Source organism: Rhinolophus hipposideros, assembly GCF_964194185.1.
Source record: "Rhinolophus hipposideros genome assembly, chromosome: 8".
Lineage (NCBI taxonomy): Eukaryota > Metazoa > Chordata > Mammalia > Chiroptera > Rhinolophidae > Rhinolophus > Rhinolophus hipposideros.
The window spans coordinates 8,497,774-8,550,886 of NC_138054.1; the positions used below are offsets into that span (position 1 = coordinate 8,497,774).

At 39.6% G+C, this 53,113-nt stretch overlaps 1 protein-coding gene across 6 annotated transcripts; it reads left to right on the plus strand.

The window, feature by feature from the left end:
- The first annotated feature begins 2,511 nt into the window (after window positions 1-2,511).
- RIOK1 (RIO kinase 1) lies at window positions 2,512-29,990 on the plus strand. 6 transcript variants are annotated; one of them, XM_081056840.1, is made up of 17 exons: window positions 2,512-2,825; window positions 6,184-6,400; window positions 8,180-8,270; window positions 9,166-9,235; window positions 10,433-10,475; window positions 15,960-16,052; window positions 17,535-17,647; window positions 17,754-17,834; window positions 19,074-19,160; window positions 19,562-19,699; window positions 20,077-20,180; window positions 20,401-20,507; window positions 23,561-23,626; window positions 24,477-24,596; window positions 26,264-26,317; window positions 27,899-28,051; window positions 29,413-29,990. In XM_081056840.1, exons 2-17 carry the CDS (start codon window positions 6,257-6,259, stop codon window positions 29,521-29,523), a joined length of 1,575 nt encoding a protein of 524 aa, XP_080912966.1. In that variant the 5' UTR covers window positions 2,512-2,825; window positions 6,184-6,256; the 3' UTR covers window positions 29,524-29,990. The 6 variants fall into 6 exon arrangements, with proteins under 6 accessions (XP_080912966.1, XP_080912963.1, XP_080912968.1 ...); XM_081056837.1 differs by having other exon boundaries at window positions 2,813-3,142; XM_081056838.1 differs by lacking the exon at window positions 2,512-2,825 and adding an exon at window positions 2,853-3,368.
- Window positions 29,991-53,113: the final 23,123 nt, after the last annotated feature.

Below are 53,113 nucleotides of genomic sequence, written 5' to 3' on the forward strand. Positions count from 1 at the left end.
TGTCAATGTCATTATGAACATGTGAATCATTTGCATGCTGACATAGTGGAAAATGCTCTAGACCAGATGTCAGGCTCCTTGGGTTCTTGTCCTGATTCTGTGACTGAGTTGTTGCGGCCATGTCCCCTGGCTGTACTCATGGGACTTCACGAAGAGACTAGGAAGGGTCAGTTTTAATACTTTCTGTAGGTAAAATTCTCACCCTTCGTTGTATACTAGTGGAACTGGGAAAACCAGACTCTGTGTTCCCCTCTTCTATGCTTCCATTGGAGATTCTTTCATTGTTCCTTGTAATTTTGAAGAAATTTCATATGGAAAACAATGTGAATGCTAAGTACGTCTGTACCTCCCAGAACTTTTCAGCACTGCACACCTGAGGCAAGTCTCAAGTAGCACTGCTGGTTTCCATTTAGAAGGGAGAATTTGAGTGAGTTGTCTTGAGAAAGACTTCTGAATTCATGGCATCTGCTTCTGCCATGCTTTCTAATTTTTATGAAAAGCATCTACTTCAAAAGGTACAGTATTGTATCTGAAGCGATGACCAAAGTTTCTGATAGTCCCTGCTCCTAACTGTTGAGTGATGGAAGGCCTCTTTAAAAAACATAATTTTAATGTCTATTTGTATATGCAAACAGAAAACTCCCCCCGCCCCCATCCTTCTTCACATTAAGAAAGTAGCAAAGTTCACTGTCCTAAATTTTAAAATGTCATTTGTCAAGTTATTGGAAAAATAAAAAATTTTAGTCTGAATATACCATGGTAACTTTGTATGGTAGTAATACTAATTTGGACAAAAGCAAATCAATATGTGTGGCTACTATCCAATAATTAACCTAAAAGATGTGGGTACTGAGGAGATGAAGGGATCTCTAAGTTACTTAATCAAAAAATATTCACAAAATATTACCAGATAACTACCATTAGGTTCCATCAACACTGTATTTCTATTTACTTGACAATCGCTATTTGAATATCTCATTATCAAGTTAAATCCAACAATGTAAATTAATTTTCCTTCACCTCCTTATGCCACATTCTCTCAGGCACTCGGGTTTCAAAACGTGGCGTCCTTCTATCTCATTATCCATGAGCTATTCAGTTACCAAGTCTTGTCCATTTCTCTTTTAAAAGTGTTTTTATAACTCATGCTTTCTGCCCATCCCTTATGTCAACACACTGGTCCATATTCTTGTGACCCCTCAAGTCTGTCAGGGGGATAGAGGTGGAAAGGATGTCCAATCACACTGACTTCAAATTCTTCTGCTTGACTTTCTAGGTCTTCCGTAGCCCGAACCCACATTACCTACCCAGTACTCCGGCTCTAGTAAGATGCGGCTCACTTCTTTGCAAATAGATCATGTTCCTTACCATTTCAGTAGTCTGCCCTGGCAAATGCTTCTCTCTCCTCAAACTTCCTTACCTACCCATTCATCTAGTTTTTTAAAAGTTCCTACAAGGTCTTTAGTCTAAATCTCTATCTCACAGTTCAGCACCTATTCATGTTACTGTTTTAATCTTAACCATTGTTTCAAGGGTATTAGTGTTTGTATTTACTGATTACACATAGTTTGAGAAGTCCACTTATGGTTTTTCCATACCCCCTACATCAAACAGACCAGTGTTGTCCAGACTAAATATTCACTAAATCCTGCACTCCAATGATTTATTTCTATTAAACCATCCCAATCGACAGTCACTACCCATTTGCCTGAATTACTTTACTGAATTATTAAATTAATAAATTACTGAGGATTTTTTTTCCAAACTTATGTCATCCTCAATAAAATGTTAAAAAGCCACTGAGCTAAGCAGGCTGGTCAGGATTGGAGATGGGCCCAACTTTATGCTTACCTTCTCTGTTTTCCAAACACATAAATGCTGTCTGTGTGGTGGTGATGGGGAGCTGAAAAATTCTTGTTTTGTTTTCCAAATGCAAAAAACGCAAGGGTCTTATTTCTTAAATTTGTCTGTGAACCCAGAACTTCCAATTACACTTTTACAACTTTGTTCACACTGCCCAATCTGCCAGTTATATATTTTTTTAAGTTAGGCTTACTGTTGCCCTCTTTCATTCTGCCCTTACCAGATGTATGTTAGATTTTTAAAATATTTTTTGAAATGTTTCGAGAGATATTCCAGAGACACTCAAAAGCCGGTTTTAAGATGGGTGTTAAAAGAGGTGTCCCTGGAGTTACTGGCCAAAACTCTTACGGTTTTGTTTTCAAATTCTTTTCAGTCGTATGACAAACTTCACTATTCTAAAAGCACTTAACTCCTTTTGACCTCAAAACAATGCACCAAACTCTTTAAGTCGCAAAAGCGTGCTCACTTCCAGGGTCCATGCAGTCTCGTGGATCCACAATAAGGGTTTCGGGCTTCCTCCCCGCGCAATGCGTTTTGTGGGAGGGAGAACACTTTCCAACCCTCGCCACGGATGGCATTTAAAAACTGGCAGCTGGGCCGCAGGCGCGCTGGCCCGACCCAGTGTGACGTCCGCCCGCCGCGCCGGCCAATCTCGGCGGGGAAGCCTGCCGGGCTCCCACGCTCCCCGCGGGCGCGGCCCAGGGGCTTCCAAGTCTGTCTTCCAGAGTTGGGAAATTATGTGGGTGTGAGCCCCCGGGCCGAACAATCTGTGGGCTGGCTGGCGCGTCCTTCTGCGGCAGGAAACAAAGCGAGGTGCACAAACCAAAACTCCACACGGCACGGCCGGCACCGGCTCAGCGAGCACAGCATCCCAGGGCCGCCTAACAGCCCGATGTACCGCTTTCGCGTACCCTTCCGCGCAAGCGCCAAGCTCTCGACCCGGCACCGGGGCGGGACTTCCGGTAGGCCGAGCTTTCCGGTAGGGGCGGGGCCTCCGGTCGGGCGCGGGCCGGAGCGCGGGGGCTGTGGGTCCTAATTCCTCAGAGCACGTGGCGCTCCCTTTTGGCGTGAGGGCGTCTGCGTGGTGTGCGGGGCGGCCGACTGCGGAGAGGCTGCCGGCCCGGCCGCACGTGGAGCCGTCTCTGTGCGGTTCCTGCCCGGTCGCGGGGCGGGCGGCCTTCGGCGGCGCTGAAACTGCGCGCTCGGTCATGGACTACCGGCGGCTGCTGATGAGTCGGGTAGTCCCCGGGCAGTTCGACGACGCGGACTCCTCCGACAGGTAGACGGCGGTCGAGCACCCCGACTTTGTTGGGAGTTTGCTCTCCCTTCCGCCACCGCTCCCTTGGGGAGTTAACACTTGTTTGTGGTTTGGGGGGAGACTGGTAATTCATCGCTCGGGGCCTCTTTTGACAGCGTGTCGCGTCTTTCCTCGGCGCAGCGGTGACTCCGTCCCCGTTTACGGCAGTCAGTGACAGCCACTGGTCCAGGGAGGCCAGGGCTCCCAGGTTGGTTGGTTCAGCATCGCTGAGAGGCAGAGATGGGATAGCGATCGGGAAACCGGTGTTTGAGCTTTGATTACATTCAGCGTTCAAGACCTAGGTGAGCACCTCCTGTGTGCCGGGGTCTGTCCTCGGCGCTGGCGATAGTGATGAACGAGACCAGCTGAGTCCCTACCGCCACTGAATTTTACTTTCTCCTTGGGACGGTGGGTAGACAATTAAGTCCATAGCGGCATTGAAAAAACAAGAGCCAGATAATAATAAATACCGTGCAGATAATTAACATCAGTTGGTAGGCCAAGTTATGACTTGGCCAGGAAGGGGTTAAGTCCAGCCCTGAACCAGAATGAGCTAACCCAGGGAAGCGCAGAGGGAAGAGCCATTCAGGAGGAGGGGACAGCGCTTGCAAAGTCCCAGCCGTGAGCTCCAGCTTGGCTGTAAAAGGAAGATTTAGAGGTAATTGTGCCTCGAGCACAGCAGCTGTACTTGAGAACATTGGTGGGTAAACAATACGTAAGTGAGAAGGGGCCAGATCGTAGGGAGCCTTACAAATGACGGTAAGGAACTGAGATACTATTCTAGGTCTTATAGAAAGCCATAGGAAGGGTTTTAGCAGGGGAATGACATCTGATTTATGATTTAAAGGAATTACTCTGCTATGGAGAGGATGGTTTTGGAGGGCAAGAGTGGAAGCCGTTCAAAAGTAATGAAGTACTTCAGTTCAAAGATGGTGAGAGTCAGAAATAGGACCATAGGCATATGTTTTGGAGGTAGAGGTGACAGTTTGGTGGTAGATTGCATGTGAGGTCTGAAACAAAAGGAATTAAGGATAACTTTTGCTTGAAAGCAGAATGAACCAGAATTATTTTGGAATCCCCCCCCCCCAAAAAAAATACGGTTTTTACTTTATGTTTACATTAAGGTTTCATTACATGGCCATTTTATTAATCAATTGGAGATTTTTAGTAAATATATATTGATGGCTTTCGATGTGTCAGATCTAGTGTTAGTTGGTAGGGATATGTTTGTAAACCACTCTGACACAGAGATTCACTCTAGCAGGGGAAACATATTAAATAATTAGACAAATGATTTGTATTAGAAAGTAGTACAAAGGAGAAATGGGTGAAGAATAGGGAAGACTTCCCTGAGCAAGTGATAGTAAGCTAATACTGGAAGGATAAGTAGGATTTAGCCAGAAAAATGAGAAGGGCATTCCAGATTTATGTTTACAGATGAGTATGCAAAAGACCTTAGGGAAGAAGTTAAGGGAAACAAGAAACACAGCCTATGTGACTGGTGCATAGTTGATGGTAATGAGTGTACACTGGTTTACCATCCATCACTGGATATTATAAAGGTAATCCAATAGATTTTGCCTTCACCCCCCCTCCCCGCCCCCACTCTTGGGACGGGGGGCAATTTCTGGAGACATTTTTGTTTGTCACAACTGGAGATGGTAATACACTAGTGGCATCTGGTAGGTAGAGGCTGGAGATGCTGCTAAAAATCCTATGAGGTACAAGGCAACCTCCCATAACAAAGAATTGTCCACCAAGGTTGAGAAGCCCTAGTGCAATTGAAGGCATAACTTTAACATGCCACTCTAGGTTATTGGCAAATGAATGATCAATTTATGGATTATGTTTATAAAATCCTAGTAAATAGCAGCTGCCTACTGATTGTTTTCTTCCCACCCATGTCCATGGAGATTTGGAGTCCTGTAAGCCATGGCTAAATAATAAGTCAGGATTGGGGCGGCCGGTTAGCTCAGTTGGTTAGAACGCGGTGCTCTTAACAATGAGGTTGCCGTTTCCATCCCCACATGGGCCATTGTAAGCTGCGCCCTCCACAACTAGATTGAAACAACTACTTGACTTGGAGCTGATGGGTCCTGGACAAACACACTTAAAAAAAACATTCAGGATCGATCATCTGAATTTACTTAAACTCACATCTGACTTTTTAAGCTGGTAGTGCATATTATCAACTGTTTCATATGGTTTCTGACTTTGTTCTCCACATGAGAGGTCAAAACTGTAGTACTTCTGTTGCATCTGACCTGCAGACATGTTTTGTTTGGTATGCACAGTGTTTTGTTAAAATTGAATATGCCAGTTAACGGGGAGATTTCACACAAAAATGCAGATTTCTGGCTTCTCTTGAAAAACTAAGAAGATATGGTAACACTCTGTCTGAATTCTCATGTGGCCAAAACAGACCCTATCGTGCTCTCTCTACTTGGGGCTTGTTCTCTAGGTTTGACAATCCCCACTTCTGTTTAATTATACCCAGCTTACTTCTCTCATTTGTGGTGCCTGTAGTCACCATTCCTTCCCTTCATGAATAAGGATGATCTGATTTCTTTGTGTAGCACAAATCTTGAATATAGCTCCTTTTGTTGTAAAGTGGTATTGAGTTCAAGGTAAGGCTGTTTTAGACTTATTCCCATGTTTTGTCAGAAAATTTTTTCCCCCTCTTAACACAGCTCTGAATGGTTTTCCTAGGGTCAGGTCTGGCGTACTGATCAGAGTCAGTTCATTCAGCAGAGACGGTAACAATATAAATTCTAACTTCATGAAGGCAGAGGTGGATTTAACCTGATATTCCTCTTTAATAGGACCTGTAGAATAAGCAAACAACTGGAACAGAACTCTGAAAAACAGGAGAACTTGGTGTTACGGTGGAGTTTATTGGGAGATATGTTGTAAGGGAAACGTTTAGATTTATTGGCATAGATTAAGCTATTATGTCATAAATAAATTCATATGTAAGTCCAATTACAGTATGTATAAACATGCTAAAACATTGTTATTTCTAGTGAAAACATTGACTTGAAGACAATCAAAGAGGAAGATGGTGTTCTGTTTGAAGATCTTCAAAATAATGAGAAGATGGGTGAAGGTGAGATAGAAGATGAGGAGGAGGATGAAGAAGAGGAGGAGGAAGATTATGATGATGATGATGATTGGGACTGGGATGATGGAGTTGGAAAACTCACCAAGGGTTGTATGTCGATTGGAAGGAGTAATCCACAGGTATTTTATAAATGATTCTGTACATCTTTATGTTGTTTGCTTATGTCTTCTTGTATAAAGGGACTTTTCGTAGTTCTGGAATTGAGTAACAAAGATTTTCTTCAGGTTATAATAAGTAAATTTTAAAAGTTATTTAAATTGTCATAAGATAATGAACTTAAAAATCTGCATACGAAAGGACACAAACAGGCAGTTTTCTACAAATGGTTAAGAAACATGGAGAAAAAGTTCAACTTTATTAGTAATTAAAGAAATGCAGATCAACTATGTAGAGATGCCATTTTTTCACCTCTGAAACTGACATAGACACAAAATATATAACTGATGGTTCACTAAATACATACAGTTATTTGGAGGATAAACTGGTATGTGATAAAAGCTTTAAAAGCTTACAAAATAAACACTTTGACTCAGCAGGTCTTTTAGGAGTGTACCAAAACTTAGTTACAAGAATGATCCTCCAGTATTGTTTCTAGTACAGAAATGTTGGAAACAACCTTGACTAAATTTACTATGGGGTTGATTTGTACAATGGGATATTATGCAGCCATAAAATGGGTTACAGTGGAAGACTATTCATGACATGGAGATACGTTCATGATCTGCCATCTTGGACCATGTGCTAAGCACAAGGTAACAAGCCATGTAGAGTCTGCTCACATTGAAGTACCAAGTGTTCCAGAGCCATAGGATTAATGTGGTGCATCTTACTGGAGCATAAATGTTCTTGAAAGGATGGGGGGAGGATCATAAATGATTCTTTGAAAATAAAACAGCTGTATCGTGGACTAGAATGCATGCCTTTTTAAAATAACCAAAGAAATTTCACACTTGTGATCTTGTTTTGGTAACTCCTCCATTGATTCATTGGTAAGACATTGAGCAATTTCAACGTAAGAGTATAATTTCTTTTTTTTTTTAAAATTTATTTATTGGAGTGACAATTGTTAATGAAATTACATAATTTCAGGTGTACAATTCTGTATTACATCATCTATAAAGAGTATAATTTCTTTTAAGAAAGCTAGGGAAAACTATATGTGCGTAAATGTTAACTATTATCTTTGGGTGCTAGGATTATAGGTGATTAAAATTTTACCTGTGTTTTCTACATGTATGATTTTAACTCTATTTTAAAAATTTAATAGAAAACTTTAACAGTTTTATGCAAACAAGAAACAACCTAGCCTATAGATTCCAGGCTTAGATAGCAGGATTGAATCAGTAATTGTTATAGGCCCTTTTTATCTGTACTCCATTCTATTTGTGGGTTCTGGATGTCTTCTCCCCTTTCTTCTCTTTTTGCTATTTAAGTTTCTGTATAGCACTAGTTTAAGTGCTAAGCCTCATTCTTAATCTTTCCTTTTCTTGAGATACTAGGCCCAAAATGAAATTCTTAGAACCTGTTTATTAATGGTCTTAGCTCTATATGATACACTTTGAGGGTATAGTAACATTTTAGATCTGTAAATCAGCCAAATGAGAAAAATGCATTAAATTTTAATTCATTTGTAATAATGAGGAATACATTGGAAAGAGGTTTAAAAAAAAACAAAACCCCAGATTATATAGACTTTTTGTTTTCACCAGTAACTTTAACCTTCTATTTCAAATGCCTTTAAAAAATTTTCTTAAGCAAATTTGATTGATTCTTAGGGTACTCCTCTTAAGTATTGATGTTTTAATGGTTAACTATGAACCAAGGGGAAAAAAAATGTGATGGTGAACCTTAGGTTTGTATTTATAACTAACTCCTTATACTCTGGAACTCACTTCTAGGCAAATCGACAGCCTTCCAACTGCAATTCAGCCAAAATGTCTACTCCAGCAGACAAAGTCTTAAGGAAATTTGAGAATAAAATTAATCTAGGTGAGTTTGTAAAATACATTTCTTGACTGGGCTATGAGGAAATTTTTCCAAAACCATGAAGTGTTGTGAAAGTTTTTTAGCTCAAGAAATTATTTTTTTCAGTGTTACTGACTGAATAATGCTTAGAGAAAATAAAAACAGTAATTTAAAGCATTGCTTCAAGGGAAGGATTTTAAATTATGCCTTTTTAGTCCTGTTTTCTAGGCTATTGTACAAATATGAAGTTGCAGATACCCATTCAAGTTACTGTCTATTTTGTATTAGATTTTGTAGTAGGTTTATCTCATAGGATATTGAAAATCTAGGATATTCGATATAATTACATTTTCTTTACCAGAGACTTTTTATGTAGGCATTAATCATTGAGTGAGCTGCTGAATGCAAAGAATTAGTATGTTAATTTGAGCTACCACCTCTTGAGAAATACAAGGTCATTTTTCTCTTGTAGACATTGACCTGTTATAAACCTTGCACAGCATCTCATACCCTACCATTGCCTATCATGGACCTATAATTTGGAATGACACTGACGTTTTTAGAATTAAACTTGGAATTTGGGCAGTTATATTATCTATATTGGTTATACAAAATACTAAGTGTCTGAAATTCAACATATGCAAAGATAGTATTTTTGAGGGGTTTCTGGGTCTACATTTCTATGGCTCAAAAATTATAACTGTAGTGATGAAAGTGACACTTGTTATTGAGGAAACACAACTTAGTGTTTACCTTTAACAACATTAAACCGTTTTTTCATTACTAAAATATATTCTATGTATAGTAAAATATTTAGAAAATAGAGAAGGAAGAGGGGTGAAGGATCCTATTCAGAACGACTGTTAATGTCTTTCTGTCTTACATATTGTTTACATTGTGCATTTTTTTCTATTTTTAGATAAGTTAAATGTTACTGATTCTGTCATAAATAAAGTCACCGAAAAATCTAGACAAAAGGAAGCAGAAATGTAAGTAATATTTTAACTATAGAACATGGGTGATAGGTACTAATTCTAGACAAATTTAGCATCTTGGTCATAATTCTTTTGCAAAGGATGGTTTGGGATTTTTATATACTTAAATCTTTTTCTTTTAAAGCTTAAATGAGGGTATTTTGTGCATTTGTAAGTTGAAAATATTAAATGAGTCTTACTAAGAAATATATGGTTAAACTAATCTTACGAAATTCATGGATGTGCTCTCAGGAAGATAACAGTGTTTGTAAATTTCTGTTGAAATGTTTAAATTGTTAAAAGGTTAATATCTTACAGCATAAAAATACTCCCTTTTTATAATTTATTAAGAATTGTTCCCTTCCATGATATATTTTTAAAATTTTAAGGGAAAATTTAAAATTAAATAATGATAAGACTGAAAACAGTTTCTATTTACATCTCTGTTCTCAAAACCCATTTTTAAGATCTGGCTAATTTCCATATGCTGATAACTAAGACATTAACAATATTATAGAAATTGACACAAGTAGCAATGCTAGTACTGAACTTAAAGTTTTCTTCTGACTAAAAGCCTTTCTTTTTTCTGGTTTGTTGCTGTACCCAAGAGATACTAGCTTTTTGAGAAACCCCACAGTCATTTATTTCATTGAAGTGTTTGAATCTTTGTGTTTGAATCTTTATTACTAGTTTAGGTTGGTGTGTTAATTGAGTCAATTAGTGTGTTAATTGAGTCAATTAGTGTATAATCAGAGGCTGCATTTTAATACAGAACTCAGTAACTATCTTGAAGTGATGTCTTATGTCTTTGTAGAAAAGGACTCTAGAGAAAGCCTTATAAATGGTTTTAATTCTGTACTAATAGAATCATTAAAGTTTTTAAGGACACTATTGGCTCAATGTTTTCTTTTTTTCCAGCATAGTTCACTTTATCCCAGCTGTTCTTTTTTATTTAATGCTTCCAAAATATGGATAGAGTTTTTTTTTTCCTTGCTGCAAATATGCTCCTTTTGCCCTAGGGAACTAAATTGCTTATTAAGGGAAAATGAAAGAAGTTACAGTGATTGATGAAAATACATTGAAATCATGAAATCTCTTATTAAAGAAACTGCCTACTTAGGAATTGACTGGAATGATGTACATTAGAAACTTTTATTTTGGCTTCTCTGGCTGAATTTTGACTGTCACTTATATTTTTTTGTGTTTGGTTAGGTATCGCATCAAAGATAAGGCGGACAGAGCAACTGTAGAACAGGTACAATTTAAATGTGTTTACAAGTTACTGTTTTAAAGTAGCATTTCTTTTTTTTTGAATTGTGGTTTGCTTTCATCCTTCTTGCTTAATGTTATGTTTCCTAAAATGACTCCTATATAAAATTACTCCTTCTTATAGTTTTGAGTTTAGAGATCTACATTTTGCTTTTTTTATGTTCGGAGTATTATTAGACAGATTCGAGTCATGCACCCCTCTGTGGCCCTGCGAAGCCACCATGCAATGCTTTCATCTTCTGGGTGGGAGCAGAATTGACTATAAGACCTCTTAAACAAGATCTGCAGGAATTTTTGAACTTTCCTAGATGATAGATCAGGTATCTACCACACAGCAGGGTTGGTGGTAGTGTGTGTGAGAGAGAGAGACACGTAATGCCTTAAACTTTTCAATGAGCAATCCCTTACTTGGTTTAGAAAGAAGCCTCTTTGATTCTTTCTCTTCAAGAATGGGGAAAAATCTGCCCCTAGTTTTCCCACATGTAGAGGGTTGTAATTGGATGTTAGCATTGACGCAGATTTCTTTTTTGTTTTTCTTAAACTTTTATTTATTTAAGTGTGTTTTTCCAGGACCCATCAGCTCCAAGTCAAGTAGTTGTTTCAATCTAGTTGTGGAGGGCACAGCTCACAGTGGCCCATGTGGGGGTCGAACCGGCAACCTTGTTGTTAAGGGCACCTCGCTCTAACCAGCTGAGCTATCCAGCCACCCCAACCGATTTCTGATGTGAACAAAGTGATATAAAGGGTCAAAACATTGCTATGCACTCTACCTCCCTTCTCCCCACCCATACACACATCCACAGACACATTTTGGAATAGTAGCCTCTTTGACCTACAGATCCTTGGTTTCAGACATAAGCACCCCTTCTATTTACCTCAATCCCCGAGGGAGTAACACTCAGCCTGACCTCTGGAACCATTTGTACAATTGAAGTATTTCACATTTGTGCAGGAGGAGATCTAGGATCTGTGTCTTCATTGTCCTCTAATTTATTTATTTTGTGTGATTTATTTTTGTGATTGAAAACAAAGTGTGGTCCAGCTCAGAGAGATGAGGCTGCTTTAATTTTCAAAGACCCTCAAATAACTTGGACAGGAAATCCTTTCTTTTCCTCTTTCAAAATTTGTCTAATTTTTTTTTTTAAAGCTTTGGAGGGCATGTCCCTGGGACCAGGCTTTCTTCTCTTTTTTTAAATTTTATTGGGGAATATTAGGGAACAGTGTGTTTCTCCAGGGCCCATCAGCTCCAAGTCATTGTCCTTCAGTCTAGTTGTAGAGGGCGCAGCTCACTGGCCCATGGGGGAATCGAACTAGCAACCCTGTTGTTCAGAGCTCGTGCTCTAACCAACTGAGCCATCTGGCCACCACTCAAAATTTATTTTCAATGAGAGTATATATTTTGAGTCTTAAGCTGTCTTTATAAAACATAAATTTGTAAGTTTATTCTATCATATTTCTATTTTCTTTTTATTTAAGTATATAGTGTAGTTGGTACATAATCTTATATTGGTTATATTAGCTTCAGGTGTACAATGTAGTGATTTAACATTTTTATACCTTACAGTGTGACACCCTACTAAGTCTAGGTATCATCTGTCACCGTGCAAACATCACAGTATTATTGGCTATATTCCCCTTCCCCTTTTCACCCATCTCTCCACCCCCTCCCTTCTGGTAATCATCCCTTTGGTCTCTGTTTCTGTGAGTCTGTTTTTGTTTTGTTTTGTTTTGTTTTTACATTCCACATATAAATGAAACCATATGGTATTTGTCTTTTTCTGCCTGACTTCATTTAGCATAATACTCTCTAGATTCATCTATGTTGTCACAAATGGCAAGATTTAATTCTTTTTTATTGCTGCATAATATTCCATCCACAATGGAATAAATACTATATATTATTAGTATATAAATATCTTTATCCATTCATCCATCAGTGGACACCTAGCTTGCTTCCACATCTTGGCTATTGTAAATGATGCTGCAATGAACAGAGGGGTGCAGATATCATTTCGAATTAGTGCTTCGGTTTTTTTGGGAATTTTTCTGTAAATACCCAGAAGCAGAATTGCTGGGTTGTATGGTATATACATTTTTAGTTTTGTGAGGAATCTCCATACTGTTTTCCATAGGGTCTGTACCAGTTTGCAGTCCCACCAGCAGTGCACATAGGTTCCCTTTTTTCCAAATACTTGCTAATACTTGTTTGTTGACTTTTTGATAATAGCCGTTCTGAGTGCTGTGAAGTGGTATCTCATTGTGATTATGATTTGCATTTGCCTGGTGATTAGTGATACTGAGCATCTTTTCATATGTCTGTTGGCCATCTGTATGTCTTCTTTAGAGAAATGTCTTCTGCCCATTTTTCAATCCGATTGTTTGTTTGTAATTGAGTTGTATGAGTTTCTTTTATATTTTGTATATGAACCCCTTATCCGATATATCATTTGCAAATATATTCTCCCATTCAATGGGTTGCCTTTCTGTTTTGTTGAAAGTTTCCTTCCAAACTCATTCTGCGAGGCCAGCATTACCCTGATACCAAAACCAGACAATGACATTGCAGAAAAAGAAAATTACAGGCCAATATCCCTGATGAACATAGGTGCCAGAATTAAAAGGATTATACACCATGGTCAAGTGGGATTTATACCAAGGGTGCAAGGGTCATTCAATATCTGCAAAACAATTAATGTGATTCATCACATCAACAAAACCAAGGATTAAAATCATGTGATTATCTCAATAGATGTAGAAAAAGCATTTGACAAAATTCAACATTCATTTATGGTAAAAACTCTCAATGAAGTGGGTATAGAACGAACTTACCTCAACTTGATAAAGGCTATATATGACAGGCCCATAGCTAGCATCATACTCAGTGGTGAAAAGCTGAAACTTTTTCTTTAAAATCAGGAACAAGACAGAGATGCCCACTCTCACCACTGAAGTCCTAGCCACAGCAGTCAGACAAGAAAAAGAAATAAACGGCATCCAAATAGGAAAGGAAGAAGTACTGTCACTGTTTGCAGATGACATGATACTATATAGAGAAAATAAAAAGTTAGTAGAATTAATAAAAGAATTCAGTAAAGTAGCAGGATATAAAATTAACATCTGTCACATTCCTATACACTAATAACAATCAGAAGGAGAAATGAAGAAAACAATCCCACTCACAATTGTATCAAAAAGAATAAAATGCATAGGAATAAACTTAACCAAAGAGATAAAAGACCTGTATGTACTCTGAAAACGATAAGAAATTGAAGAGGACACAGATGAACGGAAGGATAAACCATGCTCGTGCATTGGAAGGATTAATATTGTTAAAATGACTATACTACCAAAGCAATTTACAGATTTAGTGCAGTTCCTATCAAAATCCCAAGGTCATTCTTCTCAGAACTAGAACAAATAATCCTAAAATTTATGTGGAACCACAGAAGAACCCATATAGCCAGAGCAATCTTGAGAACAGCAGAACGAAGTTTGGAGGTATCATGCTCCCTGATACCAAACTATACTACAAGTCTGTAATGATTAAACTAGCATGATACTGGCATAAAAACAGACACATAGGTCAATGGAACAAAAGAGTCCAGAAATAAACCCTAACTTACTATCAGCTAGTCTATGACAAAGGAGGTAAAAATATACATTGGAATAGCAACAATCTCTTCAACAAGTAGTGTTGGGAAAACTGGACAGATGATATGCAAAAAAAGAGAAACTGGAGCACGCTCTTACATGGTATACAAAAATAACTCAAAATGGGTTAAAGACTTAAATGTTAAGGCCAGAAACCGTAAGCTCCTAGAAGAAAACAGAGGAAGTAAACTGTCTGATGTTAGTCTAAGTAATATCTTTTTGGACACTTCCCCTCAAGCAAGGGGAAATAAGCAAAAATAAACACATGTGGGACTGTATCAAACTAAAGAGCTGCACAAAGAAAGAAACCTTCAACAAAACAAAAAGGCAATCCCTATTTTGTGTTTAAGCCATTTTGCTACACTGCTCCTTTGTACGCCTCTAACTTGGCTATTGCCAGTTTTGTAGAAGCTCTGGGCTCTATCTAAAGTGCTCTGCTCAACTGGCTTCCGCCCCCACTAACCTGTGCGGTATAGAAGGAATGGCAGTTACTGTCCATTCACTCACTCTCCTTTCATTCTCCTCCAGTTGTAATGGTTGTATTAGTCATTTGGGTTTCAGTCCTGCAGCCTTTTAAGGTTGTTTTGTTTCTGTGAACCTTAAGTTTCTGGTATGATTACAGTCATCTCATTGAAGGAAGACTCTAGAGTAGTTAGATTTGGCCTCTTGACGCTGTCTCACTCCACTGAGCTAGAAAGGCTGCCTGAGCCCTGAGGATCTACTGCCAGTATCCCTGGAAATTGCACGTAAATATGTGGCTGCTTCAGTTTCAGGCATGGACAGGAGCAGGCTTTCATTCATTGCCTTCTGTTTGTTAAAGAGGATTTTGGGATCCTTTTTGCTCAAAATTGACTGCCCTGACTTCAAAGGAGACCCCTTACCTGATTTACTCATCTATAGCAAGAAACTGCAAGCTCTTTCTTTTAAAGGCCTACAGAATAAATACTTTAAGCATTGTAGCTCACAGTTCTTTTGTTTTAAACTATTTTAAAATGTAAGAACCATTCTTAGCTTGCAGGCTGTAGAAAGACAGTCTGCAGCCTGGATTTGACTTAAGATCTATGGAATACTGACCCCTGGTTCAAAGTTACCATATTTTCCCATGTATAATGCTCACCCATGTTTTTGGTGCAATCTTTCAGGGAAACAATTATAATAGTACTAGCCATGTGTAACGCGCATCCCTGTTTTACCCTCACAAATTTAGGGGGAAAAGGTGTGCATTATACATGGCAAAATACGGTACATATCCAATACAGTGGCTACAGAGCACTTGAAATGGAGCTGATCTGAATTGACAGGTGCTATAAACGTAATTACATGCTGTATTTTGAAGACTTAGGGTAAAAAACAGAATGTTAAATCTCACTAATAACTTTTTTAGGTTGATTACATGTTGAAATGATAGTGCTTTAGATGTATTGGGTTAAATATAGTACATTAAAACTAATTGTACCTGTTACCTTTTACTTCTTTTAATTGATAACTGAAAAATGTAAAATTACCTATGTAGTTTGTATTATATTCCTATTAGCTAAAGTTGGTCTGGAGTCAGTTTCTGCTTCCCTTGGACTTGGGAGCCTTTCATTTCCATGACTGATGAACCTGTTGGTTTATTGTCTCTCTGGTTCCTTTGGCCTTCACCTCACATTTTCTTTACTACAAATTAGAGTGCATGAAAACACCATAATACCAACTGTCATTTACTCAATCAGGATAGCATGGGACAGTTAAGCTCTTCAGTTTATTGTCAAATGCTTCATGAGAAATATTTGGTATTATTCTTTCTGAGCTTTCTATTTTCTACATTTCTTTTTAGGTGTTGGATCCCAGAACACGAATGATATTATTCAAGATGTTGACTAGAGGAATCATATCAGAGATAAATGGCTGCATTAGCACAGGAAAGGAAGTGAGCTTTTCTTGGGATGCCTGAGTGGTTTTTGTTTTAGATGCCTGAATGTTTTCATGTTAGTTTTCTTATTTTAGATACCAAATGAAACTAAGGTACTTGGTAAACAAATTGTGCCTTTAAAAAGAAAAGAAAAAGCTAATCACAAGTCAGGATAGTTTAATCAGTGTTTGTAAAAATGGCTTTATTAGTTATGGCTAGGTAGGAAGTTGTGCGCATAACTGTCTTTTCACTCCCATTACTCCACTGTCATGGAGTCCAACTACTTGTGCGCAGCAGTAAGCTACACGGTCAGATTACTGCAGGCCTGAGTGCCAATCAGATCATTACTAATAGGGACAGGGAATTAAGGTCTAGTTTCTATGAGTCAGTGAATGTCTTTTTCTTCCTTTTTTTTTATACACATGGATGTGGAGAAAGACAAACATGATGTTTTTATTTTATCTTATTTAAGATAAAAAGTGCCATCAAGTTGTTGTCCTTTCAGTCTTAGTTGTGGAGGGCACAGCTCAGCTCCAGGTCCAGTTGCCGTTGCTAGTTGCAGGGGGCGCAGCCCACCATCCCTTGCGGGAGTCGAACCGGCAACCTTGAGGTTGAGAGGACACGCTCCAACCAACTGAGCCATCGGGGAGCTCAGAGGCAGCTCTGCTCAAGGTGCTGTGTTCAATCCTCGTTGCAGGGGGCACTGCCCACCATCCCTTGTGGGACTCGAGGAATTGAACTGGCAACCTTGTGGTTGAGAGCCCACTGGCTCATGTGGGAATCCAGCTGGCAGCCTTCGGAGTTAGGAGCACGGAGCTCCAACCGCCTGAGCACTGTGCCAGCCCCAAGTCGTTGTTTTCAAATCTAGTTGTGGAGGGCGCAGCTCAGCTCCAAGTCAAGTCATTGTTTCAGTTTAGATGTGGAGGGCGTAGTTCACTGGCCCATGTGGGACACGAACCGGCAGCCTTGCTGTTAAGAGCACCATGCTCCAAACACCGGGCCATCTGGCCGCCCCTCATTTTATGTTGTAAGAAGGGCACAGCTCACATTGTCCCATGCGCAGATCAAACCGGCAACCTTGGTGCTACCAGCACAATGCTCTAACCGAGCTAACTGGCCACCAAACATGGTGTTTTTAAGTTAGCAACTCATTCTGTGGGAAGCAGTTCTCAGTAAAATTTAATTTATAAATCATGAGATGTATGAGTAAGAATACCATCAAATATTTTCCATATTCTTGATATAAAAAATGTTTAAAACTACTTCTCACGTGTATTTAAATTGGATTTTACTACATATCTAAATTGGAGATATATTTACTGTACTCTTTGGTACGATGTTTCAAACTTTAAGCCACGTGCAAAAGATGATCGTGTTCCTTATGTTTACTTCAGTTCACTTTTCACTTTCGAGGTTAGAATCGAATAGATTGAAGAAGGGAAATACTGTTTGTAGTTATTAAACACAAACTTAGTTTTCTTTGTTTCTGACTCAACATAGGCTAATGTATACCACGCTAGCACAACAAATGGAGAGAGCAGAGCAATCAAAATTTATAAAACTTCTATTTTGGTCTTCAAAGATCGGGATAAGTATGTAAGTGGGGAATTCAGGTGAGCTCAGATTTTTTTATTTTCAATTGGCTTAATTTCTGTATCTTAAAAAATAAACCCTAGAATAGTGGAATGATTCAGATAACAAATATTTTTCTCGTTCAAGGTTTCGCCACGGCTACTGTAAAGGAAACCCCAGAAAAATGGTGAAGACTTGGGCAGAAAAAGAAATGAGGAACTTGATCAGGTGACTATCTGGGTGTGTGTCTGGGCTGTGCCCGCACACTGGCCGCAGACCCCAGTGTGTTCTCTGCAAGGACAGGGACGCGGGCTGCTCAGTTCCGTTAGGTCTGTTGGGTAAGCAGAAGAAAGCAATTTCTGGACGAGGAGGACTACCTTACCTGCGGTGAGAACCCACGACAGGAGACTTCTGCTACAATTCAGTTATTCAGCAAGGCTGGGTCATTTAAAAAGCCTTGGAAGCCATGTGAACACATTTAGAATTTATGCTGAGGGCGATAAGAAGCTGTTACAGGATTTGAAGCAGGGAAGTGACTTAATCAGATGGTGAGCATGTCTGTCATTTCTTAATAGGTATTGGAGTTTTAGACAGTCTTGTTAGGTCCTAAACTCTTTGTTTATTGGTTCCCTTTTCTTATTTCTGCCCAGTTTTGGACACATTTATACATTCTTTGTTTGCACTGACACATTTGTATCAGGTAAAGGCGTCTTACTTAGTTGAGATCAAGTTTTTTCAAAAGTTTGAAGATTTGTTTTTCCCTCTTTCAAATATGTTTGAATGTTTTATATGTTGTACATAGGTGACATACACTGGATATTTTAGTATTAAGTACTACTAACATGTTTCCCCGAAAATACGACCTAGCCAGATCATCAGCTCTAATGCGTCCTTAGGAGCAAAACTTAATATAAGATTCGGTATGATATATATCATATATCATATCATATGTTATATCATATCATCATACCCGGACCGGGTCTTATATTAATTTTTGCTCCGAAAGACACATTAGAGCTGATGGTCCAGCTAGGTCTGATTTTCGGGGAAACACGGTATTTATTTTGAAAATCGTTCTGAAATCTTGTGCTCAGCTATTAGGTATGAGTCCAGGTATTTTTGTTAATTGTTGTTCAGGCTGATCAACTCGAAAGATAATTGTGGACATATCGGCTGTATTTCATCAACTCCAAGATACACTCTTTTTTTCACAGTTTAACATCTCTGGAATTAGGTTGGATGTTAGAGGCTACGGGATGTTGTAGTTGAATTGCCGGTGTTTTGTCGTTCTAGGTGGTGCCACTAAAATCACTGGTGTCTCAGATTTGATGAAATATAGTAATAAAATTGAGAGGCCCTGCTGCTGTTTTAATCTACAGCAGTATTAATCTTGTGTGCTGTAGCTGCTGTCATTTGGTTTAGATGCTGTTCCGACTTTTCATTTGTCCTTTCATGTTTTAATCATAGGCTAAGCACAGCGGGGGTCCCATGCCCAGAGCCTGTCCTGCTAAGAAGTCACGTTCTTGTCATGGGTTTCATTGGTAAAGATGACATGTGAGTGTGCGGAAGGCCTAATAATTACATGCTCAGAATTGTAGTTTTAAGTGCTCTGAATTATCCAATATATGACCATTTCCCATTTAAATGGCTTCTTTCATTTTGGAAGATTTTTTATGACTTATTGTATTAGTGCATAGAGTTACTAATTTCATCTACCTTTTCAAGTCTCAGAATGCTTCAGATTAACAAAGTTCACCCTGTTTTTGAGGAGTATTTTATACAGTAAGCTGGGAAAGGACCTGTTTGTTGACAACTTTTTAGAAAGTGCCTCTGTAGTGAACCAGATTGTACAGTGATGAGCTGTACGAGGGAAGTGCATGTACTGATGGAGCATAAAACAAGAAAGCTTGCTCTGGGTCAGTCTATCTCAGTTGTCCATTTGCTTTTTATGCTAGGCCAGCGCCACTCTTGAAAAACATCCAGTTATCGGAATCCAAGGCTCGGGAGTTGTACCTGCAGGTCATTCAGTACATGAGAAGAATGTACCAGGATGCCAGACTTGTCCATGCAGATCTCAGTGAATTTAACATGCTGTGAGTACGTTCTGTCCCTTAGGAACCTCCCATAAGTTGTTTCATGTCCTCTAAAAAAATTAAATCCCAATCCAAGATGTCATGCTAAATTCGGCTTCCACGTGTGTTTCTGCCTTCGGTGACCTTCGTCATTGAATGGAGCACTCTGATCATAAAGGACTTGGGGAATTTGCATCCCTTGTTAGTCAAAGTGGCCTCTCCTTCCCCACCTTGTTCATTTTACTAATTATTTCCCTTGCTCTTAAAAGAGAATTGTTTAAACAAAGAACGTAGGCAATAGTGATATCCCACCGTCCCCACGTGTGGCCCTTGGGTTCCATAGTAGAAGCGTGCACATGACTGATGTATGTCACGGTCCCCGCACGTCTGGCCCCCAGGTACAGCGGTGGGGATGTGTATATCATCGACGTGTCTCAGTCCGTGGAGCATGACCACCCACATGCCTTGGAGTTCCTGAGGAAAGACTGCGCCAATGTCAACGGTGAGTGGAAGCTGGAATATTCTACCTTGTTGCTGTGTGTGGCTTCTGTACTCTGTTAAACTGTTGAGATAAAACCTTGGCCCTGAATCGTCTGATGCAGTGATACTTAATACCATTTTCTGGGAGATTGTTATCTTTTTATTTCTTTGTTTCTCTATAAAATTGTTGGAACAATCACCTTTTCCCTTGTAAAGCTCTCTCTTACATTTCCTGCTGACAGATTTCTTTCTGAAGCACGGTGTTGCTGTGATGACTGTGCGGGAACTCTTTGAATTTGTCACAGACCCGTCAATCACACAGGAGAACATGGACGCTTATCTGTCTAAGGTGAGACGGGCAAGGAAGGGGAAGAACAGAAAATAACAGTAGTGATTTGTCTTTATGTAGCACTTCCTAGGAACTCAAAGAGCTCAGCATGTGTTCATTTTGACAACTTCCTTACACCTTTTTCTTCTGATTTCACAAATGGGGAATCAAAAATACAGTGAAAAGCCAATGATAGAGCCAGGTTTCTTGACTAATCATCAGGCAATATTACATAGACTGTCAAAGTTCCTATGTTTAGTAAGAAACTTATTAGCTTTTGGCCGTCAATTCCTTTCCCTTATTTCACAGAGGCTTTCTGAATCACAGACTTTTTAAAATTGTAAAATACACATAACATAAAATTTACCATTTTGAAGTGTACAGTTCAATGGAATTAAGTACATTCACATTGTTCTGCAGCCATTACCACCCTCCATCTAGAGAACTTTTTTCATCTTGTGAAACTAACTCTACCCATTATGTACAAACTCCCCATTTCTCCCTCACCCGCCCACTCTACTTTCTGTGTTTATGATGTGGTCTACTCTAGGTGGAAGCATCTAAGTGCAATCACACATTCTTTGTTTTTTCCTGGCTGACTTCCTTCACTTAGTGCAATGGCCGCAAAGTTCATTCATGTTGTAGCATGTGTCGGAATCTCCTTCCTGGTGAAGACTGAATCATATTCCATTGTATGTATACACCACATTTTTTCTTCCATTCATCCATCGATGGACATTTGGGTTGCTTCCACCGTTTGGCTGTTGTGAATAATACTGCGATGCACAAAGGGGGTACAAATCATATAGTAATTCTACTTCTAATTTTTTGAGTAATAGTCATACTATTTTCCCTAGTGACTGCACCATTTTACGTTTCAATCAACAATACACAAGGATTCCACTTTTTCCACATCCTCACATCCTTGAAAGCACTTGTTCTTTTCCGGTTTTGTTTTATTTTGGGGGTTTTTTTGGTTTGTTTTGGTGGGTTTTTTTCTGAGTAGCTATCCTGATGGGTGAGAGGTAGTGTTTCATAGATTTGATTTGCATTTCCCTAATGGTTAGTGAAGTTGAGCATCTTTTCATGTGCTTTTTGGCCATTTGGATGTTTTTCTTTGGAGCAATGTCTATTCAAGTCTTTTGTCCATTTTTTAATCAGATTATTTTTTGTTGTTGAGTTAAAGGATTTCTTATATATTGTATTTCTTATATATTATAATAATATTCTGAATATTGTTAATCCCTTACCAGATATGATTTGCAAATATTTTCTCCCATTTCATAGGCTCCCTTTTCACTCTGTTGATTGCATCCTTTGATGCACACAAGTTTTTAATTTTGCTGTCCTGTTCATCATTTTTTTTTGTTACCTCTGAATCATAGAATATTGAACAGGTGAATGTATGCCCCTACACAGGTTTTCAGGTTTCATCATACGGTTTCACATTTTCCCTTTTCCCTGGACTGCCTTCCCATTTCTACCTTTCCTCATCTTGCTTTACCTAGTGAACTTTAAAGCTCAGTTCAGAAAACTTTCTCGAGGAGAAAACAGGCAGAGATAATTATTTCCAAAGGTGCACAGTCATCCCTCAGTATCTGAGGGGGATTGGTTCCAGGGCCCCCCTGGATTCCAAATCCAAGGGTGCTCAAGTCTCTTATATAAAATGGCCTAGTGTTTGCATGTAACCTACACAGGCCTCCCTAATATTTTAAATCATCTCTAGACTACTTATAATTTCTAATATTACATAAATGCTGTATAAATAGTTGTTATACTGTATTGTTTAGGGAGTAATGACAAGAAAAAAGTCTGTACGTGTTCAGCACAGATGCAGCCATCGTAGACCTAACTACATAGTACACGTCAGCAACTATGTCGTGTTTCCCCGAAAATAAGCCCTAGCTGGACAATCAGCTCTAATGCATCTTTTGGAGCAAAAATTAACATAAGACCCGGTCTTATTTTATTATAACACCAGGTCATATAATAATATAATATGATATGATATAATATGATATAATGTAATGTAATATAAAATAAAATACATAATACCAAGTCTTGTGTTAATTTTTGCTCCAAAAGATGCATTAGCGCTGATTGTCCGGCTAGGTCTTATTTTCGGGGAAACACGGTGTTCACACTTTTTTGAATATTTTCTATCCTAAGGTGGTTGAATCTGGGGCTGCAGAGCCCACAGATGCAGATACACAGATAAGGAGCCGACTGTATTTTCATAGTATGTAGTTCTATGATAGGAGAGTCACTCTGTATTACTTCTATAGTAAGGTGTTCTTTTTGTTGTTTTGTTTTTTTAAATTTTGTCACCCTCTACTAGACTATAAACTCTTAAGGGATAGGAGTTTTAATCGTGTACTGCCAGTACCTAATCAGCACCTGGCAAAAGTAAGTGATCACATATGTGAGTTGAATGAATAAATATCACATTATTTTATTCCTAAATTCTTCCTTAGAACAAAAAGTTACCTGGTACCAGCATTCTTTCCTTTTTTCTGTATATTCTGAATAGAGTAGAGAACAAATCTTCAGTTTTACAGTTTAACAAGCCAAAAGAATCCTGTAGAATCTTTGTCATATTCTTCGTGCCGGTCATTGTTTACTCAGATTGCTCTCTTTGGCGGTTTGTACTGCAGCAGCGTTAGAGCCATGTACTGACAATTAGAGGGCAGTCCACCTTCTCTTTGATTCCCTTCATTGACTGCTCTGGCATTAGGGAATGGTTCTTTCATTCTTTGGGTCTCAGTTTTCCTTTAGTAGATGTTTTTACTAATTTAAAAATTAGTAAAAGTAGTATTACTTGTGACGAAGGAGCTAGGCATCCCCTGAGACTAGATGAGTTTGATTTATTCTGTTACTTTGGGGTTGATGGCAACCCTTTTGGTGAGGACTAACATGGAGAGCTGATCTGACCACGAGAGGATACCCAGTCCTTTCAGAAGTGTGAAGAGCTCATACATACGAAGATTAGAGCAGATGGATATGAAAATTGGGAAATGGATGTTAGGTTCTATAGGTTGAATGTGAAGGAAAGGCATTTTTGTTTTCTTTCTAAGGCCATGGAAATAGCATCTCAAAGGACCAAGGAAGAAAGGTCCAGCCAAGACCATGTGGATGAAGAGGTAAGATTTATTATGTATTCATAGCCTTGGGAAACACTTGTGTTTTGAGATTTTTTTTTTTTTATTTTTTTTATTGTTAGGGCATGAACTTGATTTTAATAAGCAGTTTTCTTAAATGATGATAATATTTCCTTGAGATGTACTATGTTATGTAATTGTTGCTTAACTTAATATTCTATTACATCATTCCACTCAGCAGCCTATTAGCCCATTGTCCTAGAGAGGGACATTTTAAAGAACCTGTTGGAGTATATGATTCAAGAAGGAGGAGCCTGTTTTAGTTTGCAAATGTGAATTTTTAAATGATTTAAATATTGATTCCAATAACATTGTAGATTTTAAACATTTATGTTTGTTTGTTAAAAAACAACAACAAACTATTTCAATCTTGGGAATCAGTGTATTTTTTGTGAAGACGATCCATAGTAGGCTTTTAAAAAAAATCTCACAGCTGTTAGTGTGAGGGATGAATATAAGGCATCCTACACTCAGCAGCAGTTCTGAACCTTTTTTCACCATGGCACAGTTAAAAAATGTTAGAACATGTTCCTTTGTAAGGCACAGCCAGGCAGCTCCATTTCTTTCTCTCCCACTCAGAAAAGCTTTTTTGGAATGCAAACGAGGGGAGAGAAGTGTTAGGCTAAGGGAAACCTTAAATCATATTTCATCTTTTATCATTAATAACAAAGTACTGTTGGCACAGCGCACCAGCGTGTGCAAGCAGCCTGGCTAGAGGCAGTGTTGCAGATGAGGACAGGTGGTTGTATGACTCAATGGGCATGAGGATGCTGAGCGAATGAGAAGTATGTGGGTAACAGTTTCGATTTTACTTTTCCTCTGTGTGTGTTAGGTGTTTAAGCGAGCATATATTCCTAGAACCTTGAATGAAGTGAAAAATTATGAGAGGGATGTGGATATAATGATGAAACTGAAGGAAGAGGACATGGCCATTAATGCCCAACAAGACAATGTGAGTGGCTTGGTTTGTACAGCATGCAGCTTTGCAAAGAAGCTCCCATCCCAAACCTGCAGTCGTGAGTGTTGGCTTCTAACCTACTGAGACGGCTGATTTGTTTGCATTAACATGTCCTCTGTGCACATTGGACCTAATGGAATTCATTGGTATTTATGAAAGGAAATGACACATTTGAATGAGTACAACAGACTATAATTGCAGAAGAGGGAAGATTTGTATAGAAGTCTAGCATATAAATGATTCTTTTTTTTTTTTTTAATTTATTGGGGTGACAATTGTTAGTAAATTTACATAGATTTCAGGTGTACAATTCTGTATTACATAATCTATAAATCCCATTGTGTGTTCACCACCCAGAGTCAGTTCTCCTTGCATCACCATATAATTGATCCCCTTTACCCTCATCTCCCACCCCCCACCCTTTTACCCTCTGGTAACCACTAAGTTATTGTCTGTGTCTATGAGTTTTTCTTTCTCATTTGTGTGTCTTGTTCTTTTGTTGTTTTTGGTTTATATACCACATATCAGTGAAATCATAGGGTTCTCTGCTTTTTCTGTCTGACTTATTTCACTTAGCATTATACTCTCAAGATCCATCCATGTTGTCACAAATGCTCCTATATCATCTTTCCTTAACGTCGAATAGTATTCCATTGTGTATATGTACCACAACTTCTTTATCCATTCATCTATCGAAGGACATTTTGGTTGTTTCCATGTCTTGGCCACTGTAAACAAAGCTGCAATGAACATTGGAGTACACGTGTCTCTATAGAGAAATGCTTTCAGATTTTTTGAGTAGATACCCAGGAGAGCGATTGCTGGGTCATATGGTAATTCTATTCGTAATTCCTTGAGGAACCTCCACACTGCCTTCCATAGTGGCTGCAGCAGTCTGCAATAAATGATTCTTATACTAGATCCATTAACATATACCAGAGGGGCCAAAAAAAAATGTGTACACATTTTAAGAGATGTTATCTATGCTCAAGCAGTAGTTTGCTGTAATCAGAAGTGTCTGGATGCTGATGGTAACCATTTTGAGCACCGCTTGTAATTGCAGAAGTCAAATGTGACTTGTATTCATCTTTTGTTATTGGTATATGTTTTTTCTTAAAGTGTGTATACATTTTTTTGGCACACTGTATATTTCAGGATCTGGAAAATTTTTTGAAGAGCCAGTAGTAAATATTTTAGATTTTGCTGGACAAGAAACAAAATTGAGGCTATTATATATGTCATTATATAAAAAGAGAAAAAAAAATTTCCCCCAAATTTTTATTGATAAAATTAAAAACACTAATAATAATGAATGTAACTTGCATGATACAGGTCTAATGAGAGGAGAATGGAGTTATCTGGGGGAGGAGAATACCTTTCATTTAATTGAGATTCAAAGTTAGAATTTTCCATCATCAAATTGATTGTGAGTGTTCATCAGTAAAAACGTCAGGCTGTGGGTTAGATTGGGCCTGTGGGCTGGACTTGGCTTGGTGAGGGAGAATAACACCCATGCCGTGAACTTCCTTTGTTACAGCGAGATAAATTTTTATAATCCACAAGATATCATTTAGCCTATAGCATTCTTTCTTAATATTGGATTGTGTTATTTCATTGTCTACTTTTTTTTTGTTGATTTTTGTTTTCTTTTTGGTTGCAAGATTCTGTACCAAACCGTCACAGGATTGAAGAAAGATTTGTCAGGCGTTCAGAAGGTATTTATGTGAAAACTCTTGTAAGGGTATAAAATGAATGTAAAGTATTATTAGAATTAAATTAACAATGATATAATTATTAGTAGAGATGCTTTCAAAGCCTGTGGGCATTTTCAGAAATGCCATTTTTGTGTTCATTCTTTTTAAACATAAGACTGAAATACGGAAAGTTATGGTTTACTTTTCATTCTGCCTCTGCATTGTCTGTTATGGTAGCTGAAGCATTGATCCTGTATCCTGGTCTTCATTTATGAAGTTATTAATGATAAACATGTGCTTCTTGATGTTTTTATAAATAACTTAAAAAAACAGTGGAATCTGGTCTCATACTAGTATGTATGAAGACCAGTCTCATGAGTTTAGCAGTCTTGCAGTGCTGAATTCCTGTAGTGTTTTTTCTTAAAACAATCTTGTTTTGTTTTGCATTTTAGAAAAGCAGGGATTAATTCTAATTTAAGTAATCATAAAGGTAGTTCTTATTCCTTTCAATGTTTTTAATTAAAGGCTTAAGCATGAAGGATCACAGTTTATTTTTTGAAAATTTACTGTGTCTTTTATGGGAAGAATTGAATTAGGAAAATTCCAGTATTTTGCATTTCTGAATTATATGTAATAGGTGTTATAGGGCAGTTGTGCTTTGAATTCCACAGCATGAATATTTTGTTTCAACCTGATAGGAAATCTTTTTGTACAGTTGCCTTTTAAATGTTTGGTTTTTTTCTTGTCCAAATGTTTGGTTTTTTTCTTGTCCTTTCTTGAAAGGACAACCTCATCTTTTAAAAATAGTGACTCCTGCTGCTGTTTTTTTAGCAAAAAACTGCTAAATTTCAGGAAACAGTGAAAATTTATTTCGTTTAAATATTGTCTTCCCTCTTGATCGCTTAACAATAAATATTACTTGAAATTTGATTCAGAGGAAAACAGCTGTGAAGTTATCCGAATAAGTATTTGTTACTTCTGTCTGTATTTCACAGTCATCACCGCATGACAGCTTTTCAGTGACGGACCGCATGTGTGATTATGGTCCCATAAGATTACAATGAAAAGTCCTATGGCCTAGTGACGTAACAACATCATAGCGCAACACATTACTCACGTGTTTGTGATGATGCTGGTGTAAACAAACCCCCTGCGCTAACAGTCATGTAAAAGTACATCACATACAATTACAGTAGGCCGCACCTCCTAGGGTGTGTAAGCGCACTCTGTGATGTTTGCATAGTGACAAAATCGCCTAACTGCTTTTCTCAGAACATATCCCCATCATTAGGCAGCGCATGACTGTGCTTCCAAATCCCAACTCAGCCTACCTCCTTTGCTGAAGTAGAACAGTTCTGTTGTTGCTCTAGGTCACGAGGTACAGCCCCAGTATCTTCATTTGGGTATCTTCTTGGTCCTTATTGGTATAGCTACTTTCAGGCTTCCTCTCTGATGTTGATTCTATCGTTTTGATGTTTCAGCACAGGCTGTTGTTTTTCAATGTATATCTGCAAGGCTGACATCTGAATTCTGGCATTAACACATTTAATACAATAGATAACTGATTGGTTTAGAATAACATGGTTCTGTAATATTTTCAAGGTCCCTGCACTCCTAGAAAATCAAGTTAGGGAAAAGACTTGTTCTGATTCAGAAGATGCTGGAAGCACTGAGTGTTCTGATACAGATTCTGAAGAGCAAGGAGACCATGCCTGCTCCAAGAAACCCACCACTGACCTTGAGGTTGATAAAAAGGTTTGCCAAGAACACAAATTTCCTTGTTCTTCAACATGGCAGCACAGCCACACTCATTTCTCTTTGTTCAAGAATCTAGATTATGGTGGCTGAAAGCATGATATCGATTAATAAGTACCTCTAATTGTAGTTTCAGTTCTTAAGTGTGAACTTTGCTTTTGGTGGTAACATTCTCTAGAGACTGGGCTTCTCTAAGTGGCTCGTTGGGCACTGCACGGGGAGAGGACATGCTAAGCTCAGTACATTGATTAGGAATGATGGTCATTCACTTCAGGTACAAATGATATTGGAGTTGCCCCAAGGTGAGGTACTGAAGAGCCATTTCAGGGGGATTTAGAGCCCCGCCCAGTGTTTCCTGAATCTAAGGCTGTTTCTTCCACTCCTAGCTATAGACAGAAGAGACGCTACTGATGGAATGATACGTGACAGCTGTGTAACTATTATTCCTCATTCGTAGTTTAATCCTTTGAGTCTTGGAAAGTGTGGCTCTTAAGACCGCGGCGAGACATACCCAACTTGCTATTACATTTTTTCTCTTTATCTACTGGAAATAAATATTTTGTCCCTTTCCACCCTTCATTTCTGTTAGAATATGAAATTTATAAAGAAAAATAGTTGCACACATCCTCATGGATATCTCTGTTTGGCTATCTTCAAATTTTATTAAAATGCTTAAAGGTAGTTTTCACCCGAAACTCCACCACCATGCCATAGCCATTTTTATTTTTTCATGTTACACTCATTTTATCCTTTTACATATGTCTTTTTCTTTAATTATAGCAATAATATGAATAGTCCAAATGAATGGAATTTTCTTATAAAAAGAAAATCTCATCTTTTAAAAAAAGTATTTCCTGGGTGTGCTCAGAGCAGGGGGCCTGAAGAAATGGCTTCTCTGTTTACAACGCACCCAACAGGAATCCAGGGTCATTGTGACAAGGGGCACAAAATGTGTGGCTTTCCTATGAACAAACACCCTACATGTGTCTCCCCTCACCCCGACCCCCCCCCCCCGCACCTCTACATGGCTGCTGGCGGGACCAATGGGACAGGGCTCAATATTAGAAGGAAAGCTGCAGTATTTAGTGGGAAATGTTGCTACCTGGAGCCTATCCAGTCCATGCATGAGTGGGCCATGGGTGGTCTTAGACAGAAAGTAAAAAAAAGTGCTTCCTGCTGCTTTAAAAACGACTGAACTGCAGAAAAAAATTAAAATTTATTTTGTTTAAATATCGTTTTCCCTCTTGATTGGATTAACAATAAGTGTTACTTGAAATTCTATTCATAGAAGTGTGAAGTTATTCAAATAAGTCTATTTTTCTCGTCTATCTGTATTTCAGACTTTTGTTTCTGTTTTACAGGAAAGAAAAAAGATGGTCAAGGAAGCCCAGAGGGAGAAAAGAAAAAACAAAATTCCTAAACATGTGAAAAAAAGAAAGGAGAAGACAGCCAAGACGAAAAAGGGCAAATAGAATCAGAAGTATATTATGTCCAGTATTTTTCATCGTACTTTCCTTGCCTGCACTCTAAGCTGCATCTGGAAGATAGGGCATTGATTTTAACCAAATGGTTATTGCGGCGGTGTCGATGAAGACTGATTCAAGTGTTTTCACATAATTATGTAAAAAGCTCTAAGCTCTGTTGTTCAGATTCAGTCACTAGCTCTGTCTGGTATTGACAGAGGATTTATTTAAGCTATTTTAATGAAGGACTTTGTACAATTTTTGTAATATATTTTTTTCTCCAATATGTTTTTGAGGCATCGTAAATATTTAAATGTGACGAACATCCACAACCTTTATGTAAAGGCAAAGGCACTTTGGACAAACTTAGGCAAATTGTTTTTGCTATATTTGTACATGCCAAAGGCACAGCTGAAGTCATTTGATTAAAAGGCCATGGTTTCTATAAAAGGGAGTTTCACTTAGAAGAGAATTCAGTTGGTTGTCATTGTAATCATTCACTACAGCTTTGTTCTGTATGCATTGACGTGCTAGGGGAGATAGGAGGAGTCTGGAAAAAGTAAAGGGTGATGTCTGATGTCAGGATTTCTGACCTAACCAACTGAGAGACTATTGGAATTGCCACTTAACTGTGTTCGGAAGGGATGTGGGTGGAGCAGGTGAGAGAGGGAGTAGGGTGAAATTGTAACAGCACAAAATGTTGAAAGAAATGCTCAAGTTATTTATTTTTACCATATACTTTATATTAGGAATGCCTGTTTTAGCCCCTACGTCAGAAACAATTTTTGTCAATAAACTTAGTTTCCCTTAAACTGAAGCTTGCAGCTGCTTGTTTGAGAGTTGGTGGGTTATTGGGGGTGGGGTGGGGTGGTCAACTGAGCTTTTACAACTTTAAGTCGAATTTATAAGGTTCATAATAGCCTCCCTTCCTGACTTTAAAAAAGTTCAAAATACAAAACAATTTCAGTGAAATGCAGTAGTCACCCCTCTAAAATATTCTACAAACAACCAAAGAGAATGCAAAACAGACGTAGCAATCTATACGCTTTGGGATTTTATGTTTCAAACATCTTCTGGTTCTTGTGTTTGTCTGGTCTCACTCTGACAAGGTGTATTTGAGTCAGGTGCTCAAGCTCCTCAGAGCTATTATACCTTTTGGTAAATCTAATAAAATTCTAAGTTTGGAATCAATTTCACTTGGGCAAAAGTCGTGTTGGCAGGATTTAGGGACAATTCATTCTCATTTACGTTGCTGCTGGAAGGAAGTGGCCTGTAAAAGAAGAACCAACATTTGGGACTATACAGGGATTCTATTTGAGGACCATTTTTCTCATAACTCTTGCTGATGTGTGTTTCCCTGTTTGGATTGTGGGCCCTCAGCTGTGGAATGTAATAAGCACTTGTAGTATTCTTGCCAGATTTGTCTGAACCTCTCCTTCCCTCAGTACTGTCTGGCTCCCCAGAAGGCTTGTAAGAAGGAGCCTGTTAGGCACGCTTCCAGGACTACCTGCGGATGGACTGCAATTGAATTTTGAGTGCTTGACATGTTTTAGTGGCCATGATTATTGCTTGTACAGTTACTTTCCATTTGAAGAGAGAAGGTTTGGGTCTCGCGGCCCAAAAGCTGGCACATAATTTTGTCAATTGTAGCTGTATCAATTTTCTATCATATTTTGTTGATTTTCTAATCCCTTCAAATAATGCAGGTGTTTCTAAAAGTATACTATGACAAATCTGGATAATTTCTTTGAAGCACAAAATCAGTTATTTCCTATGCTGCTCTAGTTCTTCCTCTTCCTTTGATAAAGCATTTTAGGAGCAGAAATTTCACTTGCCCGGGAGCTCCAGCAGTTAACCATGGCCTTGGAGTGAAGGGCTAGGACCGTGGCAGCTGGTTGCCTCTGTCTGATCAAGTGTGAATCCATGGTTCTGGGCTAACATTACGTTTTCTATAACTTTGTCTATAACTTGATGAAGATGGACTCAAGAGGTTGAAAAGCTTTCTAGTTTTGTAGAGTTGTTTGAGAAGATCTCCACTTCTCGTGAATATCTTGTTGAATTCAGTGCAAGCAGCTTGCTGTTTCTTGGTTGTAGGCCTATCCTGTTTTGTGGCTGTGACTTCATTAACCTTTTGGCTCAGAAAATGAGTTGAAAAAAGTTCTTTTAGAAGCTGATGAAAATTCAATGTAAGGACATCTCAAATGTCATGGACTCTGGCAACATTTCTAAAGACTCTTTCAGGGGTGGCCGGATGGCTCAGTTGGTTAGAGCTTGAGCTTTTAACGACAGGGTTGCCGGTTCGATTCCCACATGGGCCAGTGAGCTGCACCCTCCACAACTAGATTGAAGACAATGAGCTGCCGCAGCCGGATGGCTTAGTTGGTTAGAGCATGTGCTCTGAACAACAAGGTTGCTGGTTCAATTCCCACATGGCATGGTGGGCTTGTGCCCCCCGCAACCAAATATTGAAAACGGCGACTGGACTTGGAGCTGAGCTGTGCCCTCCACAACTAGGTTGAAGGACAATGACTTGACTTGGAGCTGATGGGCCCTGGAAAAGCGCACTGTTCTCCAATATTCCCCAACAAAAATCTTTAAAAGAAAAAAAAGGGGCCCGCCCGGTGGCTCAGGTAGTTAGAGTGCCGTGCTCCTAACTCCGAAGGCTGCCGGTTCGATTCCCACATGGGCCAGTGGGCTCTTGACCACAATGTTGCCATTTCAATTCCTCGAGTCTTGCAAGGGATGGTGGGCTCCGCCTCCTGCAACTAAGGTTGAACACGGCACCTTGAGCTGAGCTGCCACTGAGCTCCCAGATGGCTCAGTTGGTTGGAACGTGTCCTCTCAACCACAAGGTTGCTGGTTCGACTCCCACAAGGGATAGTGGGTTGCGCCCCCTGCAACTAGCAGCGGCATCTGGACCTGGAGCTGAGCTGCACCCTCCACAACTAACTGAAATGACAACTTGAAGCTAAACTAAGATTGAAAGGACAACAACTTGACTTGGGGAAAAAAAGTCCTGGAAGTACACACTGTTCCTCAATAAAGTCCTGTTCTCATTCCCCAGTAAAATCTTAACAAAAAAAAAATCCTTTTCATGTTCAAAAATTTGACAGGTTTTCTAATTCTTAGTTTGCTATATACATAGTAAATAAAGACCGTGAACAATCAAGAGCTTTACTTTGATTCCTGGGGTTTACTGTTGATAAAAGAGTTGCAAGGATCAGCAGGTAGAGCAGATTCTACTCTTCAAGTGTAGTTTCTCATAAAGATGTTTTGTGACCACATTAAATGGATAGGTTTTCAACCATTAGCGATCATAAAGAAGTGCTCTCCATGTTTTGTCTCTTGACTTGGGTTAGGTTATCACGTTCCCTACAATTTAGTTGGAATTTTTGACTTCCATATCTTTTGGGTTTGTGTTGCCTCAGACAGAAGGCTTTTATAAATGTTCCAGGGGCAAATTTTAATGTCAGGTAGCAAATCATTTCAGCTAGTTTCCAAAGGAAACAATGCCTTTCTTGCATCTGTGTTCCCCAGAGGTCTTAGTCCTGGTTGATAGTGTTGTGGAAACCTCTGGAGTTGTATCTGTGAAATTGTTAACTTTGGTTTTCGTGTTTCCATCATTTTCTGTGTCATCCTCCTCCTTTGACTGTTGCAGGCTGTGATCATGATGAGGTGGTCCTTGTACAGCTAGAGTAGCTGTCTTGTATGAGCAGACCTGTCTCTAGATCTCAGAGGGGGTTCCATGTTTCACATCAGTGCTACTTAACAGTTTCATTTGAAGGCTGATGAACTGTCATCTTTGGATGAAATTTTTGCCTTTATAAATTCTGTATATAGCTCTCAGGGGGTCAGAAATTTGTCAGTGACAAAGTAGTAGGTCCTTGGGGCCGAAGAATTGTTGGAGTCAGGATGCTGGAATGCATAGCTGAGAGACTGGAGGTCTGAGAATGGATCGTTTATAGTTGTACCTACAGAGGGTGGCCCTTAGTGGTAATGTCAAGGGGACAGCCATCATGTGAGTGGCTGCAGTAGGGAAGCAGACAAGCGTGTTGAAGGCTAGAAGGTCAGGGAATTGAGGCCGGGGTTTTGGAACGGCCATCTGTGTTAGGACAGGCCTCGTTTAAGCGTGTCGGTGAGAGACATGCTTAAATTTTCAGAGAGTGAGAGGAAGTGGACAGGAAGAGGGAGTACCATCCATACCTGCAACACAGAGGGGAAGTGAGGGGTGTCTGATGACATGAGATGAAAGGGGCAGCAGGGAAACCGTACTCTAAGGAAAGACACAGTTTAGATGGAGTAAGAAAAGGGAACCCTCAGAGGAGAAGCTGAAGACACAGGCTTTTTGCTGGGTTCTGACCATGAGTTCCAAAGGGCACTGTGGGAGGGCTTCAGGAATTAGAAAGGTGGAGGGGATCTGTGAGCTCAGGTGCAGGCCCCATGTGGGCTGGATGCTTCAGGTTTGCAGAACCTGCTTCCATTCCGTAGGCAAATGCCTAACTGCTGTGGAGATAATGGTGGTGCCCGTCTGGTAAAGCTGAGAAGAGCTGGGAAGAGCTTTGGGGGAGATGGTAAGGGGTGGATCAGGCTAACGCCATTGCTCAGCTCCGTCATTAAAAGTGGAATGAACAGCCAGGCACTTGGGTGCTCCTGGTGTGATGTAAAAAGAAGTACACAGAACCACCTATAAAGTATCTTGCCTCCCCCCAAAATATGTTGAACCTGAATCTTCGTAGCCTCTAGGTGTAACCAGTGTTTACAAGATATACACGGCACACAGGAATAGAAAAAAAATGATGCTACGAAGATAAAATCAACCAAATCCGAAATAAGGGAGCATCTATAAGGGGAAAAAGGGAGGGAAAACTATTATAAAAAGTAAAAGGTCCAAGAGGCATATTCCAAGGCTGTAGACTTCATTTGGACCCTGATGAGGTCAGACCAGTTGCAAAGATGGGCAAATAGGGAAAATTAGAAGTGGGGCGGGTATTAGGGGGCAGCAAGGAATTGTTCACTGTATTGGCTATGACGTTTTATTATGGCATTAAAAAAATTGTTCTCTCAGAGTGTGGGCTAAAGTCTTTGTGTGGGAAGTGAACAGGAGGCCTGTATTGCTTTAGAATGCTCCATGCCGGTCCCTCTGCCTGCAGAAAAGGGGTAGCTGGAGCAAGAATAGCAGAACATTAATAGTTGCTGAAGCTGGGTAATGTGTATGTAGGATTCCTACTATTTTCTCTAATTCTATGTATAAAATTTCTATAAGAAAGAGCTTTTTTTTAGTGAGTTAAAATATATTGGGGGGAAGGGGTTTCACAGTGTGAGGGATATAAATGATGAACGTCGAAGTATTACCTTGTCTTGTACACCTGAAACAAAATAAATAAATAAATAAATAAATAAAATAATAAATAAAAAATAAAAATAAAAAAAGTATATTAAGTACTTAAAACAGGGCTTGTCACATAGCAGTACTATATTATACAATCTGTTATCTTTATCTTCTTACTTTTCAGTCACTTTTCTGGCTTAGGCATCAAGGTTTAATCACGTGGGCCAGAAAGGTAGATGTAGGCAGAACTGTCACGCTTACTGGTATTGGCCTCGCGAGGTGTCACTTTAAATGTCTTTTTGGTTCTAGTATTTAGACTGTACTAGTGGATGCAGTTAGAGAACTTGTGTATTGAACAAAGGCTGATAGAATTTTTAGTTCTGCCAAACTTGATCCCTGTTTTAAAATGTAATGTTGCCTCAGGGACATATCTTGACCATTCTATTTGGAATTGTGGTCTTCCTTCGTCCCTCCGGCCCCTACACACCTATGACCTTTACATTATTTTTCTATAGCTGTAACACTAACTCACGTATTGAATTTACTCACTCATTTTCCATCCACAAGTGTGAATCTGCGTATGCGGAGGGCCAGCATAGGTACCTTTCATTGCTTGGAGATTCGGTGCCCCTAACCACCGCCCCTCCCCCCCACACACACATACACACACACACACACCGTGTTAGTACTGTTCAAGGATCATCTGTGCATAGAGTGTGTCCTCCCTCACCTTCCAACCTCTGACTGGAATGAAAGTTCTGTAAAGGCAGGGATTTTTGTCGTTCAGTTTTGTATTCCAGCACCTTAAAGGGGTGTCTGGAACGTAGTAAATGCTCAATAAATACGTCAATTGGATGCACCTCTCACGTGGACAAGAAAACTAGGAGTTGACCTAGATTTATTTGTGCCCTCTAGCCCTACCCTTCAGTGGCCAGTGGCTCCATTTTATGGTGACCTGCCTGACCTATGTCTAGTCCACCTGCCGCTGTAGCACGCTTGTCGTCAGACCCCTGGCCTTAGTACAGTACTCAATGGATGCATTTTAAACTAGATTGTCATTTTGACTTTGACCATGTGAAACCATTTGACTGTTAATCAGAGTGCTCAGCCAAAACGGGATTGACTGATGGATTAATTGAAACCAACACTTAGATTCACCCATTTTGCCATCTCTTCCCAAATACGGACTGAACATTTTTAAGAAACACTGATTTTAAGAGATGGTTCTGAGTTTAAACAAGGCCTCTGCTTACTTGGGAAGCTGACAAACTCCCACAGTGATCCATCATCATGATTCTTTCCTTTAACAGGGCATGAAATAGTACCCCAGCCCCAGGGACTGGAAGGACTGTTCATAGATATTTGGTCTTGCGTTAAATGATACCGATACTACAGTAATGATGGGACTTGTCTCCTGCTGCTCCAGTATGTCAGCACTGCCAAGCCTTGCTCCAGGGCTGGGGGAGCCATTTGCCCAAGCTACCTCTCCTGTCTGAGGAATGAGCAAGCCACTTTCATTTGGGGGGAAATTTCTCACCTGTGGGTTGAGGGCATTGGACCACATGGTCATAAAATTTCTTCTTTGCGGGGCAGCCGGTTAGCTCAATTGGTTAGAGCACGGTGCTCTTAACAAGGTTGCTGGTTCGATCCCCACATGGGCCACTGTGAGCTGCACCCTCCACAACTAGATTGAAACAACTACTTGACTTGGAGCTGAGGGGTCCTGGAAAAACACAAATAAATAAAAGATTTTTAAAAAAAATTTTTGTAAATAGAAAGTGTAACCGATCAATGATTTAGAAAAAACCCTTAAAAGGCCAACGGACCAAGTTAGAATTACAAGAGTTTGTGAAAAATATAATAAATGGGTTTAAGGTGCCAGTTATCACACAAGGCAGGTTTGCGTTATACAGAGTCATAATCAACTTTTTTCTTCCTGGGTGCCATTTTAATTTTGCGTTAAGAATTCTGTTCGTTGTCCTTGCAGTAATTTTTGCTCCTCTAGAGGGAGGTATGCTCTTGAGTTCTAATTATCAACCTGTACTGCAAGCTGCATGAATGGTGGGTAGGCTGTTGATTGCCAGAACTTTAAGACTGCATAGGATGTGTAGGACTAGTCAAGTTCATCTCTTTACATGCCCCTTAAAGAAGGGTTACGTGAACTGCTCCTGAGGATAGCAGGTGCATGTTTGGTGGTTGATTACTACATCAGTCCTCTTAAAGGACTCCTGAAGAAATAAGTCCTCAATAATGTTTTCCAGAAGCCGTAAACTCATTTAATCAGTTGTTTTAGTTTAAAATACAGAATACTTCAAGAAAAAAAGCAACCACGCAAAAGTTTAGACTTCCAAAGGGCCTGAGTCTGGGGAGTCTGACATGTTATTAAGTTGCTGAGACTCACTTCATCTTTCTGGGCCTCAGTTTCCTCACTTATAAAAAGGGAATGTTGGAGTGTTGAAGTTTCTGATAGCTCTAGAGCTGCTCTTTTCACTACGGTTGCCAAAGTCACATGACTACTGAACCCTTGTAATGTGGCGAGTCTAGCTTGTAAGTATAAAATATACACTGGATTTTGAAGACTTAGTATGAAAAAAAATAAAGTTACTGTAAATTTGTAGTATTGATTACAAGTTGAAATAATATTTTGCATATCTTGGGTCAAATAAAATATATTAAAATTAAATTAACCTATTTTTACTTTTTTTGTGGGGCAGAAAATTTTCAATTGCATCTGAGAATATGCGGTGTGTAGGTTAGAGCAACATACAAGTGAAGAAATGAGCAAGGTTTCCCTTCAAATCTGTCTAAACCAACCTTCTACAAGATACTTTTAAAATTTCATATTCAGGAATATTTATTATTTGTGAAGGTAAAATTACCATTCCGATTGGTTTAAGTATAGATAGTATATACATTGTATGAGGGAAAATGGGGCTTCTTTTTCCTAACATTATTTTGTTAGTTTGCTCCTCAAAATTTTCTGCCGAAGGTACTCTCATTGGGACAGAAAGACATGGCCCCAAGCTGCCTTCTACTCCACCTCCAGGCATGACATTTCTTTCAAATCTCTTGTTTTAGCTTTAAATAAAGTCCCTGGAAATTTCGCATTCCACTTCCTAATACATTCCTGTGAAAAACTTTTTGGGAAGCTTTAAGTTACCATCCAGTAATGCTGATGCTCCAGGAAACAGCGATCCGTGTTAACCTGAGGTTTCCCTGTGGCACAGCAGAACTTCCTAATTGGACTTTAAAGTCTGCAGCTAGTGAGGCTAGTGTGGCAGGTTGTTTTGCTTGTAGGATAATAGTATCCATTACATTGCAGTAAGGTTGTATGAGGTATAATGGGGATAAGTCATTTAGCACACAATAAATGTTTATAAAAAATAAGTATTGGTTATTATTCTCATTTGCTTCCTAATAGGTACCAACCATTACATGGAAATGAAGGATAGAGGCTAAAGGATTTTTCTTAGAAAATGTTGACTGGACCAGAGGAGCATACTTTAAGTTATAACATTGTATCAAGACTGCTCTAGTGTCTACAGGATACCCACTGTGTTTCCCCGAAAATAAGACCTTGCTGGACAATCAGCTCTAATGCGTCTTTTGGAACAAAAATTAATATAAGACCCGGTATTATATTATATTATATTATATTATATTATATTATATTATATTATATTATATTATATTTATTATATTATATTATATTATACCCGGTTTTGTGTTATAGTAAAATAAGACCAGGTCTTATATTAATTTTTGCTCCAAAAGACTCATTAGAGCTGTTTGTCTGGCTAGGTCTTATTTTCGGGGAAACATGTCATTTCGTTTACAGTTTCGCTAACATTTATGCAGGTATTAGTAGGAGGCCATGTGCAACTACTTACAAAGACCTAGATTTGAATTAAGAAACCCAGAATTCTAGTCCAGGGTCTGCTACTCCTCTTTAATTTTACTTATAATTTACACACTGTCTATAAGGAATTTTTAAATGGTTTTCAGTAAACAGCATATTCAATACTATCAATAAGAAAAGAAAAGCCATTTGGAGGAAGGGAGAAGTTACTATGGCAAAAGCCTACAGACTCATATACTTGTTGCCTGGTGAATTCCTGAGTTGTTAGGTTAGGATCAGTGAGCTTGGGAAAGTCATTAGACAAAAGCCTCTGTCTCCTCATCTCCATAAGGAGGAGGTTGGACCAGGTAATGACTAAGACCGCTTCCATTCCTAAGCACTGAACTTGCAAGTCAGACAACCTGGTTCAAATTTCACCTCCAGTATTTAATAGCTGGATGAAGCAAACTTTCTGAACTTGTTCCTTTCTCTGAAAGGAGGATAGTGTGAAAGTCAAATCTGAAGTCAATGAAAGTTCAAACCTGACACTTAGAAAGTGTTCAATTAATGTTGGTTTTCCCTAAGAATTCTAAGAAATTTTAACTCCAGCTCATTTGCAGTATCACTTTATTGCTCTGCTACCCTTTTCCAAAATGAAATTTTATTTTACAAACAGGATCACCTGGAACGTGAAAACCAAGACATCCAGAGAGAGTGGTCTGTCAAGTCCACAGACAGACCCTTGTAGAAGTAGGGAGGCTCACCAAGAAAATGACCTTCACCACCAACACTCCGCTGCAGGAAAATGTTTCTAAGAGCAGACAAGGGGTTTATTTTAATCGGAGATGAATTCACACTAATTTCTGAATGGCTAATTTCCATTGAGTAAATCTTAACAAGGCAAAGGGCCGTGGAATACCCAAAGGGGTGTGGCGGAAAGTGAAGAGAGATGTGCAGAAAGGAGAGGGTGGAGAAGTCCAAAAGCCAAACTTCCTGACCTCAGGTTTGATGTGGGGCGGGCTCTGCCCTAGCTTGGAACAGTGAGAGGAAATGGTTAGCTCTCAGACCTTCCCATCCTGTTAGGAAAGCACAGATCTGAGCATGTGCTTCGGGCTAAGGTGGAGCTGGCTCTGGAAGGTTGCACCCACACCTACGTAGCACCTGAGTAGGAGATGCCTTCCCAATTAGGTGCGTGCCCACCTCACTCAGAGTTGTGGGGCTGCAGTGGGGAAATCAGTTGAGCATTGAGTCCCTTTGGGACTCCGGAGTTCCTCTGGGCAAGCAAGCCAAGCTGTAACCACGATTCTCAAGTAGAGCAGTGGGTTGGTTTTGTTTCTGCTTGGTTGTTTTTTGTTTGTTTTGTTTTGTTGGTTTTTGGTTCATGGAACCCTTATGGGGCGTCTAGTTAGCCAGCTCAGTGGAGAGTAGAGAGTCCATAGGTCTTCCTTTTATTGGAAAGCCCAGCTCCAGTTAGGATTTCCCCCTCCCTCCTGCAGCAGTGTCAGGGCTTCTTATCAGATTTATGAATGAGGACACATTTTATGCTTGCTGCTTTTAGCCCAACAGGGAAGAAAGTGTCCTCACCAAAAAAGGAGTGAAAAGTACTGGGCATTAGCGGGACTCTCTGTCCCAGCATCTCGGAAATACCTCTAGCCTTGAAAAGTCCCTGGATGCCTCCCAGTCAGTTTAAATGGTCCTGCCTTTGAAATCTGGGGATGCGGAACAAAGAGTGGATTCTCTGGCGACAGCTCTCCAGAGTGAGGCAAAGTTTCCAAAGGTGTCACACAGGTGGAAATCTAACTCTCTGACTGGAACGGGCTTGCTGCAGACAAGGTGGTTCTGGAAAAAAAAAAAAAAGAAAAAGAAAAAAATCCTTCAAAGATCTTAAGATGTAGAAACATTTTTGCAACAAAGAAAGAACAAGCCTCTACAAGAAGGCAAGTGCAGAAAAAATCTCTGAACGGTTGCATTTTGGGTTTGAAATTTCAGCTGCTTCTATCTTCAAGCCCAAGGGAGCCCCCGCCCCAACCTCAGTGGGCTCTCTCCTGGGGCCCTCAGCCCTTATGGTGGGCGATGTGCCAGCCAGTATCAGCATCCCAGCAAGCATGGGAGTCTGTCTTCGCAAATCAGGTCTGTTGAGGGGGAGAAGAATTAGAGTAGGTGTAGTAGGGGTGCTTTGGATGGAGCTGTTCCAGGCTGGGTGTGGGTTGGCTGTGCTGCATGCTGCCATCTGGAGCCTCAGTCATGTTGAGGCAGTGCCTGCACCACTCATGTGCATGGAAACCCACTGTCTCCAGACAATAAAGAACAATGAAGAAGGCCCCCCAGTGCATGGGAGCAGGGGTGATGCAGATTCATGTGGACCCGTGGCTTTTAGGGATGTGCCTGTGGATGGTCACAGAAACTGCAGGCAGAGGCCAGCCTCACACAGCCTGAGTTGCCCCCTAAGTGGGCGGGACTGGTGAGGATCAGGCAGCCTTGGATTTGATGGTCTGGCCTCTTGGGCTGCTCTTAGAGTGTTCCCCCCCTCTTCAGATCACCTCCTTGAAGCACGTGAGGAAACTCTGGAGGTCCAGGCACTTGGAGGAGCCTGGAGGCGCCTCCTGTCTGCCGTCCATTTCCTTGACCCCAGCTTAGGGCAGGGCTGTCATAGGATCTGTGCCCTGGATGTGGAAATGAGGTCCACTTTTTAATGGCCTCTTAGAATATTTCTTGAAGGAACTTTAGAGGCTCTCTGTCACACACAATTCCAAGAAGACCAGGGGAAAACGGAAAGTGGTAGACACAATGGTCAGTCTCAGCTCCTGTTGTGCAGGCAGCAGTCTGACTGTGGAAGCTTGTCTGTCCTCCCACAGGAGTGGCCAGGCTGCTCTGGGGCTACTTCCTGGGCTCCACAGGCCACACAGACGCCCGTAAGTCTGTTCTGGATTTTGTGGTGTTTGGTTTTTTTTAAGTAGAAAATATGAACATCAGAATGAAATACCATCCAGAGCCTTCCTTGGGCTCTGGTCTATGTATCTTTCATGTTGCTTTCTTAGAGAGGCTTTGACCATGGGGAGTTGGATCTGAAGTCACCAAGCAGGTTTGAGAGCTGGAAGTAAATTTTTACAATGAATAGATTTGCATACCTTAGATTCTTTTCTCAACACCCATTCTCCACCAAAAAATAAAAGAAAATAAAAACAAATTGAAAATCAACAGTAACCATATAGTCCATTCACTTTCCCCCCCTGAAATTAATATTATTCTAAGCCTACTGGTGACACGCTATTGAGGGACTTACATGGGATACACTTTAGTTCCTGCCCTTAATGTTACTGTTTTCTGATGGATTATCACACATACGTTCATACACACAAAAGAATTAGGAAATAATGCGAGACTTTTCAAGTGCTACATTGTGTGGCACAATGAATGCTATAGATGTACAGAGAGGAGAGCAAACTGTATGGATTGGGGTGGCTTGGTGGGTCTGGAGCCTAGATTGAGGGTTGGGTGAGTTAGGGTTGAGGCATCGGAGAGTGAAAAGCTGAGTTCCAGGGCAGAGGGCAATCCTAGAAGAGCTGCTCTGACTGGGTGGAAAAGACTGTCAATTAGCATGCTTTTGGTTGCAAGTAATAGTAAACCCTGACTCGAGTGACTTAAAGAGTAAGGACAAACATTATTTTTCAATTGTATAACTGTTTCGACATGTTTTTTAATGTGATAACCAATCAGAATAAACCCTGGCCATAGTGATGGAGTAGGGTTTTGGAGGCCTCTGCTTTGACCAGCATTCATTGACCCATTGTGGAGGGATAGGGGAAGTCTAGAAAATTCTAGGGGAGGGTTGAGAGAGGGGGGTGATAGAGTCATTCAGGGGGCACTGGATAGCAACTATTAACAAAGCAGCGCGGGAATGTTAGCAACCCATATGGGTGGTCCGGTGTGTATCCGCTGAATATGAGCATGGAGCAAGACAAATCTATTTTCTCACACAGAATTTTAGAGGTAGGACCATTCTGGGTGGTTAATTCGGTAGTCCAAGGTCTTCATCAAGGACCTGGTTCTTTATAGTATTCTCTCCAGCCATCATGAGTGTATCACATTCTCATGACAAAATGCAGAGGTGGAACACAGGACTGTTTTTCTTTTCATCAACCAAGGACTTCTGGTAGACCAGAAGTCTCCCTTCAGATCTCCACTGGAATTGCAGTGCAATGCAGTCCCTGGCCCAGGAAGGGCGCGGACAAGTCCTTTGGAATGAAGGAGGGGCTACTTCTCCTGAAGCACATGTTCACCCTCCAGGGGAGGGTGTATACTTGGACAAACTTGGGGTTCTCTCAGGGGGAAAAGAGAAAATGGCATTGGGTAGGCAACCAACAGTGTGTGCCATGAAATAATATGGACCCACTAATAGAAGGCCTTCTCCAGGTGGAGAAACTGATTTAATCAGTAGAACCATTCAGGTAATGATAATGACCATTTGGTGAGCACTTACTCTGTACTTTCTACTGTTTTCCATAATGGCCATTTCCCCAAGGATTCCAAACACTTTACATGCATTATATCATTGAATCCTCATGAATCCCTGAAATGATGTAACTGACCACCAGATGGGCAGTACTCTGCACAGTTTACACAGGCAGTAAGTGACCACGCCGGGGCAGGCGGTGTAATGGAAGTGTCATTTTCGTTACAGTGCTGTGTTTACTACATTGGGAGGCAGAAAGGTTGATGGCATGGATACCAGCTAAGAAGCTGTGGAAATAATGTTGCTCGAAGATGATGAGTCTGGATCACTGGGAAATAAAATTTTGAGCACCAGTTATGTGTGAAGCATGTCGTCAGGCAGGTTATCTCATTTAATTTCTTCATTCTCACAAGAATTCTGTGGAATAAGTATTTATTTTTCTTTTTGAATTAAATTTTATTTGGGTGACAATTAGTAAAGTTACATAAGTTTCAGGTGTACAATTCTGTAACACATTATCTATATCTCACTTTGTGTGTTCACCACCCAAAGTCAGTTCTCTTTCCATCACCATATATTAGACCCCGTTTACCCTCTTCTTGAGCCCTGCTCCCCTCTCCCCCCTTACCCTCTGGTAACCCCTGAACTATTGTCTATGTCTATGAGTTTTTGTTCCTTCATTTGTATGTTTTGGGGTTTTTTTGTTTTCAGTTTTATATACCACATATCAGTGAAATCATATGGTTCTCTACTTTTTCTGTCTGACTTATTTCGCTTAGCATTATAATCTCAAGATCCATCCGTGTTGTCACAAATGGTATTATTTCATCTTTTCTTACCACCAAATAGTTTTCCATTGTGTATATATGTCACAACTGCTTTATCCATTTATCTATCGAAAGACATTTTGTTTGTTTCCATGTCTTGGCCACCGTAAACAAAGCTGCAATGAACATTGGAGCACACGTGTCTTTATGGATAAATCTTTTCAGATTTCTTGGGTAGATACCCAGGAGAGGGATTGCTGGGTCATATGGTAATTCTATTCGTAATTTTTTGAGGAACCTCCACACTGCCTTTCATAACAGCTGCATCAGTCTGCATTCCCACCAACGGTGTATGGAGGTTCCTTTTTCTCCACAGCCTCTCCAACATTTGTTAGTATTTGTCTTGTGGATGATAGCCATTCTGACTGGGGTGAGGTGATATCTCATTGTGGTTTTTATTTGCATTTCTTTGATGATTAGTGATGTTGAGCATTTTTTCATATGGCTATTTGCCATTTTTATGTCCTCTTTGGAGAAATGTCTCTTCAGGTCCTCTGCCCATTTTTCAGTTGGGTTGATTGTTTTTTTATTGTTGAGTTGTATGAGTTCCTTGTACATTTTGGGTGTTATTCCCTTATCGGAGGCACTATTTACAAAAATCTTCTCCCCTTTGGTTGGTTGTCTCTTTTTTGTTGATGGTTTCTTTTGCTGTGCAGAAGCTTTTAAGTTTCATATAGTTCCATTCATTTATTTTAGCTTTTACTTCCATTGCCTTTGGAGTCAAATTCATAAAATGCTCTTTGAACCCAAGGTCTATAAGTTTAGTACCTATGTTTTCTTCTATGCAGTTTCTTGTTTCAGGTCTTATGCTTAGGTCTTTGATCCATTTTGAATTAATTTTGGTACATGGTGACAGATAGAAGTCCAGCTTCATTCTTTTGCATGTGGCTATCCAATTCTGCCAGCACCATTTATTGAAGAGGCTGTCTTTCCTCCATTGTATATTTTTTGCTTCTTTGTCAAAAATTATCTGTCCATATTTATGTGGTTTTATTTCTGGGTTCTCAATTCTATTCCATTGGTCTATGTGTCTGTTTTTCTGTCAATACCATGCTGTTTTGATTATTGCCCTGTAGTACAAGCAAAAGTCAGGGAGTGTGATACCTCCAGTATTGTTCTTTTGTCTTAGGATTGCTTTGGCTATTCGGGGTCTTTTGTGGTTCCATACAAATCTGATGATTTTTTGTTCTATTTCTTTAAAAAATGCCATCGGGATTTTGATGGGGATTGCATTAAATCTGTATATGGCTTTGGGTAATATGGCCATTTTAACTATGTTGATTCTTCCAATCCATGAGCACTGAAAGTCTTTCCATTTCTTTGTGTCTTCTTCAATTTCTTTCAAAAATGTCTTAGAGTTTTCAGTATATAAATCCTTAACATCCTTGGTTAAGTTTATAACTAGGTATTTTATTCTTTTTGCTGCAATTACAAAGGGAATTGTTTTTTGTATTTCTTTTTCTGAGATTTCATTGTTAGCATATAGGAATGCAATTGACTTTTGTACATTGATTTTGTAGCCAGCAACTTTACTGTATTCGTTGATAGCTTCCAATAGCTTTTTGGTGGAGTCTTTAGGGTTTTCTATATATAGCATCATGTCATCTGCAAAGAGTGATAATTTAACTTCTTCATTCCCAATTTGGATGCCTTTTATTTCTTTCTCTTGCTTGATTGCTCTGGAAAGAGCTTCCAACAATATGTTTAAAAGCAGAGGTGATAGGGACAGCCCTGTCGTGTTCCTGAACGTAGAGCAAAGGGCTTCAGTTTTTCACCATTAATTATGAGATTAGCTGAGGGTTTGTCATATATGGCTTTCATTATGTGAAGGTATTTTCCTTATATACCTTTTTTATTAAGTGTTTTAATCATAAATCAATGTTGTATCTTGTCAAGTGCCTTTTCTGCATCAATTGATATAATTATATGATTTTTGTTCTTTATTTTGTTTATGTGATGTATCACATTGATGGACTTGCATATGTTGAACCATCCTTGTGCCCCTGGGATGAACCCCACTTGGTCGTGATATATACTCTTTTTAATGCATTGTTGCATTTGATTGGCTAGAATTTTGTTTAGGATTTTTGCATCTGTATTCATCAGAGATACTGGTCTGTAGTTTTCCATTTTTGTGTTGTCCTTACCAGGTTTTGGTATCAGGGTAATGTTGGTATCGTAAAATGAGTTAGGGAGTATTGTTTCTTCTTCAATTTTTTGGAAGAGTTTGAGTAAGACAGGTATTAGATCCTCTTTGAATGTTTGGTAGAATTCACTAGTGAAGCCATCTGGTCTTGGACTTTTGCATGGGGAAGGTTTCAGATAACTGATTCAATTTCTTTACTGGTGATTGGTCTATTTAGATTTTCCAATTCTTCGTGATTCAGTCTAGGAAGGCTATATGTTTCTAAGAATTTGTCCGTTTCTTCTAGCTTATTGTATTTGGTGGCATATATTCCTTCATAGTATTCTTGGATGATTCTTTGTATTTCTGTGGTGTCCATCTTTCATTTCTAATTTTATTTATTAGTGTCTTTTCTCTTTTTATCTTAGTGAGTCTAGCCAAGGGTTTGTCAATTTGTTAATCTTTGCAAAGCTCTTTGTCACATTAATTTTTTCTATTGTCTTTTTATTCTCTATTTCATTTAGTTCTGCTCTGATTTTTGTTATTTCTTTTCTTCTGCTGACCTTGGGTTTCATTTGTTCTACTTTTCCTAGTTCTTTAAGGTGTAACATGAGGTTATTTATCTGGGATTTTTCTTGTTTCTTGAGATAGGCGTGTAATGATATAAATTTCCCCCTTAAAACTGCTTTTGCTGCATCCCAAAAATTTCGGTAGGATGTATTTTCATTGTTATTTGTTTCTATGTATCTTTTGATCTCTCCTCTTCTTTTTTCTTTGACCTGGTCATTCCTTAAAAGTTTGTGGTTTAATCTCCGCATATTTGTGGGTTTTCCTGCTTTCTTTTTGCAGTTGATATCCAATTTCAAAGCCTTTTGATCAGAGAATATGCTTGGTATAATTTCAATCTTCTTAAATTTGCCGAGGCTAGTTTTATGTCCCAATATGTGGTCTATCCTTGAGAATGTTCCATGTACACCAGAAAAAAATGTATAGTCTGATATTCTAGGATGAAGTTCTCTATAAATGTCAGTTATGTCCATTTCATCTAATGTGTCAGTTAGGGCTGCTATTTCTTTATTTATTTTATGTTTGGATGATCTATCCATAGCTGTCAATGATGTAGTTAGGTCCCCTATTATAACTACATTTGGTCAATTTCTCCTTTTAGTGTTGTTAGTAGTTTCTTGGTATATTTTGGTGCTCCCTGATTGGCGACATAAATATTGATGACTGTTATGTCTTCTTGTTCTATAGTCCCCTTTATCATTATGAAATGTCCATTTTTGTCTCTTGTTACCTTTTTTATTCTGAAGTCTGTTTCATCTGATATCACTATGGCTACACCTGATTTTCTCTGGATAGCATTTGCTTGGATTGTCAATTTCCATCCTTTCACTTTGAGTCTAAGTTTGTCCTTGTAGCTGAGATGTGTCTCTTGGAGACAGCATATGGTTGGGTTTAGTTTTTTGATCCAATCTGCTACTTTGTGTCTTTTTATTGGTGAGTTCAGTCCATTTACATTTAGGGTGATTATTGATATATGAGGATTTCCTATCATTCTGTCTTTAGTTTACTTGTAAGACTGCGTCTCCATTGTTTCTTTGCCTTTTTGTTGTTGTCTATTATTTCTATGTGGTGGTATTCTATGATGTTTTCCTTTGTTTCTTCTTTTATTACAGTATATATTTCAGTTCTGGATTTTTTTTTGAGTGGTTACCATTAAATTTATGTAAAAGAAAGTTTCATATTTAGAGTATTCCATTTTCTTCAGCATGCTTATTTTTCTCCATTCCCATATTCTGGTTCAGGCCTTCACTCTCCCCCCTTTTATGTTTTGGTTGTCACAAATTATCCTTATTTACGCCAGTCGAATAGCCTCCTTCAGTATTTCTTGTAATGCAGGTCGTGTCTTAGAAAATTCCCTCAGCTTCTGTATGTCTGGAAAGGTTTTCATTCTCCTTCATATCTAAAGGATATCTTTGCTGGATATATTATTCTTGGCTCATAATTTCTCTCAATAGTTTGAATATTTGATTCTACTCCCTCCTGGCTTGTAGAGTTTCTGCTGAAAAATCTGATGATAATCTAATGGGCTTTCCTTTGTAGGTTACCGTCTTCTTTTCCCTGGCTGCCTTGAGGATTCTTTGTCTTTAATTTTGACACTTTCAATATAATGTGCCTTGGACAAGGCCTGTTGGGGTTGAGGTAATTAGGTGTTGCATTTGATTCTTGGATTCGAGGATCCAGTTCTTTCCACAAGTTTGGGAAGTTCTCATCGACTATTTGTTTTAATATACTCTCTATTCCCTTCTCTCTTTCTTCTCCTTCTGGTATGCCCATTATTTTTATATTGCTCTTTCTGATGGAGTCAGAAAGTTCTTGTAGAGTTCTTTAATTTCTTTTAAGTCTCAAGTCTCTTTCTTCCATCTGTGTCATTTCCAGATTTCTATCTTTAATGTCACTGCTTGTGTCCTCCATCTGTTCAACTCTATTCCCTAAGCTGGCTATTTCATTCTTCATTTCTTTTACTGAGTTTTTAATTTTCAGAAATTCTATTTGGTTCTTTTTTAAAATTTCAATCTCTTTGGTAAAATGTTCATTTGGGGGCCGGCCCGGTGGCTCAGGCGGTTGAAGAGCCTTGCTCCTAATGCCAAGGTCGCAGGTTCGATTCCCACATGGGTCAGTGAGCTGCACCCTCTACAGCTAAGACTGTGAACAACAGGTCTCCTTGGAGCTGGACTACTGTGAGAAGCCAGAGATTGGCATGAGAGCTGCCGTGAGCTGCTGTGAGCGGCCGACCCATGACTGGCGTCCGACTGCCTCAGCTGGGGGGAGTGCAAGGCTCATAATATAAGCATGGGCCAGGGAGCTGTGTCCTACACAACTAGACTGAGAAACAATGGCTTGAACTGGAGTGGGGTGGGGGAGGCAAGAAAAGAGGGGGGAAAGTTCATTTTGTCCTTTGGTTGTGTTTCTGAGTTCATTAAACTGCCTGTCTGTGTTTTCTTGCATCTCGTTGAGTTTTTTAAGAACTGCAATCTTGAATTCTTTGTCATTTAAGTCACATATTTCCATGTCTTTAACTTCATTTTCTGGGGACTTTTCATTTTCTTCTTGAGCTCTCTTGTTACCTTGGTTATTCATGGCAATTAATGATTTATTATTTCTCTTCCTAGACATCTAAAGGAGTAGGTTCTGCAACAGGTTGATAGAAAGAGGTCTTTCATTTGTTTTCCAGTAGGTGTTGATAGAATGTTTTATTTTCTCTCCGACTGCAGCCTTTTATTCTCTCTCACACTATAGCGTTATATTTTATTTGCACTATTCCAGCTTCTCACACAATGGGGGGATTCCCTGGGAGACTAGCTTCTCCTCTGTGAACAGTTCGCCTGGGTCACAGGGCGCAGTGACTGTGTGGGGATGCGGAGAGCTTCTGAAGTTCCAAAGCTCTTCCTGCACCAGATTCAGAGCCCATGTGTTTCAGCAGTTCTGTTTACTCCTGCAGGGATCCGCCTAGATAGGTGGGGCGAGGGGCTGGGTGGGTTGTGAGAGGTGGCCCAGAGCAATGGCAGTGACCACCACCACAGCCAGTGCTGCTACCACAGTTCCCTCTCTGTTGCCGGAACTAGTTGGGCTGCAAATCTGTGTCTGCCATCCACAATTCTCAGAACAGCAAATATCCTGTTCTTTCGATCTGACACTGCTACTGTTCCATTTCTAGCACCATGCAGGTGGGGGCGGGGCGAGCTCTGGGAGGGTAGGGAGGGGGCCGCTAGTCTCCGTGCCTAAGGCTTCCTTTCTCCGCTTGGCAGTGAGGGCTTAAACCACCGTTTTCAGCCTTCTTCCCTCAGTCTTTTCTCCGAGATCTGCTGTGAGCGTTGGGTTCAGCCGTGTTATATGCTGCCCCCTCAGCCCTGTGGGCCATAAGCGGAGCCCTAGCAGTCCGAGCTCTTCCCTCTCCCCCAACTGCGGTAGTTCCGGGATGCAGCGAGGTCGGAGCACTGAGCTAGGTTTGTGTCCTGCGCCCACCCGCGTGGCTCCATCTCCGCACTTCTCCCTTCCCTCCTGCCCCGCTTGTGCAATTCGCCCACCTGTAGGTGAATTCAGTAGTGAGACTCTTTGTCTTGCCTGTCTGCTGTGCAGGGAGTCCTTTGTGGAGTTATAGGTTTTCAATTTGTTGTAAATTCCAGGGGAGATTTCTAGAGGTTCACCTCACACCACCATTTTTATGACATCTAGGTATTTTCTATTGTGGTACAAAAACACAGAACATTAAATTTGCCATCTTAACCACTTTCAAACTGTACAGTTCAGTAGTGTTAACTATCTTTGCATTGTTGTGTAACAGGTCTCTAGAACATTTTTGTCTTGCAAAACTAATACTCCATACCTGCTAAACACTAATTTCCCCCTTCCCCTTTCTCCAGCCCCTAGGCAATCACCTTTCAACTTTCTTTTTCTGATATTTTTGACTACTTCAGATACTTTATGTGAGTAGAATCATATAATATTTGCCCTTTTGTGACTGGTTTATTTCACCCAGCAGATATATTCACTCAGCAGCCTTATCAGATATATTATTTGCAAATGTTTTCTCCCATTCTGTAGGTTGCCTTATTGTTACTATAGGGTAGATATTTTTATACTCATTACTGTAATTGAATAAATGAATAATTGAATAAATAGTTCATATGACTCTCTCCTCAAATACACAGTGAGATACTTAAGAGGCTTTTTTTTGTCTTTTTACCTCTAACATCAACACAATGCCTGCCTGTGAATGTTTGTTGAATGAGAGAATAAACTGAGCCTCAAAGGGTTTGTGGCTTTCTCAAATTTGCACCACCACCAAAAGGTAATATCAGAATTTGAACCCAAGGCTTTTGGATCCAAAATTAGTTTTCTTTCAACTCTACCAGTGATTCTCTAATCACTCTCAAACATCTTCCTAATCCAAAAGCCTGAGTCCCCTCTTTGATTTCATGGGTGAATAAAGCACAATTCCAGCAAATTTCATTGTTAAATATGGTGAAGGCTACTAGTAACCTGCTGGGAGGAAGTTAGTAAATGTTGTAAAACATGATATTCATAAACCAAAATTAACATGTCACTTGAGGTTCCTGAGGACTCAATAGCCATGTTTCTCCCAAGAAGTCCAACTGTTGCTCGATGCTTGGCAGTGTAATGACGTTTCTTCTGCACATAAGTAGCAGACCAGGAACTGGTCCAGCTACTTCTGCACGTAAACACATAAGTAGCTGGACCAGGAACTTTGGAAATGGTGTGACATTATCTACTAGAGTTGAAGTTATGATCTGAATACTCGCCAGTTCCACTGTTATGTATATACCTTATACCAGTTTCACTGTTATGTATATACCTTATGTTATGTATATACCTTCCAAAGTTATGTATATACCTTATACCTGTGCTGTCCAATATGGTAGCCTCTTGGCTACATGTCACTATTTAAATTTTCATTAAGTAAAATTAAATAAAAATTAAGTTCCTCAGTCACATTTGTCACATTTCAAATTCTCAGCAGGACATGTGGCAGATGGCCACTATATTGTCCAACACAGATGTAGAATATTTTCATCGTTGCAGAAAGTTCTACCAGGTAGCACCATCCTAGAGAAATTTGTGTGCATGTTCATTTGGAGCCATGAACAAGAATAACCCCAAACTATCAGCAGTTTAAGTGCCCATCAACAGTAGAATGGAGAAAGGCTTATTCGTATGATGAAATGTTATACAATTGAAAATGAGTAAAGAGAGATGCATGCAACAAAGTGGACGTAGCTCACATATGTAAGATTGAGCAAAAGGAACAAGATGCAAAAAATACATACAGATAGATTATCATACAGATTTCCCATCCATGCAAAGTTTAAAATCATGCAAAACTCTACTATATTACTTAGTATACAGTAATCCCCCCTTATCTGCAGGGGATATATTCCAAGACCCCTAGTGGATGTCTAAAACTACAGTTATACTAAACCCTATATATACTATTTTTCCCTATACATACATATCTATGATAAAGGTTAAATTATAAATTAGGCACAATAAGAGATTAACAAAAATAACTAACAATAAAATAGAACAATTATAACCATATACTGTAATAAAAGTTACATGAATGTTGTCTCTCTCTCACTCTTTCTGATAACCAATCTGATAACCAGATGGGCCCTAACTGACTAACTGGTGGGGGCTATACAGAGTGGAGATGCTGGACAAAGGGATGATTCACTTCCCAGGCAGGACAGAGCTGGATGGCATGAGATTTCATCACCCTATTCAGAATGGTGTGCAATTTAAATCTTATTAATTGTTTATTTCTGGAATGTTCCATTTAATATTTTCAGACCTCGGTTGACCATGGGTTACTGAAACCGTAGAAAGTAAAATTGTGGATAAGGGGGGACTCCTGTGCTGTGGTAAAATAGTAAAAGAAAAGTAAAGAAATGATTATCCCGGTGTTAGGGTAACGCTGGGGTAGTGGTCCTTTTCTATTTGGTCTTCATGGAAACCTATGCCAGTGGTTTAGTGAAGGAAATGTTGTTTTTTTGTGTTTTTTTGTTGTTGTTGTTCTCTTAGACTACTGAGGAGGAAGATAGTACGACTCAGTTAATTAATCAATCCATAAAAGTCTCTTCTAAGGTACATGCTATAGACTGAATGTTTGTGTCACCCACCCATCCAAATGTCTATGTTCAAACCTATCCCCAAACGTGATGGTATTACAAGCTCGGGCCTTTGGGAGGTAATTAGGTCATGTGAGTGGAGCCCTCAGGAATGGGATTAGTGCCCTTGTAAAGGGAAGAGATTCCAGAGAGCTTCCTGGACCCTCATTGTGAGGACACAGTGAGAAGACTGATGTCTCTCAACCAGGAAAAGGGCTCTCAGCAGACATTAAATCTACTGGTGCCTTGATCTTGGACTACCAGTCTCCAGAACTCTGAGAAATAAATTTCTGTTTTCTATGAGCCCCCCAGTCTGTGGTATTCGGTGTAGCATC

Bases quoted from the DNA above. Each gene is read 5' to 3' on its own strand.
- RIOK1 (XM_081056837.1), top strand. From the start codon at position 3,072: ATGGACTACCGGCGGCTGCTGATGAGTCGGGTAGTCCCCGGGCAGTTC. The intron at 9,236-10,432 runs GTAAGTAATATT...GTGTTTGGTTAG, and splicing joins AGACAAAAGGAAGCAGAAAT to GTATCGCATCAAAGATAAGG. The intron at 24,597-26,263 runs GTGAGTGGCTTG...TTTGGTTGCAAG, and splicing joins TTAATGCCCAACAAGACAAT to ATTCTGTACCAAACCGTCAC.